We start from the raw sequence: 72,089 nt of genomic DNA on the forward strand, positions 1-72,089 counted from the left end.
AGTCCATGTTGGCTTTATCCTCCACACGAGCAGCAGTATAAATTACCCCTTTCCCTTTCTTCCCATTTCCTTCCACCACAAATCTAATATCATCTTAAATGATGATATGGTCTCTGTTTCAAGCACAAACATTTGTAGTGCATTCCCCAGCCTCACAACCCTCTTTGCAAAATGATTTCTCCTGCTCTCCATTCTAATTATCTTACATTTAATCTCGTGTTTATATCCTCTTATTTTAGATCCATTAATCCCTGACACAGTACGTTTCTTAAAATAAAATCTTTATTATCTCAGTCCTTCATAATTTTGAGTACCGCAATTTTTAATTTTTTTTCTCCAATTTTGTTTTCTCATATCAGGCAGCAAGAGAGTAAGTTTGTGCCGTATTCTCTCTATTGCAGTCTTGCTAGCATTGCCCACACTCTGAGAGCATTTGTTTTGAAATGGCCCTAGAACTAAGATTATCAGATATTTACTTAATGGCACCTATAACTATTGGATTTAGGTTGCAATATGAGACTCGCCCATTTGTTCATCAGTTTCCTATCTGAGAGATTTTCAGTAGATTTCCTAATATATTATTGGTATATTACCCTTCTGTTGTCATTTCAGTCAAGGTCACTTTCGAGGATTGTTCTCTCTTTGAATGCAGCTTTCATGGCTAGCCCAGTTTCATTCAAAATGAGAATATACTGTGAAATGAACTCCCCTCCATTCTTTTGATAATGCTATGAATCATCTTGTGGTAAAGATGATTGTTATCCACCTCATTCATGCTTCTGAGTAATGGTTACAAAAGGCTCTTGAATGTTTACTGATCATTCTACTTCTCTCAAAGACATAAGAAATGTAGAGGTGTACTGCTCTAATTTTACACTGCATGGATTATAAGATTGAGGCCATCACAAGTCACCCAATTTTCTCAAGTCAATTTGGTGACCGAGCAATAAGTCAAAATATTGTAATAGTTTCTTATTTACTGTGGTGTTCAACTCCATGATCATGAACTTTGACATGATTGAGAATAGGAATACAGATAATATTTCCCGGAACTGATTTTGATTCCTTCTCATAGCCATATTTTCCACTTGAATTACATAACATTATTTGGTGGGTACAGTTGAACCAGATGAACCATACAGCAACTATTCAACAATACTTTCATTTATATAGTGCCTTTAATGTAAAACGTCCCAAGGCACCATACAGGAGCCTCATATAGAGTCTTCTGCCTGGTGTTGATTTGGCTGATTGGGTTGCTAGACATTGCTGGGGCAAGCAATCCAGCTTAATCACAGAGGCATGGGGCTTGCATCTGTCCAATCAAGTAAAGATCCTGGGTTTGCATCCAATGTTGAAAGCAATGCAAAATCTTCTACATGACCTCACTCTGGGCTTTGAGCATGTGGTTAAAGTAGAAGGTGTGCTACCAAAAGACATAATTGTAACTTAGATAGCCTAGAATTTTCAGGTAGCAAAGCCAACAAGCTGCAGATGCAAATTGTTTGATATGGTGACGGTTCCAAAAACCAGAGGATACAAGTGTAAAATTTAGAAATTTAACTAGCAAGAGTAAAAATAGGAAGACAGGGAGGATCAATGTGTGGCCTGAATCATGATGCAGGAGGGAGGCCTTCAGATTCTTGGGGCATTGGGACCAGTTCTGGCGTAGAAGGCATCTGTTCAAAAGGGACAGATTGCACTTCAACAGGACTCAGACCAACGTCCTCGCAGGGAGATTCACTATTGTGGTTGGGCAGGGTTTAAACTAATTTGCACCAGCATATAGAAGTAGAAAAAAGGAATAAAGAGCATAATGTGAGAGTGTTAAACAGTATTAGAGAAGGGAGTAATTCCGTGTTAGATGGGAGTGGACTGAGAAGGCTACGAGGAACGCAAAGATAGGATTATAATGCATGTGTGTAAATGCAGAAGTGTGGTGAATAAGGTTGCTGAGCACAAGCACAAATAGCAGTATGGGAATCTGATGTGGTGGCAATAACGGAAATGTGCCTTAAAAATGGTGAGGACTAGATGCTTAATATATGAGGATATAAAGCATTCAGAAAAGATGGGGAAGGAAAAAAGGGAGGTGGGGTGGTAGTACTGATGGGGGAAGACTGTGTTGGAAAAGGAGTATGTCCTTGAGGGAGCAAGGACAAAATCCATTTGGTTAGAGTTGAGAAGCAAAAAGGGTATGATCACATTACTAGGGGTATTCTATAGGCCTCCAAATAGTGTGAGAGAAAGTTAGAGGAGCAAATCTGCAGGGAAATTACAGAGATGTGCAAGAACTATAGAATGGTGATATTGGAGGACTTTAATTCCCCAAATATCAATTGGGATAATTTTAGAGTAAAGTGTAAGAAGGGGTTGGAATTTCTGAAATGTGTTCAGGAGAACTTCCTTGATCAGTTTGTTCCCAGCCCATCTAGAAAGGAGGCATTGCTGGATCTGGTGCTGGGAAATGAGGTGGGCCAAGTGGACCAAGTGTCTATGGGGTACCACTTGGGTAAGAGTGATCACCGTATCATAAGGTTTAGACTAGTAATACAGTAAAACAAGAAACAAAATAAGGTAGAACATCTAGATTGGAAGAGGGCAAATTTGAACATGATGAGAAGGGATCTAGGCAGGGTAGAATGGAACCAAAGACTGACAGGAAGGGCTGTATTGGAACAATGGGTTATCTTTAAGGAAGAGATGGTTCAGGTACAGGCTAGGTACATTCCAACAAGGGCAAAAGGTAAGGCAACCAAAAACAGGAATCCTTGGATGACAAGGGAGATAGAGATTATGATGACACAAAAAAAGAGGGTGTATGATGCATGTCAGGTGAATTCTTCAAGTGAGAACCAGGTCTTATACAAAAAGTTGAGAGGGGAGGTGAAGAGGAAAATAAGACTGGCAAAGAGAATATGAGAATAAAATGGCAGTTAACATAAAAGGGAACCCAAAGATCTTCTACTGGCATGTAAATAGTAAGAGGGTAGTAAGAGGTGGAGTGGGGCCTATTCAGGGTAAAGAGGATAATTTATGCTTAGAGGCGCAGGGCAAGGCTAATATACTTAATGAGTATTTTGTACCAGTGTTCACTAAGGAAGTGGAATCTGACAAAATATTGGTAGAAGCAGAGAGAGTAGAGGCAATGGATAGGGTAAAAATTGAGAGGGGGGGTACTAAAAAGGCTCGCTATGCTTAGGGTAGATAAGTCTAGATGGCTTGCATCCCAGGTTACTAAACGAAGTGGTGGTGGAGATAGCAGAAGCCGCTTGCCGTAATCTTCCAATCTTCCCTGGATATAGGATAGGTGCCAGAGGATTAGAGAGTGACAAATGTGACAGTCTTATTCAAGAAAGGGTGTAAGGACAGTTGTAGCAACTACAGGCCAGTTAGTTTAACTGTCACAGACCTGAAACATTAACTCTGTTTCTCTCTCCACAGATGCTGCCAGACCTGCTGAGTATTTCTAGCACTTTATGTTTTTAATTAGTTTAACATCAGTGGTGGGTAAGGTTTTAGAAACAATAATCAGGGAAAAAAATCAACAGATACTTGGAGAGGTTAGAGTTAATTAAGAATAGCCAGCGTGGATTTTGTAAAAGGCAGATCATACTAGACTAATCTAACTGAATTTTTGATGAATTCGCAGAGAAGGTTGATGAAGGGAATGCAGTAGATGTTATTTATATGGATTTTAAGAAAACGGTTGATAAGGTACCACATAAAAGGCCAGTTAACAAAATTGAGGCTCAAGGGATAGGAGGGTCAGTGTCCAATTGGTTAAAAAATTGGCTTAAGGACAGAAAACAGTGAGTCGAGTAAATGGCTGTTTTTAAGACTGGAGGATGGTAGACAGTGGTATTCCCCAATGGCCACGCTGGGACCACTGCTTTTTTTTTTGCTACATATAAATGACGTAGATCTTGGAATCTCAAGTAGAATCTCAAAATGGTTCTTGATGAAAACTTTGCGTCTGTCTTCACAAAAGACAGGGACGATGCAGATATTGTAGTTAAGGAAGAGGGGTGTGAAGTATTGAATGTGATAAACAGAGGGAGAGAGGAAGTATTAATGGAATTAGCATGCTTGAAAATGGATAAATCACCAGGGCCGGATGAAATGTACCCCAGGCTGTTAAAAGAAGCCAGGGAGGAAATAGCTGAGGGCCTGTCCATCATTTTCCAGTCCTTACTAGATACAGGTGTGGTGCCGGAGGATTGGAGAATTGCTAACATTGTACCTCTGTTTAAAAAGGGAGCGAAGGATAGACCAAATAATCACAGGCCAGTCAGTCTAACCTCAGGAGTGGGCAAATTATTGGAATCTATTCTGAGAGACAGGATAAACTGTCACTTAGAAAGGCACAGGTTAATCAAGGATAGTCTGCATGGATTTGTCAAGGGAAGATCTTGTTTGACCAACTTGATCGAATGTTTTGAAGAAGTAACAAGGAAGATAGATGAGGGTTGGGCAATTGATGTGGTCTACATGGATTTTAGCAAGGCTTTTGACAAGGTCCCACATGGCAAACTGGTTTAAAAAAAAAAAGCCCATGGGATCCAGGAAAATGTAACAAACTATACAATCGGCTCAGTGGCAGGAAACAAAGTGTAATTGTTCACGGGTGTTTTAGCGACTGGAGGGCTGTTTTCAATGGCGTTCCGCAGGGCTCAGTACTAGGTCCCCTGCTTTTTGTGGTATATATTAACGATTTGGATGTAAATGTAGGGGGCATGATCAAGAAGTTTGCAGATGACAAAGATTGGCCGTGTAGTTGATAGCAAGGAGGAAAGCTGTAGACTTCAGAAAGGTAGCAACGATCTGGTCACATAGGCAGAAAAGTGGCAAATGGAATTCAACCCGGAGAAGTGTGCGATGCATCTGGGGAGGTCAAGCAAGGCAAAGGAATACACGGTTAATAGGAGAATACTGAGAGGTGTAGAGGAAGTGAGGGACATTGGAGTGAATGTCCACAGATCCCTGAAGGTAGCAGAACAGGTTGATAAGGTGGTTATTAGCTGAGGTATAGAATATAAGAGCAGGGAGTTTTTGCTGGAACTGTATAATTCATTAGTTAGGCCACAACTTGAGTACGGTGTACAGTTCTGGCCACCTCATTACAGAAAGGATGTAATTGCACTGGAAAGGGTACAGAGGAGATTTATGAGGATGTTGCTGGGACTGGAAAAATTCAGCTATGAGGGAAGATTGGATAGGCTGGTGGTGTTCTCCTTGGAACAGAGAAGGCTGAGGAAAGATTTGATTGAAATGTACAAAATGGTGAGGGGCCTGGATAGTGTGGATGTGAAGGCCCTATTTACCTTAGCAGAGAGGTCAGTGACTAGGGGCATAGATTTAAAGTAATTGGTAGAAAGATTAGAGGGGAGATGAGGAAATGTTTTCACCCAGAGGGTGCTGGGAGTCTGGAACTCAATGCTTGAAAAGGTAGTAGAGGCATAAACCCTCAACTTATTTAAAAGGTGTCTGGATATGCACATCAAGTTCCGTAACCTGCAGGGCTGCAGACCAAATGCTGGGAGGTGGGATCAGGCTTGGCGGCTCATTTTTGGCCAGCACAGACATGACGGGCCAAGTGGCCTCTTTCTGTGCCGTAAACCTTCTATGATTTCTATGAAAAATTGCCTATGACTACCAAACCTGGAGGTGTGACAAACAGTGAGGATGATATGAAGCGCCTGCACAAGACATAGATAGACTAGCTGAACGGAAGACAGGCCACAGATGGAATTTAATACTGAAAAGTGTGAGCTGATGCATTTTTGCAGAAGGAATTGAGAGAGGCAATATATACTTAATGGCACAGTTCTAAAGAGTGTGAAGGAATAGAGGGACCTGTGGTTGCATGTGCATCGATCTTTGAAGGTGGCAGGACATATTGAGAGAGTGATTAGTAGTGTCTGGGATCTTGAGCTTCATAAATACATAAATGAGTACAAAAGCAGGGAAGTTATACTGAACCTTTATAAAGCTCCTGTTAGGCCACAACTGGAGTATTGCGACAAGTTCTGGTCACGACACTTTCGGAAGGATGTGAGGGTCCTTGAGAGGGCGCAGAGGAGATTTACCAGAATGGTTCCAGGTTTAGGGGATTTTAGTTACAAGATTAAGTTAGAAAAGCTGGGGTTGTTCTCCTTAAAGCAAAGAAGATTGAGGGGAGATTTAATAGAAGTGCACAAGATTATCACAGGCTTAGATAAGTTAGATAAGGAAAAACTGTTCCCATTAACTGATGATACAAGGATTAAAGGACACAGATTGAAGGTTTCGGGCAAGAGATGCAGAGGGAATATGAGGAAAAATCTTTTTACACAGTGTGGTAATGACCTGGAACTCGCTGCTCACAAGGGTGGTGGGAGCAGAGACTATCAGTGACTTGAAAAGGAAATTGGATAGCCACTTGAAGGAAATAAACGTGCAGGGTTATGGGGAGTGGGACTAATGGGATAGCTCTGTGGAGAGCGGCATGGACTTGATGGGCAGAATGGCCTCTTTCTGTGCCATAAATGACTCTATGACTCTAAAAATTTGAGCATACCTTTCTCTGAAACCCCAAATATTAAAGTTTTGGAATAAATTATCAAGGAAGACTCTGAAGCAGACAGTAAATGGAATCAAGAGAGAATTGGATGTATTTTTGGAGACAAAATGGATTGTGAGTTAGGTATGTAATTGATGGTAGACTATGAAAAGGGGAGGCGTTTCTTTGGTCTAAAAGCCTTTATGTATTTCTAGATATTATGATGCAAAATAATACAGAATAAAGCCTAATTACATTAATCTTAAGTACTTGGCTGTTGTGATCAGTGGAATAAATGAATAATCCCCTGCTGTTTTTTACTTAAGTGAATGATGTTTTTGAGCATATTGGAAGTACAGTATCAAAGCTTACAAATTTATTAATGTAGTTTGAAAAATCAGGATTCCAAGTAATCTAGGGATGTAACAACAAATATATGATAAATGCTATGAACGTAATGTAATTAATACCAAATGTAAAATTGATTGATCAAGTTATTGCAGGTCAGGGAAAAGAATTGGGTCTGATGGTAGCTCGAGCAATGTCTGTGCCAACTCACTGTATGGCAGCAGTTACAGGGAAAATTGATGTTGAGAGGACTATGTAAATCTATACAATATAAGTTCAAGGATGAATATTAACACTCTTTAAAGCCTAGGTAAGACAACATGCAATATTGATTTTAGCTGTTATCACCACACCCATGAAAGATGGAGTAGAAAGGATTCAGATATGGCTGTAAAGAGGGTTTGTGGTTTCAGATCATTGAGCTATGAAGAGTGACTAAGGAAGCTAAATCTCATTCTCATTGGAAATGAAGATTGAGTGGACAAGATTCGAGTTTTCAAAATCATGATCAATAATGTGAATATAAAGAGGCATTTGGTATAGAATGGAGAGCCACGAGCTAAACAGAACATAAAGAAAATTTTCTCAGCTGCAGAATGGTTCATTTATGGGCAAGACTGCCAGCTGGATCAGTGAATGCCAACTTTGAAGCATTTAGAATAAAGCAACTGATATATCCTCATATATTACTGGCTCAAGACGGAGTAACAGGATACAGTTTTCGAATAAGATAACGAAGGTCTCAGTTTAGGTCTGAAAGAGGTCTTAAATGATGGGGCTACATGTATGATGCAGAGTGTCTTTTTATGTTTCTGTGTTCTTAGGTTTTTCTAATTGCAGCATAAGGTAATTTGGTAATTGGTCACAAAAGCTCATGATCATTCTAAGGGCTGAATTTTATTCGGGTGCCGTGCTTTGCGGCAGCGCCCTTTGAAATTGGCAGGGGGCCTACATTCAGCGGTCGCCGAAGTGCCCCCGTGATATTTTGCATGGTGGCTCATTTAAATAGTGGGGGCGGAGCACCCACCCCCAATGACATGTAGGGGCGGCCTCCACATCCCCGGCAATGGGCAGCAGTAATAAATTTGTATTAAACAGTAAGAAATGTGTGGATGGCCCTTCCCCAACCCCCCAATGGTCATTTCAATGCCTGAAGCGACCAACACATTCCTTTTTCCTTACCCAAACTTTACCCCCTAAACTTATAACATTTGGCCAATAAACCCTTCCCACCATCCCTAAATCCAATAAAAATTTATTTCCCTGCTCCTCCACTCCTCCCGCCCTGAAATTTTTATTACTCCCCCTCCCCACCAGGTTCTCACCTCAGAGATCCGCATGGCGTTCCGAAGGTGTGCGAAGGCCGAACGGAGGCCGTAAAATCGGCATGGGACGGCAGGTAGGTTCATTTGAATATCATTACTGTCAATGTAAATATGCAGATGAAGGGCCCGCAGTCGGTGGGGGGTGGGGGGGGCGCACCGAGGTCCCCCCGCCACTGGTAATATGCGGCGGGCCCTTCTCGACTTTGCAGGTCGAGGCGGGCCTCTCCCCGCGACATTTTACCAGCCCCTGCACCGCAACCAGTGGCATCAAGGGGCCAGTAAAATTCAGCCCTAGGTTTCAATGACCTGATCCTCATTGTTATTGCTTTTTAAGTCAGGACGTGGCAGAATAGATCTGAGCTTTGTCTGGACATCTGCATGATTAAGCATTTTTTAAAGAAAACTGTTAGACACATTTTAATGTGGGAGTGTGATATCCAAGCTTTTTACAAAAGGAAGACTAGCAGACTCTTCACGAAATTGGTTTCACTATTTATAAGATTAATTATCTTTAGTTCCCTACCTGTGTTCATTTATCTGATTCCTGAATAATTCAGTCTGGGTGATCATTAGAGTAGGGGAGCTCTGTGCTTCTGTTGCATTTATCTCTCCATAAAGTAAATTTGAACAAGTATCAAGGGCAATTTTCAGGTAACAGTATTGAATATGGAAAGAATTCAAAGTGGGGACCTCTCGTATTACAGTGAGTAATTTGTCCTCACCTTTTCTTGGATGATGCATTTGTTAACTTATGATCGGTTTGAATACTTCAGTAGAAGCTATTCCAGTTTTGGATAACCCCTTCTTATCCCACTTAAACACTGAAATTACATTTTGTAATATTGTTGTCCAAACTTTAATGTGTCCCTATCAAATTCTTTGTTCTGCTATTTTAACAGTCGTGTTAACCTGTTTATTTTAAATGGGTTAATGATTTGGTTAAAATGGCAGAGAAAGGAATTTGATTCCAACACATCTCCACAATTCTAAAACATAGGGTAAGATGAAAGATACTTGAGTGGAGTGTAAATGCCAGCATGCACTAATTGGGCCAAGTGGTTTCTGTGCTGTATATTTCATCTAATTTATGTATAGAGTAAAAGATGCACCAAAAAAACTAATTGTCACAACTGCAGGGAGATAGAGCAGACAAGACAAAAGTCAACAACAGCAAAGATTAACAAGATAACTATTAAAATTCAAGTAACATTTATGAGAGATGTTAGTGCTATTTATAATATGTTCTTATGCTGCAAGGTTTTTAAATTAAAGTAACCAAATGATATTGCGGTACAAAAGCGGTGTTTTAGTACGTCAGATTCTAATCGTAGCAAAACAACTTTCATAGGCTATTGACATATTTTCTGCAAAACCACCTTTATTATTAAGGCATTATTTCTGCTTATATTTAATTTACCATTGACTTTTCAAAGAAATTATCCTTTCTAAATAGACAGTTCAACATGACACTAATCATAAAGTAAGTTAGAGAATGGGACGTTAGAAATAAAAAGTGCAGTGAGTGGTCCACGAAAGTTGAAGTATAAATTTCTGAAACAGCCTTGATTGCATCTATTGTAGCATTTCAGGGAACTCGACTAGCCTAAGAACTGCAGAGTAAATAGAGTAGATGGACCAAACAATATGCTCTGCAGTCTATGCCAAATTACCCTTGGTCGCTAATGAAAGATCTCATTGTATTGTTTCTGATTGCCTTAACACCAGAGACCAGCAAAAGGGAGCAGAAGTATTAATTCAGGCCAAGTCAGCAAAGCAATGCTTGGTAAATAAATCTCAACCACTGTTTACAATTGCCAAGAGTGTGTACCTTACATACCTTGGAGTCTCTGAAATGCTGAAAGCAAACACTGGTATTAGTAAAGTACACTGCACCCTCTATTTCCAGAAGCACAGGAAATATATACTTTCACTTTTGGGCAATTGATTTTGAGTGTGTATGTGCGTTCATGCATAAAGGAATGGATAACGATATATGCATTTTGATTGTCAGCATATTTGAAAATTTACAAGTGAGGTTTAGGCCATTTATATGATTTGTAAACTTGTAGGCAAATGCAAGTGATACAGGAGGTAAAAGTATCCAATAAATGCACGTTACTGTATTAAGCAAATAAGGGACTGAAATTTACTACTTTGTGCTAATGTTGTGCAGGGTTTCTGATCCCTGTGCTCTTTTAGTTTAGTTTAGTTTAGTTTAGAGATACAGCACTGAAACAGGCCCGTCGGCCCACCGAGTCTGTGCCGACCATCAACCACCCATTTATATTAATGCTACACTAATCCCATATTCCTACCACATCCCCACCTGTCCCTATATTTCCCTACCACCTACCTACACTAGGGGCAATTGCTAATGGCCATGCCCTGTGTGCTGCCTCAGGTGGATGTCGAAGATCCCACAGCCCCTATTCAAAGAGCAGGGGAGTTCTCTTAGTGTCCTGGCCAACATTTGTCCCTTAACCAGCATCATCAAAAACAGATTATCCAGTTCTTTATGTCATTGCTGTTTGTGGGACCTTGCTGTGTGCAAATTAGCTCCCACATTCACTTTGTTAATATAGTGACTACATTTGAAAATGATGAAACACTTTGGGACATCTTGAGAATATGAAAGGCATATATAAATGCAAGCCCTTTCTTTAATGTTCCTGTTAAAATTATAGACACATTGATTAAACATGTATTCTTGCACATACAATAATAAAGCACAGCACAATATCCAGGTTTATACCTTTTAACAAAACACTTTTTAATATACTTTAGCCATTTAAATTTTGCTCAAATCTTATTCACTTTTAAAGTGATTTAACCATGAATTCTCACTATACAGGGCAGTTGGAACCCAGTTTGGTTATTTATTTTTGCTAATACTCCCATGTCTTTTGCAAGTGTACTCAAGCAGCTCTCCACTACATTGTAGGGGGAGGGGAATTTCTTGTACATTAGTCCATAATTAAACTAAAATATGAATTCAGTTGTCAATAAACAATCATTGTGCTACACTGCCCAGGTGATTTGTTCCTTATATACTGCCATACCTTCAACAGCTAAGGCCCTAAGCTCTGGAATTTCCTTCCTAAATCTCTCTGCCCCTCTACCCCTTTCTTCTCTTTTAAGATGCTCTTTAAAACAAACGTCCTTGACCACATTTTTGGCCACCTGTCCTAATACCTCCTTCCGTGGCTTGATGTCAAATTTTGTTTGATAACCCTCCTATAAAGTACCTTGGGACATTTTACTACATTAAGAGCACTATATAAATGCAAGTTGTTTTTGTGTAGGAACAATTCCTATTGTTGTTTCATATACAAATCAGACAGATGTAATCTGGCATAAACTCTGTTGGTGTAAACATCCATCAAATGTTTTGCTTTGTATTTCAAAGTATTTCCCTTTCCATGGCATTTTCTCAAATGCAAGAGTCAGTAGTTCTCATTGTGCTAATTTTTAAAAGGATTTCTATGACCAATGAGAAGAGATATCTTGCTAAGTAATCTTAAAATCGCAAGGAAAAGCAGCCAGCCCTTACTTACAGTTGGGTTACTGTCATTAAAGACAGCTGCTCCTTGCACCAGATCAAGATGTCTCTCAAGCAGAGGAGCTAGGGGATTGATCAACCACATTATGTAATTATTCCAGTTGTCTTGCTCTCCCAAAACATGTTGGGTGTGTTAAATGCCACTTATTTTTGTTGTTTATATCTAATTTAAAACAGAGTGTCATGAAAGAACGTTTGTGAGATCTCAGGCTGCCTGGGATGTACAAGTGAACCTCCTGCTATACATGGTACATGGTATGGTGTTTCCCCATGGAACAATAGCCAAGGGAATCAATCATTGCTTACATCATGTTTCAAAAATGGAATACCACACAAGTTAGTTTTCTTAAGCCAAGATCTGGAAGATTCCAAATTTGGAAGAGAAACAAAGACTTAAAGAGGGAGAGAGAACTGGAGTGAAAAACAAGTTAGAGTTATGTTCAAACTGCATTCTTTTTAAAAAAAATTAATTCTCAGGATGTGAGTATCACTAGCAAAGCTGGCATTTATTGCTCATCGCAAGGTGCCCTGAGAAGGTGATGTAAATGAGCAGCTTGCTAGGTCACTTCATAGGTTAGTTAAAAGTCAACCATGTTAGTGTGGGAATGGAGTCACAATCGGCCAGACTAGATAAGATGGTAGGTTTCCTTTTCGAATGGACATTAGTGAACCAGCTGGATTATTCCAACAATCCAACAGCTTCATGATACACTTGTGATGAGTGCTGTCTTGTGCACTTTACATTAATAGTGAAACAATGTGCAACCAGACCATTATTTCCTAGAAGTAACATTACAGATGATATTGTTATTACTACAATGAGTACATCTTTCATACCATTTGTTATAAATCAAAACAGGAATCAATAATAGTTACATAATGTTTACATGTCCTATAAACTGCAGTGTACAACAAATTGATTGCATCCCACATTTCCTGAGTTCAGTTCCAGCAACAACCATAACCAGAGAGCCTTGAAACCCTAAGGATGAGGTCAAGGAGAATAGCCAGCTTAATACTGCTCTTGATTGAAAGGTGTTGGCTCTAGAAAATATGTAATTATTCTTCAGGTTTAATGTCTGGCTTCAGAGAAAAGACAAGTCAATTCCCTCTTCAGCAGCACCAGAAAAGAAGCCAATTTGAATAAATGGCACATACATGGAACTGTACCATAATAGAAGGCATGCTCACTATACTAATGTTTGATTAACTGATATTTTCCCCGTAATTTATAATTCATAGCTCCAATCTCAGTACATTTTAGTTCACTTTTGGAATGATTGTGTTGAAATTTGAAATGCTGACGATATCAAGAAGTAAAAGCATTCAAAAATAACATTACTAATATCCAGCATTTTATAAGACGTAACAATTTTTCATATTTTGGATGTTTGTGAGCAATTTAGTTCTCTTAAAAGCCCAAAGTATGTTGTTTCGATGGCTGAATTTTTTCTACAATATCTCTTTATCTGCCATTCAACACACCACACTTATCTGCAGACCATGCAACCTGTCAACAGTAAAACTGACAGAAAACTATAAAAATAAAAAATAATTGAGAAATATACAGCAGCTCAGCATCAATTTAAGAAAAGTGAGCTGGATTCCCTCAGTGTCCTACATTCAGCACACTCATCAATATATTCTTCTTATGCATCACTTCAACACTGTTTGTGCAACACATTAATGGCTGTATTAAAATAGTACACAGAAGAAATGAAACCCAAAGAGGCTGATGTTACAGGGAAAGTCCCTTCACTAGAATGAAAGACTTAAAATTGTCTCCTTGAAGATTTTGTGATATATCACTTTTTTATGGTTTCACTGCAACAAATTCTGAAACGTTTAGCCTAAAAAGCAAACAATCAAAACGTTTTAAAATCCGATGGGTTTAACTGTGCCACTGACATTTGATTCATACATCACTGCATTTTTAACATCCACATCTAGGTGGCAGATTGACTATTGCTGCATTTGGAAAGTGCTCGATGACTGAGTGCAGCTGAATAATATTTAACCTCTGGTGGCATGTTTGTGTCATGACTAGCACTCGAAACCAAATAAATAAATACAAATTCAAACATATTCTGCAAAATATTCATGAACTCATTTATATTTAGGGTGCCACATGGAAGTGACAGCACAGGCAGTGTCAGGCAATGTGTTTATTTGCAATGAAGATGAACCCTGACAAGATCTATTGAGTGAAAGGCAATCTAATGGCCTTAGTTTCATTTGTAGGTTCTTTTTGACCTTCATTGCAAATGGAAGGCAGTCAGAATTCCTGGTTTTGTAATGTTTTAAATTAGTTCTTGTCTAAAAAGCTTAGCATTCCATGTCCTAGACAGATCCAAAACAACTGGAATAAAAGCCCATTTGTGCCCAAATAGGCAGGGTTACAAACTATGGGTTCATTAGTGCCTCTCTGTAATTTGTCTATTTGGAAATATTTAAACATGTAGCTGCTTATTTACTTGGAGGACAATGCACCCCCAATTGTAGCACGGTTTCTGTCTACAGAATAAACACTTGCAACCAGCTCTGCAGATCCAAGGAAAGAAATATTGAAACCTGAGAAATCATGAAACGGGAAAAGGTCATGTGACCCATCAAGCTGCTCCTTCCACTCTTGTATAATCTATTCTATCATGGAATCTTCACAGACAAATGTCTAAGTGCATTGAATTGAAAGCCAGCGGTTTTGAATTTATTTGATTTGTGCCAGTGAGCTCAAATATGAGCATGGCCCTTCCTATATATTTAGAAGGCACTTTAAAAAAAATTCATTTTCAGGATGAGGACATTGATGGCATCCAGCATTTATTGTCCATCCATAATTGTCCTTGAAAAGGTGATAGTTGGCTGATTTCTTGAGTACAACTAAGTGGCTTGTGAGGCCTTTTCAGAGGACAGGGGTTAACAGTCAACATTGCTGTGGGTCTTGGATTACATATAGACCAGATTGAGTAAGGATTGCAGATTTTCTTCCCTAAAGGGTGTTAGTGAATTAGATGGGTTTTTACATCAATCAGGTAGTTGGTAGTTTCATGGGGCTGGATTTAACGTTGGGCGGACGGGAGCTGGCCACCGATGTAAAAGTCGGTGGCGAACCCGCTTTGCCTCACCTGGGGATCCGACCCGCATTTTACGGGTCTCCAGGCTTTAATTGTTCCTCCTCGAGGGAGGAAGTCCTGCTTCATTGAACTGCCGGCCAATCTGCAGGCTGGCAGCTCTTAATCCCAGCAGGGCCACCGGGAGCAGTGGTCACTGCTGGGACTAAAGCCCAGCTGACCGAAGAGGATGCCTGGGAGCTGAGATCTCCAAAGTGAGTTTGGGTTGTCTTGCCGGGGGTAATTGGTCGGGTCCCGGCGAGGCAAGGGTGGTCTTTTGGGGGAAAGGGGGGGGGGGCGTCTTGGTTCCTGAATACACGCAGCATTCACAACAAGGTAGTTAACGTAAAGGCCCAAATAGAGGTAAATGAGTATGATCTAATTGCCATAACAGAAACGTGGCTACAGGGTGACCAAGACTGGGAACTGAATATTCAAGGATATTCGACATTTAGGAAGGACAGGCAAAAAGGAAAAGGAGGTGGCGTTGTGCTGATAATAAGGGATGGGATCAATACATTAGTAAGGGAGGATTTCAGATCGGAAGAACAAAATGTGGAATCTGTTTGGGTGGAGCTAAGAAACTGCAAGGTGCAGCAAACACTGGTAGGAGTTGTTTATAGGCCACCAAACAATAGTGGTAGTGTGGGGCATGGTATTAATCAGGAGATTAGAGAAGCATTTAGCTTGGGTAACAGAGTAATCATGGGTGACATCAATCGTCATATAGACTGAGTAAACCTAATGAATACTAATGCTGTGGAGGACAAGTTTCTGGAGTGTGATAGGGATGGTTTTCTAGTGCAGTATGTTGAGGAACTGACTAGAAGACAGGCTATTTTAGATCTAATATTATGTAGTGAGAAAGGACTCATTAATAATCTTGTTATAAAAAAACCTTTAGGGATGAGTGACCATAATATGATAGAATTTTACATTATGTTTGAAAGTGAGGTAGTTCAATCTGAAGCCAGGGTTTTAAATTTGAACAAAGGAAATTATGAAGGTATGAGGGGCAAATTGGCTGAGGTGGATTGGGAAAATACATTAAAAGATATCACAGTACGTAGGCAATGGATAGTCTTTAAAGAAATATTACATTGATTACAGCAACTATACATTCCTTCAAGGCACCAAACCCCGAAAAGTAAAAAGCAGTCAACTGTGGATAACAAAGGAAGTTAAGGATTGTATAAGATTAAAAGAAAAGGCCTATAAAGTTGCCAGAAATAGTAGTAAACCTGAGGATTGGGAGGATTTTAGAATACAGCAAAGGAGAACCAAGAAACTGATAAAGAAAAGGAGAATAGAATATGAATGTAAGCTAGAAAAAAATATAAAAACGGGCTGTAAAAGCTTCTATCGGTACATAAAAAGGAAAAATTTGGCTGAGATAAATGTGGGTCCATTACAGGCAGAGTCAGGAGAATTTATAATGGGGAATAGAGAAATGGCAGTGAAATGATAAATGATTACTTTGTGTCTGTCTTCACTGAGGAAGATACAAGAAATCTCGCAAAATTAGAAATCCAAGGGATTAGGGGGTATGAGGAATTAAAGGAAATTAGTATTTGTAAGAAGGTTGTAATGGAGAAATTAATGGGGCTGAAGGTTGATAAGTCCCCAGGACCTGATATTTTACATCCCAAAGTGTTGAAAGAGGTAGCTATGGAGATAGTGGATGCATTGGTGATGATCTTCCAAAATTCTATAGATTCTGGAGCAGTTCCTGCAGATTGGAAGGTTGCCCACTATTTAAGAAGGGAGGGAGAGAGAAAACAGGGAATTTCAGACCTGTTCGCCTTACATCAGTGGTTGGGAAAATGCTAAAGTCTATTTTAAAGGATGTGATAAATGGACACTTGGATAATAATGATCTGATTGGTCCATAGTCAACATGGATTTATGAATGGGAAATCATGTTTGACAAACCTGTTGAAGTTTTTTGAGGTTGTTACTAACAGAATTGATAAAGGGGGACTGGTATACTTAGATTTTCAAAAGGCCTTTGATAGAGTCCCCCACAGGAGGTTGGTTAGGAAAATTGAAGTACATGGGATATGAGGTAATATACTGGGCATGGATTAAAGATTGGTTAACAGGCAGAAAACAGAGAGTAGGAATAAACAGGTCATTCTCGGGTTGGCAGGCTGTGACTCGGTGGCAGGGATCAGTGCTTGAACCCCAGCTGTTCACAATATATATCAATGATTTGGATGTGGGGACCAAATGTAGTATTTCCAAGTTCACGGATGACACAAAACTAGATGGGAATGTGTGTTATGAGGAAGATGCAAAGCAGCTTGAAGGGGATTTGGAAAGACTTAGTGAGTGGACAAGAACGTGCCAGATGGAATATAATGTGGAAAAATGTGAGGTTATCCATTTTGGTAGGAGGAACAGATGTGCAGAGTATTTCTAAAATGGTAAGAGATTAGAATGTGTAGATGTACAAAGGGACCTGGGTGTCCTTGTCAATAAGTCACTGAAAGCTAACATGCAGGTGCAGCAAGCAATTAAGAAGGCTAATGATATGTTCGCCTTTATCGCAAGAGGATTTGAGTACTGGAGTAGTGAAATTTTGCTTCAATTGTATAGAACCTTGGTTAGACTGCATCTAGAGTACTGTGTGCAGTTTTGGTCCCCTTACCTTAGGAAGGATATTATTGTAACAAAGGTTCACCAGATTTGTTCCCGAGATGGCGGGACTGTCCTATGAAGAGAGATTAGGGAAACTGGGCCTGTATTCTCTAGAGTTTTGAAGAATGAGAGGTGATCTCATTGAAACCTACAAAATACTTAAAGGGATAGACAGGGTAGATGTAGGTAAGATGTTTCCCCTGGTTGGGGAATCTAGAACCAGGGGACACAATTTCAAAATAAGGGGGAAGTCACTTAGGATTGAGATGAGGAGAAATTTCTTTACTCGGAGGGTTGTGAATCTTTGGAATTCTCTACCCCAGAGGGCTGTGGAAGCTCAGTCATTGAGTATGTTTAAAGCAGAGATTGACAGATTTCTAAATACAAATGACATAAAGGGATATGAGGATAGTGTGGGAAAAAGGCATTGAAGTGGATGATCAGCCATGATCGTAATGGATGGTGGAGCAGGTTCGATGGGCTGAATGGCCTACTCCTGCTCCTATGTTCCTATTCCAGTTTTGTACTGATGACTGAGTAGATATTTGGAAGCGTGTGTGCCATTTTAGGTACTCTACCTTCAATAATAAGGGTCTGAACAATAAGACAAGGATGATTTTATAAATTATAATTTTCCTAAATTATAAGGAGAGATGAGTAAGGTTGAACTTATTTTGATTTGAGACAAGATTCAGGGGAGGAAGATATGCTTCCAATTTTCAAAATATCGAAGCGTAGAATATAATTTTGCAGAGATCATGGACAGAGAACTGGAAGTTTAAAATCAACAAACCTCACAACAAAGGAGTGAAATAGTTTTTGCCTGCAGAATATTGAACATATGGAATAGCTTGCTAATAAAAACAACTGAGACCAAGTCAATTAATTCCTTCAAAAAGGAGGTAGATAAACATCTGGCTCGAAATGGTGGAGCAGTTTATAGGAATAGATAAAAACAAAGGTGATCCAATACTACCTGGGACATGATAATCCTCTGCTGTTGGGGCTGGGGGTGGGGTGCAGGGGGAGGGGGAGGGGGATGGGGGGGGGGTGCGGTGTTGCGCTGAATTTATGTGGTTTGTGGAGGCTGTAGGTCAGGATTGAAAAATGGAGAGGAATGAATGAGTATTGTAACATTGTTCTTGATTATCGTTTGTAGATCAGAGAATATTTATACAGAACCTCCCCTCAGGAGAGTAAATGGGCACAGTACCATCCATAAATAGATAAAATGCATATGGTCCAGTGACAGAGAAGATTTGATGGGCCAAATGGTCTCTTTGCAATCCATTTTTAAAACTGAACAAAAGTTTTTTTCTACTGGTTTTATACTGTTAATTTAGATTGTTAAAATTTTCACTATAATCTTGGTCATTAAGAATTCAAACATTTTGGGCTGAATGTTATCAGCTCCTCGATGCTGTGGGTCACAGCGGAGAGGCTTGTAAAATGCTAGCGGGAGTTGCCCACCTCGACCCACAATGCCGAGAAGGCCCCACCAGATATTAGTGGCGTTGGTGCAACCGTGGGCCTTCAATTGAAAAATTAGGATAATTAACCTTCAGATGAACTTACCTGCCAACAGCAGCCATCTCACGCCGATTTTACAGCTCACCGGATGTGACTCACATGCCTTCGGAATTCCGTTGGATAGCTTGGAAAACACATTAATGATTGCAGAGATGGTGGGAAGGGGTTGAGGGTCAAAGAGAACAAATTTTGGGGGGTAAAGGTCGGGATATCAATAAATGTTTTTTCTGGGAGGAGAGAGAAATTTATATATAGATTACTCATTAGGGGGGGAGAGACGGGGCTTAAAGTTGAATTAAAATGTTATTTTTATTTCCCGGAGATGAGATCTTTAAAAATTTAAATGTTACTGAAGGGCTTGAAGCCCTTTATGAATGGCGCTGGCGCCTGTGTGGTGGCGCAGGGTGCTGTTGCCGGGCCACGGTGGCCGCCCCCTCTATGTCATCAGGGGCGGCTGCTCCACCCCCTCCATTTAAATGAGCCCCACGCAGAACATCGCAGGGGCTCGGCGGCTGCACCTCCTTGTTGGAAGGCTGTCGCTTTCATAGCGCACTGCCGCAGAGCACCGCGCGCTGATAAAATCCAGCCCTTTATATCAATATAAAACTAATAGTGTTAATCATACTATGGAGACGGTTGATTTCATCAGTGAACAGGGCACAAAACAGCCGACATTATCGAACATTATATTGTAGCAAAATGCTATAATGAGGGGCTGCTGTACAGGGTTTCAGTGAAAGGGTTAACACCAGGTCAGTAGGTCTATGTTGTATAAGTCTAAACTAATTCTTTGACACATTAATTTCTTATGGTCGAAAAGTCAGTGGCTTTGTCTGTTCGTTACCTCAGCTAACCCATAATAGACCAATAACAGTGATGACCATCTGGTAATATTCCTAAATTATCTAATTGAGGTACACATGAAGATCCACTCAATATGAAGCATTATTTCCTCTGAAGCTCAACACAGATTAAAATTCCAATATGGATCAAATTGTAATGACTCACAAATTAGAGTTTAAATAATCTCAATACAGCACAAATAGATCCAATGATGCTTTAGTTCCTCACTCAGGTCAAAGTCATGATGCTGTGTCCATCTGTGCAAAGTGACCTTGTGTATTGTTAGAAAATCCATTATTATCATTACATACACTTCCAGAGAAGTGGCAATTTTAGGGATGGATGGTGTAATGCTGTCACTTAAGATACAGAGTGCATGCATTACTGACCTAATAAGTTAATGGTATTGGTTACTGTGGAAGCTGTTCAGAATCTAGAGTTTATTGACCAAATACATAATTATATAAATTAAGTGTATCAATGGTGGATATCAAGCATATCAAAACAGTTCCATTCCAGTATTTTCACCATATCATTTAATGTTGGAATTTTTTCCCAGATTATTTTTAAAAATTACAGCTAGCAGCAAACATCTGTTTGCATCTACCTGTCAAAATAGCTATATCACTGTAAACCGTTAATATGCACTGATTCCACAATTTCTGACCACCAATCTGCAATTTCTTTTTATTTAATTGTCACAAAGGACAAGTTTCTTTGCCTGTGATATGTTACCAAAGTAATTTCTATTTTTATTTTACTACAATCCTGAGAATATTAATGGGGAGTTTCACATGCTCGGTAAAAGGGCTGATAAATGTCTTGATGTAATACAAAGTAATTAAGGGGACAGGGGGCCAAAAGACCTGAGTCATACTACTGGCGCCTTGCCACTTTATAATGCTTGATGAAAGCAGTGCTCTGCACATGCATACAAGCACTGTTACAAGCCACCGGTGTCAAAATGCTGATTAAATTTTAATGTAGGCCAAGGAACAGCTGGCTGTCTGCTAACAATAAAGAAGCAGAAACTATTTCAAGTTTTTTTTTAACCACTCGTTAAATTGTAACATGCCAACAGTTCAGCTACTTCACGCGTTTTCTGTTGTGTTGTAAATGGAGTGTCAGCCTTGGCTCAGCACTCCTGACTCCGAGTCAGAAAATTGTAAATTCACACCCCACCCAGAGATTTGTGCACATAATCTCGGCTGACATTCAATGCCATACCAAGGGAGTGCTGCACTTGTTGGAGGTGTCACCTTTCGAATGAGACGTTAAACTGATGTCTACTCAGGTGGATGTAAAATATTAGAGGCCTAACCAACATTTATCCATCTACCAACAAGATTAAAACAGTTATCCCATTGTTTGTGGGACTTGCTGTGCGCAAATTATCTGTTGTGTTTGTTTGCCTATACTTCAAAAGTACTTCATTGCCTGCTTTGAGGCTCATGTACTCATGTATTATTCCAGTTTTGAAGGGGAATTGAAAGGCGAGTATTGAATTCCGGGTCCAACCTGCAATAATAAGCTAAATGTACATGAAGAGTTCAGAGCAGCAGAAAAACAGTGAAGAGTACAGGAGTTATCTGACCGAAAATACTGGCTGGCAGCTATTGCTGGGTAACATTATGTGAGGAGAAGGGAGCCCAGACGGCATTAAAGATGCAGTGGGTACTAACCTGGCAGTGAATCTAATGCAACTGGGCCATGACATTGTCGGAGGAAGTTGAAGCGTAGCCACTGGAAACAGTTGGTTTCTATATCCTTTGTTCCACCTCTTCATTATTTTGAACATCTCCATCAATAGCCCATAAACATCTTTATTATAACAAAAACAGCTTTGGTTTTTCAAGTCTCTCCTAGTATTTGCATTTCCCCATACCAGACAGCATATCATCAATCTGCACTATACCCACTGTTGCCTCAATATCTTAGCTGGTGAGCCCAAAACTGCATACAGTAGTCCAAATGATCTTACTAATGTTTAAATAGATTCACTATAGTATCGTGACTTTTGTATTCTATACGTCTTCCCAGTATTTTGTATTTTTATGTGGCACCTAACCTGCTACTGTTAATGCGTGGTGAACCTAAACTACCAAATCTCTCTGCCCTTCCACATCACTCAATTTTTCCCAATTCAAAGTGTAATTATTACTTTTTTAAATCAAACTGCACCACGTCATATTTACTGACATTTATTTATTTGCCCATTCTATTATCTTATCAGCATCTCCTTGCAGATTTCTTTGGTCCTTTCAGAAACACAGAGGTTACAACATAGAAACAGGCCATTCAGGTCAAGCAGTCTGCATTGGCATTTACCCATCATGCAAGCAAATAGTCCTAATCACATTTACCCACCCTGTTCCCATATCCCATTTCCTTCAATCCACCTATACAACCCGATCCTATTTTCAAATTCAGCTGAAAATTTGGACACGACTCTCTCTAGGCCTTTAACCAAGTCACTGGTGCAATGAAGTGAAGTGGTTTCAGAACAGAATCCTGTGGGACAATGCTACCCAATTCTAAATATTTTGGCAAACAGCTCTTACTCTCTCTTTTTCCCTTCAGACCCGCTTCAATGCAATTCACAATCCATATCCAGACTCCATATATTTTTCCAATAGAATCCTGTGTGCTACATTGCCAAAGGCTTTCTGAAAGTCCATGTACATTGCATCAATACATTTCCCTTATCTTCCATATATGTCATCTCCTCAAAGAATTCTCTCAGATCTATAGGGCATCTAGAAATCTAGAAATCTAGTAATTTTATTTTTAATTAAAATTCTGAATTTTTACTGACTGCAGATAATAAACCAACTGACTCGGTCTCCCTTTTGGAAAATGGGGGTAACTTTGGCGGCTCTTATTTGGGAGAAGTTGCAAGTGGGTTCCTCCGAATTACCCAGGCCACCTTCAAATGTGGTATGTAAGGTGGGAACTGGCTGCTTAATACAGTGCTTGTGAGACCAGCCTTAGTTGCAAAACATGTCCACTGACATCTGTATCTCTCGGACTATAGAGCATCTTGGATTTCTGCCATGCAACTATTGGTCCCTCATCAATCCCCAGACCTGCTGTCTCTTCCTCACTCCTGCTCAATGACTCACCCTCTGCTTCCTCATTTTCATGAGTAATTGTATATCCTGTTGACTTGTCAAATTATCCAATATATGCTAATACATTATGAAGGATAGCTCTCCAATCCACTACTTTAGCTCAAAGCAGCGTTACACAGAGCTAACACACTCCATACTGTTATCTTTTATGTAAGTTGTATACATTTCTTATATATTTTTCTTCATTTAAGTACATATTTGGCCTGAAAAATGTTCAGTCAGTATTATACCCAATCATGTTTCATTTGGTCGTTAGGTGCTCTTTAAATCACAAAATACTCTTTAAAAAAGCTGATTCAATTTTTAGCTGCAGTAGGAAAGTATATGTCATGATTGTGTGCCATTACAACCAATCATAATTTACTATGCCTGCACTCACTTCCTCCAAATAAAAGGTGTTGCTATGTGAACTCATATGGACCCTGGCTGTACATACTTTCTTATTAGATACATGGCCTCTCCCTCACCTCTTTTTACAGTACGTTGATAACTGCATCAATGCAACTTCATGCTTTTGCCCCAAACTAGAAAATTTCATCAACTTCGCTTCCAATTTCCACCCCTCCCTCACCTTAATGTGTCCCACCTCTGATTCTTCCCTTCCCTTCCTTGACTTCTGTATCTCCATTTCTGGGCTGTCAACCAATATCTATTATAAGCCCACTGACTCCCACCCAACATCCTGTAAGGACTCTATTCCATTCTGCTAATTTCTCTTTTTCTGTCACATCTATCCTAATGATGCCACCTTCCACAGCACATATTTCTTCCTTTTTCCTCAAACGAGGATTGCCCTCCACTGTGTTTGACAGGGCTCTCAACCATGTCCATCCCATTTCCCCCACTTCTGCCCTCATACCTTTCCCTCCCTCCCCGAACCGCGATTGGGCTCCCCTTGTGCTCACCTTCCACCTCGTATTCCACCTCCTTATTCTATGGATTATCTTCCACTACTTCTGCCACTCACAGCTTGATGCCACCACCAAACACATCTTCCCCCTCTCCTTTCAGCATTCTGAAGAGACCATTCCCTCAACACCCAGGTCCACTCTTCAATCACCCCCAACATACTCTCCCCTTCCCAAAGCATCTTCCTGTGACAGCACAAGTGATGTAACACCTGCCCCTTCATCTCCTCCCTTCCCATCATCCAGGGCCCCAGACACTTCTACCAGGTAAAACAGTGATTTACTCATACTTCTTTAAATGTAGTATACTGTATTCGCCGCTCACTATGCGGTCTCCTCTACACTGGGGAGGGCAAATACAGATTGGGTAATCGCTTTGCTGAACACCTCCATTCAGTCTGCAAGCCTGATGCTGAGTTTCTGGTTCTTGCCATTTTAATTGTGCACCCCACACCTGCTCTGATCTCTCTGTGCTCTGCCTCCTGTACTGTTCCAATGAAGTTCGATAGAAGCTCGAGGAACAGCACCTCGTCATTCATTTAGGCTCTTTACAACCACTGGACTCAACATTGATTTCAGTAACTTCAGATCATCAATACTGCTCCCATTTTATTCAGGCAGCAGGAGCTGATATGGTTCTGCTGTTGCCATTTGCAACTTCTCTAGATCCATCTTTTCTTTCTTTACTTGTCTCATTACCACCCGATTTGCCTTGCACCATTGTCCCTTTCATCATTTAATAACTCCTACTCTCTATCCTACAATAGGCCTTCCCCTTTGTTCTTTTCACCCCATCTCCTTCTCTTTCCCCATCTTTCCCTACCTCTGTACTTGACCTGAAACATTATTAACGTTGTCTCTCTCCACAGATGTTGCTTGCCCTGAGTATTTCCAGCATTAGAAATGCTAGTTCAGTTTCTGGTCAATGGTAACCCCTAGGATGTTGATAGTGGGGGATTCAGCGATCGTCATGCCGTTGATTGTCAAGGGGAGATGTTTAGATTCTCTCTTGTTGGAGATAGTCATTGCCTGGCACTTCTGTGGCACGAATGTTACTTGCCACTTATCAGCCCAAGCCTGGATAATGTCTAGGTCCTGCTGCATTTCTACACGGACTGCTTCTGTATCTGAGGAGTCATGAATGGTGCTGAACATCGTGCAATCATCAGTGAACATCCCCACTTCTGACCATGTGATTGAAGGAAGGTCATTGATGAAGCAGCTGAAGATGGTTGGGCCTAGGACACTACCCCGAGGAATTCCTGCAGTGATGTCCTGGAGCTGAGATGATTGACCTCCAACAGCCACAACCACCTTCCTTTGCGCTAGCTGGGATTCCAACCAGTGGAGAGTTTTCCCCCTGATTCCCATTGATTCCAGTTTTGCTAGGGTTCCTTGATGCCATACTCGGTCAAATGCTGGCTTGATGTCAAGGGCAGTCACTCTCACCTCACCTCTAGATTTCAGCTCTTTTGTCCATGTTTGGACCAAGGCTGTAATGAGGTCAGGAGCTGAGTGGCCCTGGCGGAACGCAAACTGAGCATCACTGAGCAGGTTATTGCTAAGCAAGTGCCGCTTGATAACACTGTCAATTACACTTTCCATCACTTTACTGATGATCGAGAGTAGACTGATGGGGCGGTTATTGGCCGGGTTGGATTAATCCTGCTTTTTGTGTACAGGACATACCTTGGCAATTTTTCACATTGCCGGGTAATTGCCAGTGTTGCAGTTGTACTGGAACAGCTTGGCTAGGGGTGTGGTAAGTTCTGGAGCACAGGTCTTCAGTACTATTGCCGGAATATTGTGAGGACCCATAGCCTTCGCAGTATCCAGTGCCTTCAGTTGTTCCCTGATATCACATGGCGTGAATCAAATTGGCTGAAGTCTGGCATCTGTGATGCTGGGGACCTCAGGAGGAGGCCGAGATGAATCATCCACTCGGCACTTCTAGCTGAAAATTGTTGCAATGCTTCAGCTTTAACTTTTGCACTGATGTGCTGGGCTCCCCCATCATTGAGGATAGGGATATTTGAGGAGCCACCTCCTCCAGTTAGTTGTTTCATTGTCCACCACCATTCACGACTGGATGTAGCGGGACTGCAGAGCTTATCTCTGAACAACTTGTGAGGGGAGGGAAGGTAACTTTCCAGATAGCTATGTGTCCATGCAGACGCACAGTTTAGAGGGATCATTGTATAGCATATGCCTGATTCAAACAATAAGCCCCATTTAATATGGAAATTAGGGTCCTATCACGTAAATAGAATCAAAGAATAGTACAGCACAAAACAGACCATTCAGCTCATTGAGTGTGCGCCAACTCTTTTGAAGAACAATTCAGTTAGTCCCACTTTCTCCCCATGCCCTGGATTTTTTTTCTCCTTCAAGTATTTATCCAATTCCCTTTTGAAGGCTACTATTAAGTCTACTTCCATCACCTTGCCAGGCAGTGCGTTCCAAATCCTAACCACTCATTGTGTAAAAAATGTTTTAATTTATGTCACCTCTGGTTCTTTGCCCAATCACCTTAAATCTGTGCTAACTCTTTAGCCATTGGCAACAGTTTCTCTTTATTTACTCTCTCTAAACCCTTCATGACTCTAAACACCTCTAGCAAATTTCCTCTTAGCCTTCTCTGCTCTAAGAAGAACAATCCCAGCTTCTTCAGTCTATCCACATAAATGTAATTCCCTCATTCCTGGAACCATTCTATTAAACCTCTTCTGTGTCCTCTCCTGAGCTTTCACCGTCTTCCTAAAGAGTGGTGGCCAGAATTAGACACAATACTCCAGCTGGGGCCGAACTAGTGTTTTATATAGGTTTAGCAAAACTTCTTAGACTTTATACTCTATGCCTCTGTTTGTTTATAAAGCCCAAGATCTCATGTTGTCATTTAAGATTAGTACTGGTCAAACCCTGCACTGTGCGTATTAGGACCAGTTCCACAGTCAATGGAATCAAAGAGGCCCAAGCAAAACAAAGCGTCCAATTATTTTTGTGGGCCCCATAGAAATGGGACATATAATCTGGCCCTCTGCCACCTCAGACTCCTACTCTCTGTGAATGTCACCTCACCACCCCACACCCACCTCTCGCCACTGCAACTTAACCTCATTGGCAATGACCCGGTCTAATCTTGAGGCCTCAATCCAGCGAGATGTGTTTGGCACTCTGCACCTTGCCTGCCAGATTAAGGTGAGACTGGAGCCACAAAATGGTGAGGGGGGGGGGGGGGGGCCTCTTTGCCTCTAGAATGGGTGACCAACCATGATTCTCCACTGTTCGGTCTCCCCAAAGTTGAAATAGATCCCAGGGAATGCAATCAAGTGCATTGTTCAGTAGCAGGGTTAGAGTGTGGGGTAATTGGATCAGGGCACATTGACATCATTCCGTTCCCATTTTGAAGCCACACATTTCATGCTAATGTTTATATTTCTATGCCTACATTTAGAATGGAAACTGCAAATATGAACTTGTTCTATAATTACAGCCTCTCACTAATGGTGACACTGCTGCAGGGAGAGGACGCAGGAGAGTTTGTAATTGCAGCATGACACATTTTTGTAAATCGTTTGCATTACAAATGAGGCTGTAGTAATTTCTAACGGAAAAGTTGACAGGGAATGGATGCAGATGCAATAATTTTAATATTTAATGGCTAAAGATATGGGCCAATTAATACAGCATGAAAGATGACAGTAAGAAATGTTTCCTAATGAATAGCCACAGTCTATGCATTTTATTTAGCTGGACACTAATAACTCAGCTCGCTGCCTATGATGGTGGTGGAAGCAGAGACGATCAAAGATTTTAAAAGGAAATTGAATGGGCATTTGAAGGAAATAAACCCAAAGGGCTACGGGGATAGAGTGGGAGAACGGGACTGATTGAATTGTTCCAGGAGAGCCAGCACGGACTCAATAGGCCAAATGGCCTCCTTCTGTGACGTTATGACTCTGTGACTCTATATTAATAAAGATAACTGAGTGTCACTGTTGATAAAACTAGTTCGCTATGTTTGTGGCTCTTTAACGTGGTGATTGGCCCCTATAATGAGCAGCATTTCCTCGCAATCCCATTGGTCTCCTATCAAGTATATACTCAGCAACCTTGCCAATTCTGTCAGAAGCCCTTATTGAGTGCCTTTTTTTATGGCAAGCTTCTTGAAAGATTTTTTTCCCTGCTGAACAGAAAAGATTTTACTTTATCAAAAGGTTTGTCTAAATCTTTTTACCATGGAAAGATTTCATTTTTTTTTGAAACCACTGTTCATACTCCCTCACAGAAAGAGCTTAAAACCAAGAAAGATTTGATTTTATTGAGTTAACTTATTTATCCTTTTAGCCCTGCTTCCAGACTCCTTTTGGTTCAAGATGGCCTGAGGTGTTCTTCTTTTCTTTTATGGGGACTTTTTGAAGATTTCATTTCTGTTTATCATTTAAGCAGGGTTCAATGTCATTTCACTTCATTTATTAGTGCATTCTTACTTACAACAACAACTACTTCCATTCAGCTTGTTTAAAGGTATAAACATTTCCCAACATGCTTAATATGAGTGTTAGCAATAGAAAGAAATTGTCATGAGCCACAGAAGGAGATATCAGGTCAAATGACCAAAACCTTGGCCAAAGAGGTAGGTTTGAAGGAGCATCTTAAAGGAGGAGAAAGAGTGTTGGAGAGGCAGAGACATTTACGGAGGGAACTTCAAAGCTTGGGACCAAGGCAGCTGAAAGCATAGCGACTAATGGTGGAGCAATTAAAATCAAGGATGCACAAGATGCCAGAATTGGAAGACTGCAGACACCTCAAAGACTTGTAGGGCTGGAGGAGGTTACAGAGGGCGCAGAGAGGATGTGGAGGGATTTGAAAACAAGGATGAGGATTTTAAAATTGAATTGTTAGACCAGGAGTCAGTGTAGGTGAGCAAGTAGAGGGGTGATGGGTGAACGAGACTTGGTATGAGTTAAGATACCAGCACCAGAGTATTGGATGAGGACAAGTTTATGTACGGTGGAAGATGGGAGGCTGGCTAGGAGAACATTGGAATATTCAAGTCTAGAGGTAATAAAGGTATGGATGAGGATTTCAGCAGTAAATGAGACAAGGTCAGAGTCAGGCGGTCTTGGTACCGGAGCAGATATATGGGTGGAAGCTCATCCCAGGGTCAATATCAAGGTTGCGAAAGGTCTGTCTCAGCTTCAGACAGTTGCCTGGGAGATGGATGAAAATGATAGTCAGAGAATGGAATTTGTGGTGGGGACCAAAGACAATGATTTCACTCTTCCCAAGATTTAGTTGGAGAGAACATGCATTACTTTCTGATCTTTATAAGTGCTTAAGGAAGCAAAGGTATATGTTTTTATTCCGATAACTGGAGTGGGTGAGAAGGGGACAGATTTTTTTTTTCGCAGTATGTAACTTGAGCAGGTGGAGGGGTACAGGTTTATTTTTGTATGTATTTGGGGAGGGGGGGGCGCGGGGCAATAGATTTAATTAAGTGCTTGATCTGATTTCACAGGAAATGGGCTAGATATATTGTCTTCCTTTATAATAATTATTGTACCAGTGCATTAATTTCAGCACTAATGAAATGAATGACCAAACAATTCCATACTTTGCAGCTGGCTCAAAATGTTTCAAATTCAATACCGGCAGCCAACTATTAATGGGAGAAAAATCAATTCCGCATTACATAATTTGTCATTATCTCCGACTCTTTGAGTATGAGTGCAATTTCCAAGGCTGAATCTGAAAAAAAAAAACTGGTAGCAAGGATAGGAGTAGAGGGTTTTAACTGCACAATAGAGAATGTTAAACAGTATGTCGCAGGGGGTCAGTGGGATGCTTACAAAAATCTGAAGGAACAATGTCCTGTCCACTAACCCACCTCCAGTGACACCAACAATAATGTGTATAGCCCCTTTAACACAGGGAACATCCTAAGGCACTTATGAGAAAACAAAAATAAACAAATAGGCATAGATATAAGATTGGACGCTACATCATAGAGGAGAGAGATGATTGAAAACTTTATCGAAAAGATGGGTTTTGAAATGCTTTCTAAAGGAGGAGAAAGATGAGGAGTTCCAAAGAATATGGTCAAGGCAATGCTGCCTTGTCAGCAAGAAAATATATTTGCATTACATGGCATAATGCTCTTGCCCTTACAAAACAGCAGAAGTTCCAACTTAGTGCAGGCAACATCACAGGATATTGGTTGTGATAGAAAACATCAGCATATTGAAAACTGCAAAAGAAATCCAAAGGGATAAATTAACTTCACAAATGACCAAAACAGCAATTATCAGGTGTTGTGCCAATGTACTTTATATCAAGAATTGGATTTATTTCAAAACCATTAGAAGCAGACTGATGCATATTAATGTAACTGTAGAATAAATATGACACAGATTTGCTTAAATTATAGTTTAACCAGACCTATGAGCAAGAGCTAGTGAAGGTTTTATACTGACACTGACAGCTAAGTTCCATCAGCTCTGGCTCTATTGCATGTTATAATAAGTGAAAATTGCCTATGGATTTCTTGGGAAAATGAAATATGTTTGTACAAATGTAAATTCTACAATGTTTAATCTGTTCGATTTATTTATTTTAAATGGTCTAACAGCTCCATGAAATGGCAGAGAAAGGAATATAACACAAACAGGTTAAGCGTGTGCTGATGTCAACTGTAATTTCTCAGCTTATGTATGAGAAACCAATCGTGTTTCCTCTGGTGAAATCAGCTCTTACTCTTTCTGACTGACTTTCTCAAGCTGTCTAATGCCAGTAAGACTGAACAGACAGAATGATCCACCATAAACCAACCACTCACATCAAAACATCAAGGCATATTACAATAAAATGTGCCATACGCTTGGCTGCTGTAATAAGTCAAATCATGCAGTTAGTCAATCATTACACTGTTTTTTAAAGTTGATCCTGTGGCGATTTAAATATATTGTTTCTTAATTTTATGCCACCAATGGTAATCAGAATCCTTGACATACCTCAGACTTGTTTGTAGTTAATTAAAATGTGTCAGGAGATTGACAGGCATCTGCATTGAAATGTGTCAGTCTGTTTATGTGCATCTTTTTGAGATATAATAGTGATTTTAAGTTCGAGATATAGAATCATGCTGAAGTACAAATTTTGCCTGTGTTTAGTGTATTTTAGGAATATTTTAAATGGTTATGATGGTACGGTAGCCAAACTCATAGCTGACCCATGTTTCTCAAAGGCAGTGGATAGGATTAATAAATGGATGCAGAATGAAGAACTTCAATTTACACTTGCGCGCACACACACATACACACATATATACACTCAGAGAGAGATTTTTAAACGTGGTGAATCATCTAAAGTTCCTGGAATAAGAGAAGCTGTTCAGTCATTTACACAGGTGTACACTGAAAGATAAACCTCTGAAATGGTGGACTCATGGTTCAAAGTACATCAAGGATAGGTATAATAAAATATTTTGTGCCTTTCTTCATTATGTGTTATCATTTGCTTGTTCAGAAGGAATATCACCCTCATAATGCTTCAAAGGCAGGCAACGAAATGCAAGTTTCTGACTAATATCATCCTTCTGGTTGAATAATTTAACATCCTCTGTATAGTTTCTTTCTTCCAAGCTGCACCTGCCAAATAGTCTTCTGGTTAAATATAGAAGAGATCAATGTGAAAATATCAAGATGAGACTGTTGGAAACCCCACAGCTATTGTCAGGGATGTGACTAAAGGTAGAAATCGGTATTTAGCAGTAACAATTGATTTTTAAAGTCAGCAGATTAAGACATTAGCAGCTTCTATTTGGTAGGCGCTGGTCCTACATTCGTTACCTCTCACCATGTGTCTTGAAGGTTCTTTTGCGTGTACTACAATGCTCCTCACAATGCAAAGAAAGTAAAGCTGGTGGTTTGTAATCAGAACATAAAGTGCTGGAAATGCATTGAAATTGTAGAAATGTTACAGTGCTGAAACGGGCCATTTGGCCCATTATGTCAGTGCCATGAGCTACCTACCCTAAAACCACTTCCCTGCTCATACCTCAAATGGAGGTATCAACCTGGTGAAGGTACAACCCAGGATGACTTGCATGCCAAACAGCATAAGCAGCTTGCGATAGACAGAGCTAAGCAATCCCACAACCAACAGATCAGATCTAAGCTCTGCAGTCCTGCCACATCCAGTTGTAAATGGTGGTGGAAAATTAAACAACTAACTGGAGGAGGTGGCGCCACAAATATCCCCATCCTCATCGATGGGGGAGCCCAACACATCAGTGCAAAAGATAAGGCTGAAGCATTTGCAATTATCTTCAGCCAGAAGTGCCAAGTGGATGATCTATCTCGGTCTCCTCCTGAAGTCCCCAGCATCACAGATGCCAGTCTTCAGCCAATCCGATTCACTCCGCATGATATCAAGAAACAACTGAAGGCACTGGATACTGCAAAGGCTATGGGTCCTGACAACATTCCGGCAATAGTACTGAAGACCTGTGCTCCAGAACTTGCCGCGCCCTTAGCCAAGCTGTTCCAGTACAGCTATAACACTGGCATTTACCTGGCAATGTGGAAAAATGTCCAGGTATGTCCTGTACAAAAAAAGCGGAACAAATCCAACCCAGCCAATTACCGCCCCATCAGTCTACTCGTAATCATCAGTAATCTCAGTATCAGAAATTTTCCCATTTATCTTTTTAAAAAGTTTTGCAAAAATCTTCTACAAGTAGCATATCGTATGGGGCTGACATAAGTATCAAATGTATTATTAATACATTTGCACAAAGTTCCTCTACCTGCTCCTTTAGCTAAGCCATTAACCATTTAAAATAACTTTTGGTAAAATAGTTTTCAAAGGAATTTCAACCAACTGTGTTCATGTGTTCATTATCTATATCACAGAATGCAATTTCAATCCTTTGAATTGTGGTGATGCTTTTACAATTGAGGAATGTTATTCTTGGGGAATAGAAGACTTCACTACTTTGTGCGCCCATTTCAGAATCGAGCATTTGGAAGTCAAGTACAACTTAGCCAGATCAAAATAATGCTTGCTTTCCTCTGCCCCAACAATGTTCCTCAAAGGAGAAGAAAAAAATACTTTCTGTTCAAAGTCTTGTCTTGTAAAAAGAGACATGAAGATGGAGTAGCCCCATCTACTTAAATGGAAGGTGACATTTCTAAAGGAATCACAAGGAATCAGGATTTAATCTGTAGCAACATATCCCAGTTATAGCCAGCAGATAGAGACTTTTATCCTAAAACAAAAACAAGAAATGCTGAAATCACTCAGCAGGTCTGGCAGCATCTGTGGAAAGAGAAGCAGAGTTAACGTTTCGGGTCAGTGACCCTTCTTCGGAACTTCTTCGGAGACTTTTATCCTAGTCTGGGCTGGGCCCCAGAAGTGGTATCTTATTGTGGCTCCTAATCCTCCTGGATTCATTCATTTACATTTACAACTACATTAATAGAAATAGCAAACTTCCCTATAACGACAAGGACATTTACCTAATCAAAATAATATATTTTCTTTTGCATAAGATTAACCATTTCAAAGCCAGTGACTGAAGCTTCCCATTTTAATTGGGGGTTAGTCTCCTGGGGCAAGCAAATGTTTGAGGCTCCGGGTCCAATTTAATAATTATTTTTCCCTTAACGTTTCTAGCCAGCACTTTCTGGAATATCTATTCCTCATTCCTTTCATGTTTACTGTCCTTGATCCCTTGTTGCTAGCTGGTACCAACTCAGCTGTAGGGAATTGTGACATGTGAAGTATTGCATAATACATAGCTACATTGAAGTGATGTATTGTGTGCCTCAGAAACTCTGAATTTTGTTGGAGGCTTCAACGAACGCTCGGTGTACAGCACCTTAAGACAAGACAGCGCTCCTCTGCTTTGAAGAGCTCCCCTGGTGATTCCATGAGTAAATGAGCCCTCTGATATGGTACTGAGCCTGACAGACCGGACAAACTCCAGTTCAGTCACTAGTCTGTGCTGAGTTACCTGATCTCAGATGGTTCATCACTCCTTATGTAAGGAGGAGGAAAATCAGCTTCTGATTGTTAGCTAGTGATTTTTGAGGGAAATTAAGTGTTTGGACAGCAGATGAGGATAAGGATTGACCTTGACTCCCAGCCACTAGTCACTCCTGAGGTTTTGAATGAAGAATGGACACTTGGATGAGGATGGTCAACGCTCATAGAACTGTATCTCAACATAAATCAGCCAGGGGAGAGCGTGTAGTGGAAGAGACGGGGAACAAAACAGTATTAAGTTTGAAACTTTTTCCCCCCATGACAGAGGTATAAATTTTCAGTTAAATTCTCGTGCCAATACAGGGCAGATTTTCTGATCAGGTGCTCCAGACGAGAATCAACAGTTCAGCGAATGCAGGCTAGGAAATTAATGGACAGGATATCGAGGTTGTCATCCCACAATTTCCCAACCAGTGCTCCCTCCAAGAGTGGCCCATTGGGAAATCAGCTTTGCATCATTCCATTTGTCTACCCTTGTTTGTACAATGCAGCCAATATTTACTTGATAATTCCCAAGTCTAGAACAGTAATAAGTATAATCATAGAATCAAAGGAATTTTTAGATAATAAAAGACCGGGGTCCATCTAATTCTACCATGCTGGTAGCCATGCGATACAATGATAGTGCAGTTGTTGGACTACCATAGCAATCGATCTTTATCAATAAATCTTTAACATACCCAGAAATGACACAGGAAAAACCCCAATGGTGGAGAGCTTTTGGAAACATAGATCACCTTTATCCTTCATGAAATTGGAAATTCTCTCCTCCAAAAAGCTGTGGATGCTGGGCCAATTGGAGCATTCAAGACTGAGATCAATACATTTTTGGTGGGTAAGGGTGTCAAGGGATATGGAGCTATGGTAGCTAAATGGAGTTGAGGTACAAACCTGCCATGAATGGCACAGCAGCATCGAGGGGCTGAATGGCCTCCTTTCGTTGCTATGTTCCCAGACATACTACACTATCACATCTGGTGTCTAAAATTACTCACACTGTATTCCAAAACGATATTTTCTGAAAGAAAGCCTAATCTATTTTAATGATCGTGGGCTGAATTTTCGGGTCCAGCCAGGGGCAGGAACAGAAAAGGGTGGGGTTGAAAATACCTGTGCCGGCCAGCATGGCCGTTTTCAACCAGAGCAGGGGGAGGGAGGCCCTGAGATCCTACCTGATCCCTGACAAAGGCCAATTAAGCTGGTTAAAGAGCTCATTAATGGGGAATGTTGTGGCGCCACACACTGTCTGCTCCAGACCAGCTGAATGGAAGTGGACACAAAAAGGGCACCCACTCATGGCAGCCCCAGGGAATTAACTGAGTCCAATAAATGGGTGAATGGTGCAGAGGGGGCCTCGCCCATTGGGTGACAGGTGCCATCGGCGAAGCGCTGTGGCGGGAAGGGTGGGCAGTAAGCATTCAAGCAGTGCTGAGGATCATCACTCTCCTGGCATCGCAGAGGCATAAGAATGGGGGCAAGGCTGACTAGCACAATTGGGGAATCACTTGAACACAAGGAAGGCAGCAGCTGGCAATAGGGGCACAACCTTCAGATTTGGGCCCAGTAGCGATAAGAAGCAACACCCTTTGCAGGAACGGCAGAGCCCCAGGCATGAGGAGGGAAGACGAGAGGGATGAGGAGCAGGAAGGACACGGAGGCCATACCATCAGTACAGGATCTACCAGCCAAGTCAGAGCTACCTGGGGATGACAGAGCTGCAGTGCCACAGGAGACTGTGACACGACAGGCAGATTATCACAGGCATCTTTACCCTCGTTGCCAAAGACCTCACTGCTCACAGAACTACTTGCCATTCCCTACCAGTAGCCCATCAGTCACTGTGGCCTTGAACATTTTCACTACTGGTTCATTCCAAGGATCAGCTGCAAACCTTGGTGGTATCTCGCAAGTCACTGATGTCCTATTTGCCACAGCTTGACATAACATCTAATTCTAGACAGATGGGGCCTCATAGGCACAGAGGGCACTAGGTTTTTCCATCATCGCTAGATTACCTCAGGTGCAGGGCATCATCAATTACACCCATGTGGCCATCAAGGCACCCAGTGACTGCCCATTCAGATACATCAACGGGAAGGGCTTCCATTCTCTCAATATTCAACTGCTCTGCGCCCACAACAAGAGCTTCCTCCATGTCTGCACTCTCTTTCCTGGCAGCTGCCATGTCTCCTTCATCCTCGGCCAGTCCAAGCTGCTGCAGCTCTTCATCCGTGGATAGACTCTAGGGGACAAGGGATATCCCTTGAAGAGATGCTTACTTACCCCTCTACAAGAGTCCCAGGCAGAGGCACAGACGTGATGCAACCAAAGTCATCTGCTCACCAGGACCACCATTGAGCAGGCCATTGGTCTTCCCAAGGTGCAGTTCCAGTGCCTGGAACGGTCAGGTGACGCCCTGCAATACACACCTGCAAGAGTCTCCCTCATTGTGGTGCTCTGCTCTGCAGAGGGGAGTGTGGACGTTGAGGCCCTGGAAGGACATAGTCCATCAGAGGAGGAGGAGGAAAAGGAGGAGTAAGAGGAGGCGGGTGGGGGGGGGGGTGGAGGAGATGCAGAAAATCAACATGCTGCAGCTGAATAGGGGGGTGGCCGGGCCCTGCACGTGGCTCGAAGGTCTTGTCAGGATGCCAGGACTATCAGCGATCATCAGATTCGAGAACGTCTCAACTGAGTCCCTCTGACCCAGGATGAACTCACTCTGAGCTGCCAGGGCTAACACGTCAACTGAAGACGCAGCCTGGAACATGGAAACTTTTACCACCAATAAAGGATGCACATCTGCCTGGAGGTTTCACCGTCACCGCCGTTGAGGAAACCTTGCTCTCTTCCACCACCTCATTCCTCTTCATGACACACCATTATTAAAATGAGCCTCATACGTCTGACTTCAAGTGTCAATCTTTATTTGGTGCTCAGAAAGGAAAACAGTGCACAGTTACAGGAAGAAGACACCCCACAGACTCACTCAGTGCTCTGCCTCTGCTCTTGGCCACTTCTATGCGGTACTCTGCTTGTTCCCTTGTGGGAGGTGGAGGCAGCCAGCTCACTTTTCTCTGCTTGGGGCTGAGATGCATCTGGTAACCGTCCTCGTCTTGAAGGTGCCCGTGGGGGCATCTCCAGAGACTGCTGCACCCTCATCATTGGGGCTATTGCACAGATGCTCCCTCTGTCAGAAAGGCCAAGGAGGCTGAAGATGACGGCACCCCATGAGGGGTGGCACCCTCATCCTCTTTGATCATATCCTTTGTCCTTGGCTGGCGCTTCAGATGGCTGGAGGGGGCACCAGCTAGGGTGCAACTAGCATCCCCACCAAACATCCCTGTGCCATCAGTGCCACTGACCCCTCCACACTACATAGTGTGGCATGTATCCTGTGTACGTCAGTACTCCATGTGCTGCTGCATATGGCTTTCCACGAGATTGGCTACTCTCTCAATGGAGGAGCTCATGCGCTCAAAGCCCCGAGTCATGGTTGCACACATGAGCTGGATGGACTCCTCCATTTTCTGTCCTTGACCCTGCACTGCCTCAGGAAACCCCGATATGTGGGATCACATCTGCTACTGCTGGCTAAAGTAGATCCTCCTTTCCAGTGACTCCTGAGGCCCTGCATCTGGGCACAGCTGAGCAGGGCTGCGTCTGTCCTTGCTCCTCCGAGTGGAAGTGCCCACGGCTGCCTCTGCCTCTCTCACCTCCTCCTGCACTCTAGTGGTGTGCTCCTTACCCAGTGCCACCCTATCTAAATACGCACAAGGACCCATCGAAGTGAGTGTATCTGCCCTGGTGGACAATGCACTTTTAAGATGTGTCAGTACTTCGTCAGAGTTCTGCTGTTCCACTTGGCCTGGTGATCGTGAGGGAGAAAGTGTCGTGGGTTGGATGTCCGCACCTGTGGCAGACACAAGAAAAGATCATGAGGACTAGCCTTGGAGAGCAGAAGCCTCTGCAGTGCTGAGTCTTCCCAATGCAACTCAGTGTTTGGCATATCTGAACAGGGTGGAGTGCAATGAGCACATTGCCCTCTGTAATCTCCATCTCAATCATGAGTGCCCATGTTGCCATGGCCAACTTCATTGCGGTCTGTGAACTGGCTATTTCCATTGCTTCCTCCTCCATGGGTGTGATGATTTGAAGCTAGGGGACTCCTCCACCCATTTGGGCCCCCTCTCATGGGCATTATGAGCCCATTCCTCCTGCAAGGCCAAAAGAGAGGGTGATAAGACACTGCTGTATTCCTTGGCCAATGGCAGCTGCTCCATTTTATTAGAAACTACATGTTTCAGTGGTGGCAGGTCCTCAGCAGCACTCTGGCTCTCAGCCATTGTGAGGGGTCAGTGAGTTCCCTGGCCACACACTTCTCCTTGTTTAGGAGCAGCATGGGTTCTGAGGCTCCTCAGCTGCTGTGTCTGCTGGAGGCTGAATACCCAGAGGCCTGTCCTGAGGGTTAGGGGTAGCACTCACCTGGCCAGAGCGTGTCAGGTCACTGAACCTTTTCCTGTACTGGATCCAGGTTCTTCGGTCTAAAGGCCTGCTCAGGTCGGGAAAAAGAACCCGCCCGAACCACAACGGACCCGAGCCCGACCCGACCATCCTTTACTTACCTTCCGACTCGGAACCTCCAGGAAGCTGCATCGCATGCGTGATGACGTCAGAGTGACGTCACTCGCTCACTGCGCAGACTCAGTTTTGTCCCGGACTCCCAGCTCAGGTAGATTTTTTAATTTCAATACTTACCAGCGGAGCACTTACCATGTGTGTTTGGCCCGGCCCGACCCGACCCGAGACCGAAAGCTGGGCCCGATGTGACCCGACACATGTCGTCTGGTCCCGTTGGGTTTGGGTCGGGTAGCAGGCCTTGACTTTGGACAACACTTCTTCCACTGACTGTGTCTGCAATGTCCACCCATGCCTGCTTTGTCTGGGTGGGTGGCCTCCTCCTGTCACCCTCTGGGAAGAGGACCTCCCTCCTCTCCCTCACAGCCTCCAGAAGGACCTCCAGGTCTGCATCTGAAAATCGAGGAGCTGCCCTGCCCTGGGTTCCAGGCATGTGGCTCTGCTGAGACATTGTGGAATTCACATCTTCTGTGATCTTTCACTTTGTACTAAGAGCACTCAAACAGCAGTAATGGCTGCTGCAGTCAGCTTAAATCAGGCTCACACTTGAGTCGTCCCGCCTCCATTCCCACCCCCACAGCCATTAATTGGCTGCCAAACGCGTCTCCATAGCAATCAAGGTGGTGCCCCCATGAAACCTTGGGTCAATTACAGCTTCCTCCCGTGGGTTGAGGTGGGTGTTGGGATCCAGAAACGGTCTGTTTCCCGTCCCCGTGTCTAATTTTACCATGGTCTAAATGCACAGTTCCAGAGACTGAAATTAGTCAGACCCACATAAGGCTAAAATAATTCACTGTTTATACAATTAAGTTACTTAGTAGTAAGTTTCTTTTTGTAAGAAGGAAATAATGGAGTGACAAGAACATCTTTGCCAAATTTAATACAATATTACATATGTAGTAAGGAGGCACGGTCTTATGGCTGAACTAATTTCTGTGCCATCAAGGGGAAAGATACTTTGGACAAGACGATGTCACCAGCCTCATCCACCATCAAGTTATCTATTCAAGATCAGATCCAAGGCCAACCTTTCATGCTCTCATTTGGGGATGATGCATAGAAATACCTAAAACAAACAGGAGGGAAAGTACAAAATGTTTTCTACTGGAACAAAAAGACCAGCAGAGCTGTTCATGTCCAGACATTATCTGATATGACAGAGGACATCCAACATTCATTTGGAGTTCAGCTTTGATAAATACAAGGTACATTTTGGTAGTAAGAATAAGGAGGCCATATTCTCCTTGGAAAATAAGTGTCTAAATGGGGTAGAGGAATAGAAGGATTTGGGGGTACAGATACACAAATCATTAAAAGTAGCGATGCAGGTTCGTAAAGCCATTTAAAAAAACAACAAAGTACGGATGAAAGGTCACTGACCTGAAACATTAATTCTGTTTTTCTCTCCACAGATGCTGCCACACCTGCTGAGTATTTCCAGCACTTTCTGTTTTTATTTCAGATTTCCAGCATCCACAGTATTTTGCTTTCATTAACAAAGTACTAGAATTCATTCCGAAAGGGATGGAACTGAAAAGCAGAGAAGTTATGTTAAATGTTTATAGAACCTTGGTTGACCACAATCGGAGAACTGTGAACGGTTCTGATCTCCATATTGTAAAAAGGATATAGAGGCACTGAAGAAGATGCAAAAAACATTTACCTGAATGATAGCAGAACTGAGCAATTATACATATGAGGAAAGATTGCATAGATTGGGGCTCTTTTCTCTAGAAATGAAAAGACCTAGGGTGATCTGATAGAGGTCTTCAAGATTATGAAATGATTTGATAGGATAGACGTAGAGAAGCGATTTCCATTTGTGGGTGAGACCAGAACTCGCAGCCATAAATATAAGATAGTCATTAATAAATCCAATAGGGAATGCAGGAGCAACTTCATTAATCGGAGAGGGCTTAGAATGTGGAGCTCGCTATCACAGGAAGTATTTGTGGAAAATAGCATAGATGCATTTAAGGGGAAGCTAGATAAGCACATAGGGAGAAAGGAATAGAAGGTTATGTTGATGAGGTTAGATGAAGAGGGATGGGAGGATGCATGTCTGAAGGATAAATACTGGCATGGACTTGTTGGGCGGAATGGCCCTTTTCTGCGCTGTAGGTATTTGGTAATACTTTATAATACCCAGCTCTTGAGGTGTTCTAACCAACATTCTTTTCTTACCCACAATCACCAAAGACAGATGAATTGGTGTATCACTTCATTACTATTAGAGGAAACTTGCTGTGCAGACAATGGTTGTTGAATTTGCCCTCATAACAATCATTGTATTTAAAAGTGATTTATTGTATGTTTCTGGGTGGTGTAATAAGGTGCTTGAATAAATGTAAGATTTTTGTTTTGCAACCTTTGTGATTTCCAACATCAGAAATTCAGAAAGGGTAATATTTGGAGATTTTTTGGGAATTCAGTACTTGGAGGGTTAAAGGAAAATAGGAGCTAACATGCAATAAAATGTTCAAAGCATGCTGTTTTTTTTTCCTGAATGACTGTGCTTGTTATTTATAGCATCAGTTCTGAGCATCACTTGTAACATTTTCTTATAAAATTCACTGTAACCTTGAACTCTTCAATCACTTCCCATGGTCACATAACTTTGCCCTGAAAATTCACTGTGTTTCTCACAGAAAGGGAATTAATGGGCCTGGCCTGGATTTTCCTTCTTTTGCCAAAATGCTGGAAAATTGCCTGTTTTCCATCATAATTCAATCCCAGCAAACCCAACCCCCATAAAAAATTAATTGATACATGCACTTCCTAAAGATGGGATTTCATTAGCAATGATAAACTAGCAACCAACTAGGACACGCAGAATGACAGAATCACAGAAAACATCCACAATAAAAATCTTTCAATCTTTCTCAAGAAGCTGGAGTCATTAATCCAGGTGTGCAATGGACAATTATTGTACAAAGTGTTTCTCAGTGACAATTAAGAACATCCTGGTTCACAGATGAGTTCTCCTATGTGCTCAGTAACAAAGTGGTAATCCTAACTTGTTCACCTCTAGAATGAATGAACATATGAAAATGATAAATATCTTGAATGCCAGCCAACAATAAGGTCACTCTAGGTTCAAATTTGTATCTAACTTTGCCTCAGCCTAAATATATAGTTCAAGTGACTGAAAGTAGTCAGACACCTAAAGCTAAAATAATTTCCACTATATGCAATTCAGTTGTCTGATCCTGATAAAGTTTTGGTTGGGAAAGGCTAAAAGAGTGACAAAAAAGTGTTTGGAAAATGTAATATAATGTTCCATACATGGTTAACTAATTAAGTGATGTGGGGGCATAATCCATATGTGCTGCATTTATACAGCAATGGGGCATGGGGTTTATGGTGGCATTAATTTTTGTGCAATACCAAATGGAAGAAAGTAAGTTGATGCAACAGGAGAGGCATTGTATTTGGGAAAAAATGTTTCTTAATTCTCTGTCAAAACATTTCATCCTATTTCATCCTCTACTCGGTCTGTCTAGCTCTTTTGGCTGCATTCTCTTCCTCTTTTCCACATTCTTGATCCTTTCTTTCCTGATAAAAATGCAATGTAGTAAATCTGCTGGATGGTTTTATCAGTGGAGCACTTAGTAACCCTCTGGAGTTTATGCCAGGGTTTATAATGCCACAATAGATAAAATGCCCAGGTTGCAAGTGACTGCTGTGCTATCAGGGTTAGATAGTGGGATATGCCTTTCTTGATGGAGGTTGCAATGAAGGGTATATCCCAGAGGAGCTTCTTTCTATATTGCTGACCTGCAGTGATGTACAACTCTATTTTGTTACAAATATTTATAGAGAGAATAAGTCACCTGGACAGAAACATTGGAAAAAATAGATTTCAGAACAGAAGCTCCAGAATTTCAAGTAAGTGTGATACATTTACGTTAGTTTGAAAATACAATAACGAGCTATCTTACTGGTTCTTAAGACTGTGATACTGCTGGTAGTTATCAGGACTGACAGACTAATACAAAGGTAGTCCTATTCCCATAGCTCTCACATTACACCAAAAAGGGTATAAAACATTTGTGTCAAAGTTTAACCTTTAAGTAACCATGAGCAATATGTTTAACACTGTTAGTAATGTATAAAACATTGCAACGTTTAAATTGTTTGCCTTTGTTCACTGATGCTACTTGGGAAGAAATGTTTGTTAATGAACATCCTTAAACACAGCTTCATTATTTTGAACAGAATTATATGTAACTAAAGTAATTCTTGCACAGTGAAATTAAAAAGGAAAGTAGCAAGTTGAATGTAAAACATGCAGACTGAACATTTCAATAAAGAGCACATATCAAGCAGTGAAAATCAAAGATTACAATCTTGAAACTTACGAAATACAAGCCAGTGCACTTATGAGCCCTGTGTGCAGTCTTTATGAAATATATTGGTACTGTACCACGCATCTCCATAAAGTAGGAAGGCACAGAATAAGGTAGATTCAAAATTGTTTAGATCAGACAAAGCAAATAGTGGTTGCGAATGGAGCTGCATAATTTTTTAAATTATTATTACTCCGGAATTGAGTATCTCTGGCAACGCTGACATTTATTGCCCATCCCTAGTTGCCCTGAAAAGGTGGTGATAACTGAATATCTTGCTAGGCTATTTCAGAGGGCACTTCAGAGTCAACCACATTTGTGTGGAACTGAAATTACATGGAATCGTACAGCACAGAAGGAAGACATTCACCCATTGTGCCTGTGCAAGCTCTTAGAAATATTGATCCATTTAGTTCAACTTACCTTGCTCTTTCTCCATAGCCCTGCATTTTTCTCCTTTTCAAGCATATATCCAATTCTTTTTTTAAAGTTCCTATTGAATCTGCCTCCACCACCCTTTCAGGCAGTGTGTTCCAGACCATTATAACTCGATGCATACAAAATGCCTCTTCATCTCCCCTCTGATTCTTTTGCCAAGGCCACATAGGCCAGACTGGGTAAAGAGGGCAGCTTTCCTTCCAAAAAGGACGTTAATGAACCAATTGGGTTTTCATAACAATCTGACAGTTGTATATAATTCTGTTCAAAATAATGAAGCTGTGTTTAAGATTGTTCATTAACGAACCATTTTTTTCAAATAGTGTGAGTGAATAAAGGTGTAAAAAATCTGAACACTGCAATGTTTTAAACATTATTCACAGTGCTAACATATCACTGGTGGCTACTCAAAGGTTAAACTTTGACACAAATGTTTTATATCCTTTTTGGTCTAATGTGAGAGCTATGAGTCACAGTCACTTTTACTGATACCAGTTTTTTTTAAAAACTGAATTCAAATTCTCATTGCTTTGGTGAGATTTGAACTCGCATGCTCTGGATCACTAGTGGGTTGTCATAGCGTCACTGCTGAGACCATTGTTCCTTCTGGTATGTATAAATGGTCTGGAGCTGGGGGTAGAAACAAAGCTTTTTTAAGACACAAAATTAGTAGGGGTTTCAAGCAATATGGAATAGACAAACCAAAAGGATCTGGAAAAGTTGATGGGAAGATATTGCCGATGAGTGGCAAATTACATTTCAGGTGGACTAATGAAAAAGAGAGACTTGAATTTACATAGCGTCTTTCATGACGCTTTGCAGCCAATTAAGTACTCCTTGAAGTGTAGTCTGCAGCCAATTTGTGCACAGCAAGCTCCCACAAACAGCAATGTGATGATGACCAGATAATCTGTTTTTGTGATGTTGATTCAGGGGTAAATATTGGCCAGGACACCATGGAGGTCTCTCCTGTTATTCTTCGAAATAGCACCATGGAATCTTTTACATCCAACTCGGAGAGCCGACAGGGCCTCGGTTGAACGTCTGATCCGAAAGACAAGGAAATGAGACTAGGGAAGGGAAATAAACAGTTTAAATTAAATGGCTGTAGGCTGCAGGACACAACATTTGAGACATCTGGGGGAACGGCTCATGAAATCAGCAGTCGTCATGAAGTAACGGCAAGGGAAAATGAATCAGTTGTGGAATTCATAGACAAAAGGATAGACCACCAATCCCAGCAGATGATTATGAACTTGTACAAAACATTGATATGACCAAACCTCGAGTACTGTGTCCAGTTCTGGTCACTGTACCACAGTGTGCATGTCCAGGTGTTGGAGACATTGCAGAAAACGTCAGCCTAACTTGAGGCCTCAGAGCTATGAGGAGAGATTGGAGAGCCTGGAAGTGTTTACGATGAAGAAGTGGAGGCTTGGGGAGAGATTGCAGATGTAACATGCCTGTTACACACCCTGCACGATTTTCCTTCAATTTAGTTCTATGCCGGGCTGTCGATTTACTACTGCCTGTTTTACCCATGTGCTGAAGCTGGAGGTTTCACTCATTGTTCAAGTATTCATTATATTTAGGGGAATGTATAAACTGAGCCCCCAGAACATGTTTGAAATTTCAATAAATGATGGAGTTGGGCATATGGACTCAAGCTTAGAAAAGACCAGCATTAAGATGATATAGAATTAATTACTTTACACAGACAGATAAATGTGCAGAATGAAGGTAATAACGTCCAATAGTTCTTCTTTACAGAAGAATTAAATAAATATTTGATGGATGGGCATTGGTGATGGATAGGTTATGGGCCTAGCCAGATAGGCCCAAGGAATTGTGTTAACATTAACAGGTGGTGTATTAACAGGAGATCTGATATGTCCAAAATGTTTTATGGAAAAAAGATGGAGAGAGCTGATCATTGAAGGAATTTCCCTATGGTGATTAGAAAACAGCTAAAATAGATATTCTGTGCTGAATCACAGGATGGGCCAGGGCACAGGGATGGAAACCCTCAACCAAGTCACCAGATGAAAGATCTCACAGAAGTGGAAAGTCTCAGACAGATCACAGGATAAGATATTTGATAGAGGTGAAGAATCTCAGGCAGGTCACAAAGTTGGAACAACTGGGTTGCGATGGAGTTCATTTGGGGAACAAAACAGTCGCTTGATCTTGATCTGTGGCTATTGCACCTTCATTGAAATATATCACAGACTGACACTACAGGGTAAGATTTGCGATGTGTGGAAACATTGCAAAATCATTTGTGAAGATTCCTTCTGCTTCCTGCGACCTGGTAAATAGAGTTTAGATGAGCACCTTTATAATTTCAGTAGAAATATCAGAGGAAGGCTTCAGGAATGCTTTTTACATTACACCACATGGCTGAGTCTTAAGACCTATTCATCCTCTTTGTTGAGCGGAAATGGACACAAGTGGTTGTAATATGAAGGGCAGGAGTGAAGTAACAAATAATTGAATTTCGAAAGGATAATCACAAGTATGATCTACCATAGGCTGGGGGGGAGGAACCATCTATATTATAATAATTTACAGTAATTGCAACCATTATTAACACACCACTACATGTGGTGAGGGACCAGAAAGGTAGATTTTGGTTAATGCTTTGTGGCTTGTGGTTTCTCTGAAGATAGTTGCCAGTTGTGACAATGCAGGTCAAGAGGTTAATAGCATAAAATTAGATGTTTAAAACACATATAATTTGCAGCAAATGAAATTTTTCCCTCACCATAGCGAATTATATCATTGAACTGCTTTTAAAGTGCATGATGTCTTCAGTTCTGGGCAATTAATTAGCATTAATATGACCCTCAGTATTCCTTTTTCAGAAGAAGCATAATTCTGCACATATATATCTTAATGTTTGCTCGATTGGCCAGTTGCTTCATTGAAGTGTATTGTCCTAGTTTTAGTAATCTACTCCAGTCTATTTTGGTGCGTTCCTAGACAGTCCAATCCAATATTGTCCACTTCAGTATTAATTTGTCTTTTCAGCTATTTCAACAGAGAATAGAGTCTGTGCCCTCTGCTGCTGCTGAGCTCAGACCCATCCGTCATTTTATTGACCTGCTGGGAACAATTTCCCATGGTTCTTTGCTCACAGATTGGTATCCTTTGTGACCACAAGACTGAATCTAGAAGATTCTATAGGTTTTTTTCATCCCTATCCATTGAGGGTATATAATGCTGAGTCATTTTGCCAAAATGTAGGCAGTACACAAACAGCTACATTAAATGACAGATTTCAATGGAGTATTTTGTTTGCTTTAATATGCAGGAATTTATCCACTGTTTGTAAAAAAAAATCAAGCAGTATTTGCACACTTTCTGATTTCTCCCATCTTTGGTTCCACTTCTCTCAGTCTCTATCCTCTGCATTGAAGCAGTGTAAATATATAAACTCGTGGACACAAGAACTCTCAGCCTTTGTACAATAACGCTATCAGTAATGCAGACGCTGAATTAATAAGAAGGCAGAAGGCAACCGGGCAGCGCTCTTAATTCTATCTATTGGTATTTCCTGCCTGCCCTCAAGGGACCCAGCCTAAACCCTGGACATTCAGACCAAGAAAATTGCTCTGGCCTTGGCTGGACTAATAGAAGTCAAAACTTCAATCAGACGCTTATTAGTTACTGCGCAGACATGGTGCGAGGCGTCTGTATTTGCAGCAAATCCGTACAGTGGTAGCTTTTAGAGCTGTGCTCAACAATGATTTTTTTTTTTCCTTGTTGCTTGGCTCAATATAACGTTAACCCTAAGGTCATTGATCAGGATAATGACAAAAATATAACTTTTGTGTAAATTGAATGCATATAAAAGAGTGGGGAAAAGTATTTGCCCACTGTTTTATAATAAAGACGTATTGCGCAAGATGTTTCCTTCAAGTTGCTTCCAGGTGATTTTATGCTGTTCTGTGGTTGCTTTGAGGGTTATTTTGTTTGAATCAGGGATTTTTCGTACAAGTGATGCATTCAGCCAGTGATATTTCGGCAGCTTGTGTTATTCCTTTCCAGTAATGATTTCCCGCACTCTGCCATTTGTGTAATAGCACATATATCCTCTTTCCCCCGACCTTCATCTGTGAAGCCTGGTCACTTTTCAGCGTCCTTGTTAAGTGTTAACCTTTCTGTCATTCCTTATTTTCAGTCTGATTGCTGTCCAGGCAATAATTCTACCAGTTTCTCTATGACCTCTTGCCTTTGATCAGTCTTTATAAAGTGACTGAATGGCAGATGTGTCTGTTAAGCTGATTGGTAATTTTGCTAATTGAACCTTGTTTACTCTTTGACAACATCGCTGCTGACCAGAAGGCCATGAGGCTGTTTGCATACAGAGTAGGTTATCCAAATCCTGCAAGTCAGTAACAGAGAAACGGAGGCTTGTGCCGAATGATTCCCTGCTCTGGGTTGCATATGCAAATCCAGCGTGGAAGCATGTTTGCTTCTGGTCTGACAGGATGTGCCAGAATTTCATGTGACGTGAGCTGGCTGCAATTTGATAATTTATTATTGATTTACTCGCAGCCTGTCAATCTGAGGAGAGCAGCAGAGCTCGCGTTGATAGACAGGAAGAGGATTGGACACTCGCTGTCCAACTAGGAAACCTCATCTTGAAAATGAACTTAGATGAGATTGTGCAGGAGGATAAGGGTAATTGATGGTTGTTTCAGTCAAGAGGGGGTGGCGGTAAAAAAAAAACTCCTATGCATTCATCCTTTGGTTTCTGCTCAGACACAGCACATTATAAACCCACATTTTTATTAGATTTGTGTTGCATTTCTGTGTGCTCTACTTGCAGTAAGGCCCAGCAACCTATCATAATGATTCAAATAGACTTTCCTCTCAGCTCAGAAATAATTGATGTTCTCCTTCAACAAAGTGTACTTTCCAACTAATAATTAATGCTGTAATTGGCACCTTCACAGGATATTAGACAACAGAAAAATTACAGCACCAGGCAGAAAGGAGTGGTAACTGAATCAAAGTAAGTGAATGTTTGCTGAGAGGCGGGCCAACTGCGTACTTCATAAACTTTTATTTTCTGCTGTTGCGTACAGTTACTATCCTGAAACTACTATTTTGGGGCAGGGAGAGGGGTCAGTACAGAAGCACATACAGCTTCTCAGTATATTGGCAACAGTTACTAGCAAAGAATAAATCTCATTACAGTCAGTGTCCCTAGTTTAAGTCACAATAAGTGGAGTTGGCAGCAAGAAGATATGAAAGCTCATGTGTTTTATCACACATTTGACCAATAGATGTTTGAATGTGTAGGATGGGATGTTTTTGCAGGCTCTGCAGAAGCCTTAAGATGGAGGATTTGATTAAAAGGAACAAAACACATGCCACTGTGAATGAAGTCTATCACATCTTGCAGCAAAGCATTCCCAGTGTGTGCACCTGCTTCTCTCTGCTGATGACACTGTTGGTGCATTTTTTCCCCAATTACCTCAGGAGTCAATGCTGTGCACTGCATGCTGGGATAGGTGTGTCATGAGTGAAAATTCACTTGTGGTCTGAATGTCACTCTGCTTCTGGCCTCCAACTGCCTCAGATTTTTAAACCTACCTGCTTGTTCTCTAAACAATTATCCAATGATAAAAGGACAGAAATGTTTTTATATAAAAGCTGCAGAATCACATTCATGTCAGTTTGGAATATTGAGATTTATCCAATCAGCAACTAAGTCAAAGAGGGATGATCTAGAAGCACTGCCATCAAGAAATAGATTCTTGCATTACTAATTATTAAGAAAAAGTGATCTTGATAAAATAATTATTGCAACATTCTTATATTTTGATTTACATGTCCAATTCCAAACAATTAGGGGCTCCAATTCTATAAACTATACAAAGTCATGTTAAGTTTCCTGTAGGTTTTTCTTCCCTTCCGCCTCCTCTAACCCTGCTAGTTCAGCCCCTACCTGCTACTTCAGCACTGAATCATAGTCTTTTCCAGAAAACTGTTAACCTCAGTTCATTATTACTGGTGAGCTGCTTGCTTATGAAAAGAAAGAGAGAACCTACTGGTGTTCCCCTGGTGTTTCGGGGGACAAAATATATAAGACCTTGACTACTGATATTCAAATGTGGGCTTCAGAATGCAATATAAAATTCCCTTCCATATTACTTCTTACATTAGAGCTAACATTGCAGAGTATCCCTTGAGCCAGCACAATACCTACTTACAAATGTTCAAAATGCAGAAAGTTGTATCATTCCCAGCCATAAACCCATCTCATTTAGCATATTTTTCATTTTAAAAAATTATGATTAATATTTATTTAACATTCTGAAGGCCTGAGGGTTCCAAATGGGATGAAATTGTTGGCTAGTGTTCATGATGCTTTGTGGTGTAGAGCTTACTACCACAGACATCAGTGGGTTAATTAAAACCTGCAGAATAGATGAGAAATGTACTCTGAACTACTTGTTTAACAAAGTAAATATGGCTTCGTTAAATGGAACAGTTATATAACCTGAAGTATGATTCAGATTAATAATGCTTAATGAATTCATTTCTAAGCACACATTTTTTGAAGCACTGGTTTTAAATCTTAGAGACATCCCGCAAGACAGTCAATGTTGAGAGAGATAAAGTCTTAGATTAAGTGGGTATGGCTGTCTGAAGGTTATGTTATGTTGCACAAAGTTTGACAGGTTTTAATGTCCAATCATTAATAGCCCAATGATACTTTATTGATCAAACATTTAAAATATGAAAAAACTAACCATGAGAAGATAGTCTTACATTACTCTGCAGAAGCTGTAGTATAACTTTTAAAGATTAATTTTTAAAATGGATGGCAGGTTTGGGTCGCATACAGGGACCCAAAGGCATTGGTTTTGAATTCAAGTAGTTCAAGATGGAAATTATGTGTAGTGAGAGGAGACTACAGAATCTGTGTGCTGTGTTTCGTCACAGTGTCACAGTATCTGTCCTCAGGCACTCCTGGCTTGGCAAAGGAAACAGAAATCAGCACTACCTTCTGCTGGCTCTTTGCTAATACTATTTCCTTAACTGACATTAGATGCTGGTGAGCAGAGCTCTGAGCACAGGGATAAGTTACCGTGCTCAGAAAACTGCCTACTTGGCCAAGGCATGATACAAAGTTGACAGTATAACTCAGTATTGTAAGCATGGCTCTGACCAGGTACTAGTCTGCATTGCAGATGTTTGTAATATGAAATGCTGTCAGATCTGTTGCTGATAATCACTGTTAATGTGTTTTAATAGGAATTAGCCCTCTTCCACTTACCTGATGCCAGGATCTAGTTGTCCTTATACCCAGAACACACAGTGAGTATAGTGATGCTCCACTTTACTGCCAATGTCCAGTCAATAAGCAAAACTCTCAAACTGATTTTAATAACGAGCCACTTCACATTTTGAAAACAGGGATGCAACGTTGAAATTGCTGTGTTATGTGTTTTATAAATTGGAAAGTAAGAGACACTATGACTTTTGAAAAATATCTCTAGGGAATTGTGCAAGAGCTCTCTATACACATTTAGAACAAAGAACAGTACAGCACAGGCCATTTGGCCCTCCAAGCCTGCGCCGATCTTGATGCCTGTCTAAACTAAAACCTTCTGCACTTCCATTTGAAGTAGAAAAGGTATACAAGCACATTTGTATAAGTGTTGCACACTTTTAGCTATTTCCAGATGGAAATTAAATGCAAATCTTGTTTTTTTTATATATAGCTTTAGAAAGCTTTTTTGAAGCTTTAGTAAAAGTATCAAATACAACTGTTAGGCAAAAAATTACATTATTATTTCTACCAAAGAAAACTAATGTACATTTATATCATGCCTTTTACGTCCTCAGAATGTCACAAAGTCCTTCACAGGCAAAAAGTTAATTTTGAAATGTAGTCACCATGGTTTTGTGGACAAACATGGCAGCTAATTTTTACACTGCAAGGTTCTCACAAATAGCAAGGCAATGAATGACCAGTTAATATACTTTTGGTGTTGGCTGAGGGTTCATTTTAGGCCAGCATACTTGGAAAATTCCCTGCCCTGCCTTGAAGAGTGTCATAGGATATTTCCTGTCTGCTTTAACAGGCGACGGTGGTCTTTATCTAACATCTCATCTGAAAGACAGTACCACTGACAACACAGCACTCCCTCAGTACCGAATTGGAGAGTCAGCCAAGATTATAGAACATAGAACAGTACAGCACAGTACAGGCCCTTCGGCCCACGATGTTGTGCCGAACCCTGCAGTGGCACTTGAGCCCATAACCCCCTGGCTTGGGCAAGAACCCTGCCAACTGACCCTCGCCACCACATCATAAATTTTGCTTTATCTGGCATTTTAGAGCACATGATCCACAAAAGGAGAATATTTTTCAAGTCTAAATGGCCCCAGCTAATACATTAGTAGTATGGATGAACGATTAGAAAAACAATACACCATTATTTTTTGAATAGATGCCCAGAAATAGCTTTTTCAAGCATGGCTCCAGTTTCTCAGTATACAATACAGTTTATATTATAACTATCAAATAGCACACACTATAGCTGTATCACAATAGGTTCCGATATTAAAGAAAGAGATTCTGGCAGCCTCCTTCCTTTTCAGGAATAAAAGAAATGGGTGCAAAGAAATTGTTGCATCAAAAGCTCTGACCAGTTAACAAAAGGCTATAACTACAGTCCAACTCAATGAAAAGGGTAATTTATTTAACTGGATTTTAAAATTAAGATACATTGCTGTCATCCCATCCCCCACACCATGCATTTTCCTGTCAGCCTGCTTGGCCAGTTTCTGTGTCATCAGTACAAATCTGATTATTCCTTACAGAACTGATCGAGCAATATTCTAGCTAGATAGAACCCCTTGTCATGATTTTGCAAAGGTTACTATGTATACTATAGTTATAGGCTGGCTGGCTGGCACATGCTTAATAACACAGGAGAGCCCTCTGTGACTTTTTTCCCCCTTATTTTTAGTTCAATTGTTTTTATTAATCATATATCAAGACAAAGGGTTACAATATGAAAGACTGAATATACACGTGTGGTCTGACTGCTAATAATCATGTTAGGGACAGCGCTGTAATCGTTACAAATTATTGTGATAGATCACGAGCGGCCCATATTTGATTATTGGTTCAGTGATCAATATTTTTCTCGTTCTTCTCTTTCACTTGCCCTTTACTTTCTCCTCTCCCTCTCACTATGCCATAGACACTATTTGGTGTTTAACCCCGTAAGCTGTGAGTGATGTTCCTGTGGTAGACACTGAACACTCATGTTAAGTTCCTCTCTCTGTTCGTTTAATGGAGGCACCAGCTCATTTTACAAAGTGGAGAGCAAATTTGATATGAAGGCATTGCATGCTGATAGAAGTGGCACTGCTCCTGGTAATTTCCAGGTTAAATGGCTGGAAATTACTGGAAGTTTGACACAACAGTCAACTCATTCTGATGGTGCTGGCACTTGAGGCATGGGTCTTGTGTAGCCGCTTATGACCCAAGAATGAACTTCCCTGGATTTACTAAAGCTGACAGCCAGGAAGACCCAGGTAAATGTGGGGTTTCCCTCTTGCAGGCGTCAACATATCCCCTGGCAAACTGACTTTCCAACTGTGACTGACTTCACATGAGCCACTGCCATGAGTATGGGTCCGGACACAAGATCAAAGCAGCTAATCAGTTCATAATAACTCTCAGTGGGCTTTGTAACCGAAAGTTTAGTGCCTTTACGTCCACTCCTCTGCACCAAGAAATTTTCGCCCAATACGCTAATAGCTTCTTTACAAATATTGAAGATATAGCTACAATGTTATGTTGCATTAATCAAAAATCTGATAAATGCTAGAAATTAACGTACTTTCAAAACCAAGAATTTAATTGTTAAACAAGTGAATTTCAGTGGGGATTATCAATGAGGATGGAGCTGGAGTCTGAGCTGACGATTTATTTATTTGGTTCTAAAATGTACAGGTATGTTTGTTGACGCATCTTTTTACTTTCAAGCCTGTGCAAATTTGGTCAGTTCGGGACTTTCTGTTCTGCAAGAAATCCAAATCTGACATCAAGAGGGTGGGTAAAAGGGAACCAGATCTTTTTCCAGTGCCTCAGTGACAGGGTCAAGCCACAAGCCAAACATTCAACTGAGGCACTATCACTGCATCCCGGGTTGTGACAATTTATATTAACAAGATTCTGTGGGCTGTCCAAGAAGGATGGCATGTCCAATTTGCAAATTTGAACATAATCTCTGCTAGAAGTTATTTGGTGTGTTATAGTTTAGCTACAATAATGAATTGAAAAAGTAAATCAATAAATAACATTCTTGTTCAAAACAAGTACCTTACACCTCAAGACTCTGTGGTATCTAACTGAAAAGTGGTTTGAGTATTCCTAAAATAAAAACAAGAAATGCTGGAACCACTCAGCAGGTCTGGCAGCATCTGTGGAAAGAGAAGCAGAGTTAACGTTTCGGGTCAGTGACCCTTCGTTCCGATGAAGGGTCACTGACCCGAAACGTTAACTCTGCTTCTCTTTCCACAGATGCTGCCAGACCTGCTGAGTGGTTCCAGCATTTCTTGTTTTTATTTCAGATTTCCAGCATCCGCAGTATTTTGCTTTTATTTGAGTATTCCTAAATTGGTTATGTCTAACCAACGAACACTCCTCCTCAGATTATTATAATTTGTTAATCTGTGGCTTGTGCAAGAAAGATTGCACATACAATTTGCACATTGGAACAAGTTCTACGCTCAGATTTTATTTGTGCACAATAACTTAGCTTTATTCTATTGCTGTTAGCTTGGCTCAGTTGGTAGCACTTTCCTTTCCAAGTCATGGGCGCAAACCCCATTTCAGGATTTGGGCACATCAGATTGAATTATATGGGCGCCCCCACCAAGAGATGGGTTCAGAGGTGTTCAGACCCATAGAATTGCAGTGGGAAGTGGGTAATGGAGGGCCAATCACCTTCCCATTGCAATGCAATTTTGTTGGGGATGGGATAGGTTGAGGACGGTCTTCCCGCCCAGAGGCCACGAGGCCTTTAGTTGCCTATTTCCAGCCATTTAAGGGCCTCTTCCTGCCACTGCTGGGATTTAACCAGTGGTGCGGGGACCTCTGCCACCCAGGGAAGTCACCCAGTAAAACAAGGTGACCTCCTTGCGGGCTTGGTGGGGACCCGTCGTGGGCCACAGATTGCCCATGGAGGACCCCTGCCGGAAAACCACCCACGTCACTGAACCCCCCCCCCCCCCTCCCCCTGCACGAAACAGACAAGGGCAGCAGACGCATGGGAACACCACCACTTGCAAGTTCCCTTTCAAGTCACACACTATCCTGACTTGGAAATACATCATTATTCCTTCACTGTCGCTGGGACCTGGAATTCCCTCCCTAACAGCACTGTGGATGTACCTTCACTTCATGGACTGCAGTGGTTCAAGAAGGCAGCTCAACACCACCTTCTCAAAGGCAGTTAGAGATGGGCAATAAATGCTAGCCTTGCCAGTGAAGACCGCACCCAGTGAATGAATAAAAAGAAGGTACTAACCTTTGAATGAGACACCAAATTGAGGCCTTGTGTGTCCATCTCACTGGTTCAAGAAATGTTAAAAGATTCAATAGCAATGTTTGAGGATGAATGGGGAATTCTCCTGGTGTCTTGAACAATATTTCTTCCTCAAACAAAACCACCAGCTTTCAGTGCTGTTTGCACAACTTGCTCTATGGAAAACAGCCCACTGTCATGAAAAACCCCACCTGCCAAGAATGAGGCGTATTAATTTCATCATATGAAACATTAATTTTAAACGAAAATATGACATGTTTAAAGAGATCACAGCTGTGGCTGGAAACATTTGCATTTGGAATTAAAAGCTAGTCTAATGATGGCCATGAAACCATTGTCGATTGTTGTAAAAACCCATCTGGTTCATTAATGTCCTTTAGGGAAGGAAATCTGCTGTCCTTACCTGGTCTGGCCTACATGTGACTCCAGACCCACAGCAATGTGGTTAACTCTTACATGCCCTCTGAAATGGCCTAGCAAGCCGCTCAGTTGTACCTAACCGCTACGAAGTCAATGAAAAGGAATGAAACCGGACGGACCACCCGGCACCAACCTAGGCACCGGAAACGACAATGACAAACCCAACCCTGTCGACCCTGCAAAATCCTCCTTACTAACATCTGGGCGCTTATGCCAAAGTTGGGAGAGTTGTTCCACAGACTAGTCAAGCAACAGCCTGACTTAGTCATACTCACGGAATCATACCTTCCAGACAATGTCCCAGACACCGCAATCACTATCCCTGGGTATGTCCTGTCCCACCGGCAGGACAGACCCAGCAGAGGTGGCGGGTCACTGGTCTACAGTAGGGAGGGAGTTGCCCTGGGAGTCCTCAACATCGACTCCGGACCCCATGAAGTCTCATGGCATCAGGTCAAACATGGGCAAGGTAATCTCCTACTGATTACCACCTCAGCTGATGAGTTAGTACTCCTCCATGTTGAACACCATTTGGAGGAAGCACTGAGGGTGGCAAGGGCACAAAATGTACTCTGGGTGGGGGACTTCAATGTCCATCACCGAGTGGCTCGGTAGCACCACTACTGACCAAGCTGGCCGAGTACTAAAGGACATAGCTGCTAGACTGGGTCTGCGGCAGGTGGTGGGGGAACCAACACGAGGGAAAAACATACTTGACCTTGTCCTCACCAATCTGCCTGCCGCAAATGCTTCTGTCCAGGACTGTATTGGTAGGAGTGACCACCACACAGTCCTTGTGGAGACGAAGTCCCGCCTTTTCAAACAGATCTAGCAATGCAAAACTGGGCATCCATGAGGCGCTGTGGGCCATCAGCAGCAGCAGAATTGGACTCAACCACAATCTGTAACCTCATGGCCCGGCATATTCCCCACTCTACCATTACCATCAAGCCAGGAGACCAACCCTGGTTCAATGAAGAGTGCAGGAGGGCACGCCAGGAGCAGCACCAGGCATACCTCAAAATGAAGTGTCAACCTGGTGAAGCAACAGCCTAGGACTACTTGCATGCCAAACTGTGTAAGCAGCATGTGATAGACAGAGCTAAGCGATCCCATAACCAACGGATCAGATCTAAGCTTTGCAGTCCTGCCACATCCAATCATGAATGGTGGTGGACAATTAAACAACTAACTGGAGGAGGTGGCTCCACAAATCTCACCATCCTCAATGATAGGGGAGCCCAGCACATCAGTGCAAAAGATAAGGCTGAAGCATTTGCAACAATCTTCAGCCAGAAGTGCCGAGTTGATGATCCATCTCGGCCCCCTTCTGAAGTCCCAGCATCACAGATGCCAGACTTCAGCCAATTCGATTCACTCTGCGTGATATCAAGAAAGGACTGAAGGCACTGGATACTGCAAAGGCTATGGGTCCTGACAATATTCCGGCAATAGTACTGAAGACCTATGCTCCAGAACTTGCCGCACCCCTAGCCAAGGTGTTCCAGTATAGCTACAACATTGGCATCTACCCGGCAATGTGGAAAATTGCCCAGGTAAGTCCTGTACACAAAAAGCAGGAAAAGTCCAACCCGGCCAATTACCGTCCCATCAGTCTCAATCAACAGTTAAGTGATGAAAGGTGTCATCAACAGTGCCATCAAGCAGCACTTGCTTAGCAATAACCTGCTCAGCGATGCTCAGTTTGGGTTCTGCCAGGGCCACTCAGCCCCTGACCTCATTACAGCTTTGGTTCAAACATGGACAAAAGAGCTGAACTCAGGAGATGAGGCGAGAGTGACAGCCCTTGACATCAAGGCAGCATTTGACCGAGTATGGCATCAAGGAGCCCTAGCAAAACTGGAGTCAATGGGAATCGGGGAAAACTCTCTGCTGGTTGGAGTCATACCTAACGCAAAGGAAGATGACTGTGGTTGTTGGAGGTCAATCATCTGAGCCCCAGGACATCACTGCAGGAGTTCCTCAGGGTAGTGTCCTAGGCCCAACCATCTTCAGCTGCTTCATCAATGACCTTCCATCAGTCATAAGGTCAGGAGTTCGTTGATGATTGCACAATGTTTCGCACCATTCGCAACTCCTCAAATACTGAAGCAGCCCGTGTAGAAATGCAGCAAGACCTGGACAATATCAGGGCTTGGGCTGATAAGTGGCAAGTAACATTTGCGCCACACAAGTGCCAGGCAATGACCATCTCCAACAAGAGAGAATCTAGCCATCTCCCCTTGACATTCAATGGCATTATCATCGCTGAATCCCCCACTATCAACATCCTAGGGGCTACCATTGACCAGAAAGTGAACTGGAGTAGTCATATAAATACCGTGGCTACAAGAGCAGGTCAGAGGCTCGGAATCCTGCTGCGAGTAACTCACCTCCTGACTCCCCAAAGCCTGTCCACCATCTACAAGGCACAAGTCAGGAGTGTGATGGAATACTCTCCACTTGCCTGGATGGGTGCAGCTCCAACAACACTCAAGAAGCTCGACACCATCCAGGACAAAGCATCCTGCTTGATTGGCACACCATCCACAAACATTCACTCCCTCCACCACCGACGCACAGTGGCAGCAGTGTGTAGTGGAAGGTGCTGCCTGAGTAGCCCTGGTGCGTTGCTGCAGTGCATCTTGTAGATGGTATATACTGCTGCTGTCAGTGGTGGAGCAAGTGAATGTTTGTAGATGGGGTGCCAATCAAGCGGGCTGTTTTGTCCTGGATGGTGTCGAGCTTCTTGACTGTTGTTGGAGCTGCACCCATCCAGGCAAGTGGAGAGTATTCCAGCATACTCCTGACTTGGGCCTTGTAGATGGTGGACAAGCTTCGGGGAGTCTGGAGCTGAGTTACTCAATGCAAGATTCTTAGCCTCTGACCTGCTCTTGTAGCCATGGTACTTATATGGCTACTCCAGTTCAGTTTCTAGTCAATGGTAACCCTCAGGCTGTTGATAGTGGGGGATTCAACAATTGTAATGCCATTGAATGTCAAGAGGAGATGGTTAGATTCTCTCTTATTGGAGATGGTCATTGCCTGGCACTTGTGTGATGCAAATGTTACTTGCCACTTATCAGGCCAAGCCTAGATATTGTCCAGGTCTTGCTGCATTTCTACATGACCTGCTTCAGTATCTGAGGAGTTCCAAATGTTGCTGAACAGTGTGCAATCATCATCGAACATCCCCACTTCTGACCTTATGATTGAAGGAAGGTCATTGATGAAGCAGCTGAAGATGGTTGGGCCTAGGATACTACCCTGAGGATCTCCTGCAGTGATGTCTTGGAGCTGAGATGATTGACCTCCAACAATCACAACCATTTTCCTTTGTACTAGGTATGATTCCAACCAGTGAAGAGTTGCCCCCCTGATTCTCATTGACTTCAATTTTGCTAGGGCTCTTTGATGCCATACTCAGTCAAATGCTGCCTTGATATCAAGGGCAGTCACTCTCACCTCACCTCTTGATTCAGCTCTGTCCATGTTTGAGCCAAGGCTGTAATGAGGTCAGGGGCTGAGTGGCCCTGGCGGAACCCAAACTGAGCAGGTTATTGCGAGGCAAGTGCTGCTTGATAGCACTGTCAATGACACCTTCCTTCACTTTACTGATGATCGAGAGTAGACTGATGGGGCGGTAATTGGCCGGGTTGGATTTGTCCTGCTTTTTGCATACAGGACATACCTGGGCAATTTTCCACATTGCCGGGTAAATGCCAGTGTTGTAGCTGTACTACAACAGCTTGGCTAGGGGCGCGGCAAGTTCTGGAGCACAGGTCTTCAGTACTATTGCAAGAATGTTGTCAGGGCCCGTTGCCTCTGCAGTATCCAGTGCCTTCAGTCGTTTCTTGATATCATGCAGAGTGAATTGAATTTAACATAAGAAATAGGAGCAGGAGTAGACCATATAGCCCCTTGAGCCTGCTCTGCCATTCAATAAGATCATGGCTGATTTCCAATCTCAACTCCATTTTCACGTACTATTCCCATATCCCTCGATTCCCTTCTGGAAATCTATCAATCCCACTCTTGAACATTACCAACGAGTCAGCATCCACTGCCATCTGGGGTAAAGAATTCCAAAGATTCACAACCCTATGAGTGAAGAAATTTCTCCTCACCTCAGTCCTAAATGGCTGAACCCTTATCCTGAGACCAAGACCTCTAATTCTAGACTCTCCAGCCAGAGGAAAGAGCCTCTCAGCACCTTGGCTGTCAAGCCCTCTAAGAATTTTAAATGATTTGTGGAATCTGCTGCCACAGAGCCCATCAACCTTTTGAAAGGGGATTAGATCCTGGGATCCTTTGCTGGAAGTATACATGTGTTGATATTGCCTGAGTATTTAATTGGCTATTATACTGTCCCACTGTTGAACAGCCTTCCAACACTTGCTGCCTCGTCCTTCACACGAAGAACAGGCACTTGGGTAAAGGATTGCTGATGCCTGTGTAACCACATCTGGACTGAATCTCTGCCTTGAGGAGAACAAGGGAGAAAACTGGGAAAAATAAGGCATTCTGCATGATTTATAAGGGAACGAAAGTTAAAAGTAATAGGCATATGTCACTATGACATATTAAAAAAAGGCATCAATTGCCATTGCCTCTTAGGGAAGAACACTACAGTGCTCTACGTGAGATTCCACTACAGTTTCATAGATATTTTCTTCTGTTTTTGATGCTGAGTTTGTGAAAACATTACACTCCAATGAGCATTAATTTCTAATAGAAACCTCATTTTTCTTTTGCTTTGTATTGATTTTGCTATTAGTGTTGGGTCCTCAAAAATCATATTTTTGGTGGTTTTAATTCTTGCATTGCGTATTGACTGTGTGCAACCATTTTGTCCACTACCTGACGAGCTTGTTCTAAGGTCATGACTCCTCCTTATCAGGACAGCACCCAGCCTCATGAATATATTTCACCACAGCCGAACTATTGAAATTTGGACAGCAGAACCAAAAAAAGGAAGTCTGCACAAAACCAATAGAAATGATTTCCAAAAAGATGTTATAAGGTAAGATATTCTAACCATTGGTTAGAATATTCTAATAGAACCATATACTCCAGAATCTCTTCACTGAGCAGTTATTGAGTTATTTATTTATTTTTCAAACACGTTGCACAATCTTGAGCTTATGGTGTCTTTAGTTCCATGGGCACTGACAGACCTTTGATATCTAATCCCAAGTGTTTTGAGTGTGTAGTGAGTGGCAGCAGGCAATTTAACTGGAGGGTAGATCACAACTGAGCTTAATATGGTCCTCACTAGGCATTCACTGGACAGTAAGCAGAAGTGGAACCACAGTTGATTTTTCTCCTCATGAGTTTAGTAAAATTAAGAAAGTTTGAAATGGATGAGAATTCAAATTGCTTAATAATTTCTTTGTTTTGAATGGCACGAGAAGCGAATGCGGCTCAGTGTCTAATTTTGCTTTATACCACTCCTATGAAGAGCCTTGGGATGTTTTATTTTCTGAAAGGCACTGTATAAATAGAATGAATGTTGTTGAATAATGGAAGAACTCTACTAATGTTGTAATGTCGAGCCTATTCAGAAGTGGTTTCTTTTATGGTTACATATTTTTGTCAATAAATTGGAGGTGAATTAGCTCCTTAATTTATATATTATGCAATGCAACCAGCATGATTTTGTTGTCTTCAATTTATTGGAAATTCTGGAATGGGCTTTGGGCGGTCAAAGTTGTGGTACAGGCTTCCCCCGCACCCGCCCCCACCCCCCAGACCCTATTGGACCACCATGATGAGCAATAATGCAGAAATGGAGGCAACAGCAGTGAAGAACACAGGCTGCAGGCCGCCTGATTGATTCTCACTCCTCCCATGATGTACAGGTACAGTGGAGGTTTCACCATCATTCTCTGTATGAAGCTCCCCAGCCATTTGTTTGAGCAGAAAATGCTGCTGTGCAGACTTTCACTCAAAAAAATCTTGTGATGTTCCTTTGCTGCATGCAGTTAAGTGAAGCTGTTTCACGGTCTGTATGAGGTGCAATGAGGGGGTTGGGAGTGAGAGGGATTCAGAATCTGAGGCTGGTGGTGGCTGTTTCTTTCCTGCTTTCGTTCTGTCACTTTCTCGCTAATAAATACCAGGAAAGATTAAAACTTGAATGTACACACCTGCTTTTCAACGTCGCTCCGGGCCATTAGAGACCTATTGTTTATTGACATCAGTCGTACAGATACTTAACAGCTCTCTCTCAAATTAAGTAGAGGATATATTGCACACATTTCCATATTTCAATAGTAAAGTACTTTTCAGGTAATTTTGCTTGGAGAAATCTCTGCCTGACTTCCAACAAATGAACACAATAACATCGTGCCTTGTTTTCCTGCCTCCTCTCCTGGAAGTGCTAATTCAGGCTGGTGTATAATCCACAGGAGCCTGACCACCCTCCGATACTTCACCTGAATGGCTATTCTCATGTCTACCCAGGCAATGTCAGTATGCTGTTCAACCATGGGCAGGGGGTGTGAGGAGGAGGGGTAGAACATCACATTAATGTGCATTATTTTCTACCTACTTGTTGGGCAGTTAGTCTTAGAGTGTTGTTTGTAGTAAATAGGAAGTGCTTCAACTTTCTGTTGCTGTCTGCAGATTTTATTACCCCTCACTTGACAGACCCCCCCCCAACGCTCAACACCCCATGAAGAGAGAGAGGCCATGCATTTGGCTTTGTCTGTCAGAGTCTGGCCTATCGCTGCAGTGCTGCCAGATTTTTCTGCTCCAGACAGGACCTTGGCAGAACAGAACCCAATCACTGCCCTTAGCCGCATCCACACTTATTAGAGATCACTGGCCCCAGGGGGTCGCTCAGTAATTGGCCCCTCCCTACCTGGTCAGGAACGATGGCAGTGTACTGGTTGGGGATAAAATAGCTGCAGGACCGGGCAGAGTAAAAAACAGAAGCCCTATCGGCCTGTTCTCCAGGGAGACAATATTGTACCATTTCTGCCTTCAGCTCGAATACTTCTTCCTGCATTGTCAAAAATGCTACAGAGAAAACTCTGCTTGCTAAAAAGAAATGGCTAACATACGTACAATGGGTTGTCCTCTACTTATAGTTATTTTCTTGGTTTTCACACCCTCACCCGACCAGTTAGTTTGCTTGCATTTTCACTGCTGTGTCCCTTGTCTGGACATAGGGGGAGACATCTACAAGCTCTGGCTTTCTCAAGGTCACATTGTTAGTTTGATCTCAGTATGAATAACAAGCTCAAAAATTGCATAATCCTCAATTTCATCCCCAGTTAGCCAAAGACATCCTTAGCCCAAAATAAAAACCACACAAAAAATGTGGCATCGCATTGCTCCTGTGTGACGTTTTTTCACAGAACATGTATTTCTGCAGCATTAATGCTAGCTGCCGATTTCATTCTGATGTAGCTGTTCATGTTTTTTTTTTGGAATGCAACGTGTCAATTTTATTTTTCCAAAGGTGTAATTTCTATGTTTTTTTTAAAAAAGAGGCTCCAAAGCCCACTACCCGTGTGGGATCGTGTGAAAGATTATCTTGCACGCAGCTCATATCCCTGCTCCCGTGACAAAGGTCCCTGGAGGTTGTTATGGTCAGCAGTGGCAGAAAGAACAATGGAACAGACTGGACAGTGGTCCTGCTCTGCTGTGATGGGTGGGGTCCCGGCCAAATGGTGATCACAAGCTGATCAGGGCACTGTGCAGTTGGTAGAGCTGAAATCTGTGTCCTGAATGAATAACAACCATGCATCAGCAGGTGACAGAAACATACTTAAAGTCAGAAAAATCCTTGTTTGGGGCGGAGGAGCAGGGGAAGGAGAATGATAGGAGTGCAGTCAAAATGATAAAGTGTGTCTTTACATCTTAACATGTTTAAGATGTCACCAGTGTTACCCTAAGTGGAGTGTGTGTGTGTGTGTGCACGCCTATGTGTGTGTGTGTATGTGTGTGTATATACTGAGTTGCTGACTGTAAGAGGAAGGTTTCCACATTTGGAAGGTGCATGCTTGAAGGTACATTTTTGAATTATGTTCTTTAAATTATCGCATGCTGCGAGAGCAGGTATTGATCGGAAAGTGACTGAGCTCGACCTCATTTTGCCTTCCCCAGCGCTGTGCAGCAGCAGAGGTGAAGTGTGCTCCAAACACCAGCACTGGCATTGTTTCAAAATTCAGGAACTCATCAATCAAGAAAATAGTAATCAGAATAAGTACATGGCAAGCAGGATGCTTTTTATAAAGTTACAGGCTGCAATTCTGTTAGCTACTAGGAAAATTAGAACAATATAAAGCAGATTAACAACTGTACCTTTGGGAACCTTCGGCAGTTAAAGGTGTTTGTCTCGTCTCATTGCTGCTGAATAACACTGACTGATTGTCCATAATACACAAGGTAATGAGCAGCCAATCCAGGCAGTTGGCAAGGAGCATTGAACACTTAACCCTGACTATGCAGATTGGACTAAAATGTTTCCCACGCTCAAGACTCCTTTTCTCTTCTCCAGAAGTTGCTGGCTCATGCTGGTGTACAGGCATCAACTGCATCCCAGTACTTCACTCACATGGCTGCTCTTCATCCTTGAGAGTGACCAGGAAGTGACAGCTGGCTGCTCACTCATGGGGGGCATCACAGCCAAGTCCAATTCTGTTCACAAATACAACCTTCTCAGTGGGAACTGCTGAATGGAAACTCCCCTGATTGGAAGAGGAAACTGATTTTCAACCCCTCCCTCCCCCACTATCTAGCCCAGGGATGCTCTGGCTTCATGCCTCATTCTCATGGCTAAAACCAACACAATCAGGGAGACTAGGCAATGCTTTTAATCTGAGCAATTATTTTTCAGAATTTTAGAAATAAGGCCCTTTGTTATATTTTATAACAGTGAAGAGTAGTGAAGACTACCTCTTTGAGCTTTTGGTCATCTGCCCTAATAGCTCCTGTAAAGCACTATGGACTTTTTTTTATTCGTTTGTGGGATGTGGGCATCACTGGCTAGGCCAGCATTTATTACCCATCCCTAATTTCTCTTGAGAAGATAGTGGTGAGCTGCCTACTTGAACCGCTGCAGTCCTTGGGGTGTAGGTACACACACAAGGCTGTCTCAGGAAGAGAGTTCCAGGATTTTGATCCAGCGACAGTGGTGATATAGTTCCAAGTCAGGATGGTGTGTGGCTCGGAGGGGATCTTGCAGATGTTGGTGTTTGCATGCATTTGCTGCCCTAGTTCTTCTAGGTGGTAGAGGTTGTGGGTTTGGAAGGTGCTGTCAAAGGAGCCTTGGTGAATTGCTAAAGTGCATCTTGTAGATGGTGCACACTGCTGCCACTGTGCGTCGGTGCTGGAGGGAGTGAATGTTGAAGGTGGTGGATGGGGTGCCAGTCAAGCGAGCTGCCTTGTCCTGGATGGTGTCAAGCTTCTTGAGTGTTATTGGAGCTGCACCCACCCAGGCAAGTGGAGAGTATTCCATCACATTCCTGACGTGTGCCTTGTAGATGGTGGACAGGCATTGGGGAGACAGCAGGTGAGTTACTCACTGCAGAATTCCCAGCCTCTGACCTGCTCTTGTAGCCACAGCATGTATGTGGCAGGTCCAGTTCAGTTTCCGGTCAATGATGACTCCCAGAATGTTGATAGTGTGGGATTCAGCGATGGTAATGCCATTGAATGTCAAAGGAAGATGGTTAGATTCTCTCTTGTTTCAGATGTTTATTGCCTGGCACTTGTGTGGCGCAAATGTTACTTGTTACTTTATCAGCCCAAGCCTGGATGTTGTCCAGGTCTTGCTGCATCTGGACACTGGCTGCTTCAGTATTTGAGGAGTTGCGAGTGATGCTGAACATTGTGCAATCATAAGCGAAAATCCCCACTTCTGACTTTATGATGGAGTAGTTGAAGATAGTTGGGCCTAGGACACTACCTTGAGGAACTCCTGCACTGATGTCCTGGGACTGAGATGATAGACCTATAACAACCACAACCATCTTCCTTTGTGCTAGGTATGACTCATGACTCCAACCAATGGAGAATTTTCCCCCTGATTCCCATTGACTCCAGTTTTGTTAGGGCTCCTTGATGCCATACTTGGTCAAATGCTGCCTTGATGTCAAGGGCAGTCACTCTCACCTCAACTCTGGAGTTCAGCTCTTTTGTCCATCTTTGGACCAAGGCTGTAATGAGGTCAGGAGCTGAGTGGCCCTGGCGGAACCCAAACTGAGCATCAATGAGCAAGTTACTGCTGAGCAGGTGCTGAATGATAGCACTGTCAATGACCCCTTCCATCACTTTACTGATGATCAGGAGTAAACCGATAGGGCGGTAATTGGCCCGGTTAGATTTGTCGTGCTTTTTGTGCACAGGACATACCTGGGCAATTTTCCACATTGCCGGGTGGATGCCAGTGTTGTAGCTGTACTGGAACAGCTTGGCTAGGGGTGCAGCTAGTTCTGGAGCACAGGTCTTCAGTAGTATTGCCTGAATGTTGTCAGTGCCCATAGCCTTTGCAGTATCCAGTGCCTTCAGTCATTTCTTGATATGTGTGGAGCGAATCGTATCAGCTGAAGACTGACATCTGTAATGCTGGGGACCTCAGGAGGAGGTTGAGATGGATCATCCACTCAGCACTTCTGGTTGAAGATGGATGCAAATGCTTCAGCCTTGTCTTTTGTACTGATGTGCTGGGCTCCCCCATCATTAAGGATGGGGATATTGGTGGAGCCTCCCCCTCCTGTCAGTTATTTAATTGTCCACCACCATTCACGATTGGATGTGGCAGGACTACAGAGCTTAGATCTGATCTGTTGGTTATGGGATCACTTAGCCCTGTGTTACGACTGAATGAGGAAGGGGTCTCAGGCTCCCCTCTTGCCCCTTTCCTGGTTTGGTCATAATAGGGTTTATCTTTTGAAACACAGTGATTTTAGCTTACCACCTCAGTTAGTCTTTACTCACTGTTCCCTAATTGTAATTGCAAATGAAACAATCAGACAGGTTTTCTTCGGTTTAAACAAGAAAGATGTAAGTTTATTAGCCTTACCACTCTAACACGGTTAAAAATGACTAAAATACACCACACAACCTTGCTCGCATGTATACAAGAGAAACACAGACACAAATAATAAATAGGGGGAGAAAGAATTGTGGGGTGGTTGAAGTAGAGTTGGCAATAAATGGAATTCAGTTACTGTCTTTTGTCTTTGACGTAATGTTCTTGATTGAAGTTAAGATCTTGGAGTTCTCGCTGGGGCCCAGTGCACAATTTTAAGCTTGCTTCTGTGGTACCAGAAGGCCGAAGAGAGGTTTCAGTTGTCGCCTTGGTGGTCGCCTGTGAAGTTGTGCACTCTTGAGGCTTACGCTGTCACCATAGGCTCCCTGGGACTTTGCTGGAAAGAGAGAGACAGAGAGAGAGGTGCTTTCTTCTTGGAGTTTAGTTGCAGTCTGTTACCTTTCTGTGAGGCACAATTCAAACAGTGCCCAGTCTGGCCAGCAGGTAAGTCTTGTGACCATCTCTTTGTGTGAAACAACCACTTCTGGGAAGGTTGTTGATTTCAAAACTTTCCAGTCACACTCGGTGGGGTGTGGAGTTCTGGCTCTTACATAGACAAAGAATGTTGATCATCTTGATTGCCCAGACCAATCTTGTTAATTGAATCAGTGAGCATTCCCATTGTCTCTCTGTTCAACTGAGACGATGATTACTTTTCATTGGTGTTCACTATGGAGAAGGACGATGTAGGTGAAGAGATCAGGGAGGGGATTTTTGATATACTTGAACATATTAACATTAAAAGGGAGGAAATATTCGCTATTTTAGCGGGCTTAAAAGTGGATAAATCCTCAGGCCCAGATGAGATGTATCCCAGGCTGTTAGGTGAGGCAAGGGAGGAGATAGCAGGGGCTTTGACACAAATTTTCAAATCCTCCCTGGCCACGGGAGAGGTACCAGAGGACTGGAAGACAGCGAATGTGGTACCATTATTCAAGAAGGGTAGCAGGGATAAACCAGGTAATTACAGGCCAGTGAGTCTAACATCAGTGGTTGGGAAAATATTGGAAAATATTCTGAGGGACAGGATTAATCTCCAGTTGGAGAGGCAGGGATTAATCAGGGATAGTCAGCATGGCTTTGTCAAGGGGAGATCGTGTCTAACTGACTTGATTGAATTTTTCGAAGAGGTAACTAGATGTGTGGATGAGGGTAAAGCAGTAGATGTAGTATACATGGATTTCAGTAAGGCTTTTGATAAGGTCCCGCATGGGAGATTGGTTAAGAAGGTAAGAGCCCACGGGATCCAGGGCAATTTGGCAAATTGGATCCAAAATTGGCTTAGTGGCAGGAGGCAGAGGGTAATGGTCGAGGGCTGTTTTTGCAAGTGGAAGCCTGTGACCAGTGGTGTATTGCAGTGATCGGTGCTGGGACCCTTGCTGTTTGTAGTGTACATTAATGATTTAGACATGAATATAGGAGGTATGATCAGTAAGTTCGCAGATGACACGAAAATTCGTGCTGTTGTAAATAGTGAGGAGGAAAGCCTTAGATTACAGGGAGATATAGATGGGCTGGTAAGATTGGTGGAGCAGTGGCAAATGGAATTTAATCCTGAAAAGTGTGAGGTAATGCATTTTGGGAGGACTAACAAGGCAAGGGAATATACAATGGATGTTAGGACCCTAGGAAGTACAGAAAGTCAGAAGGACCTTGGTGTACTTGTCCATAGATCACTGAAGGCAGCAGCACAGGTAGATAAGGTGGTTAGGAAGGCATATGGGATAACTTGCCTTTATTAGCCAAGGCATATTAGCCAAGGCATAAGAACAGGGAGTTTATGATGGAGCTATATAAAACGCTAGTTAGGCCACAGCTGGAGTACTGTGTACAGTTCTGGTCACCACACTATAGGAAGGATGTGATTGCACTGGAGAGGGTGCAGAGGAGATTCACCAGGATGTTGCCTGGGCTGGAGCATTTTAACTATGAAGAGAGACTGAAAAGGCTAGGGTTGTTTTCCTTTGAGCAGAGAAGGCTGAGGGGGGACATGATTGAGGTGTACAAGATTATGAGGGGCATTGATAGGTTAGATAGGAAGAAACTTTTTCCCTTAGCGGAGGGGTCAAGAACCAGGGGCAAAGATTTAGGGCCAGGGGCAGTTATTTAGGAGGGATTTGAGGAAGCATTTTATCACCCAGAGGGTGGTTGGAATCTGGAACGCACTGCCTGAAGAGGTGGTGGAGGTAGGAACCCTCACAACATTTAAGAAGTATTTAGATGAGCACTTGAAACTCCGTAGCATACAAGGCTATGGGCCAAGTGCAGGAAAATGGCATTAGAATTGTTAGGTACTATATGGCCGGCACAGACACGATGGACCGAAGGGTCTGTTTCTGTGCTGTATAACTCTATGACTCTCTAACTGTCTCTCAGAATGCAAATGTGCAACCATGTTTTCAGCTGGTCAGCTCCGTTGATTTTTTAAACAAGTTATGTCTAATGTGCAGTAAAAAAGTTTCAGTAGTGTCCCATATGACAAAATTAATGTTTCCATTTGGCAGGTGTGATTTCCATCACACCTGTCTATTGCATGCTGCTTCCGCTGTTTGACATGCAAGTAGTCCTGTGTTGTAGCTTCACCAGGCTGACACCTCATTTTTATGTATGTCTGGTGCTGCTCCTGGCATGCTCTCCTGCACTCTTCATTGAATCAGGTTGGTCTCCCGGCTTGATGATAATGGTGGAGTGGAAGATATGCCGGGCCATGAGGCTACAGATTGTGGTTGAGTACTATTCTGCTGCTGCTGATGGCCCTCAGTGCCTCATGGATGCCCAGTTTTGAGTTGCTAGATCTGTTCGAAATCTGTCCCATTTAGCACAGTGGTAGTGTCACACAACACGATGGTGGGTATGCTCAGTTTGAAGACAGGACTTCATCTCTACAAGGACTGTGTGGTGGTCACTCCTACCAATGCTATCATGGACAAATGCATCTGCAACAGGTAGATTGGTGAGGAAGAAGTCAAGTAGGTTACATAAGAACTAGGAGCAGGAGTAGGCAATTCAGCCCCTCAAGCCTGCTCCGCCATTCAATATGATCATGGCTGATCTCATCTCGGCCTCAATTCCACTTTCCTGCCAGTTCTCTATAACCCCTCAACCCATTTCTAGTTAAAAATCTGTCTCTCCTTCTTAAATTTACTCAATGTCCCGGCATCCACCACACTCTGGGTAGTGAATTCCACAGATTCACGACCCTTTGAGAGAAGTAATTTCTCCTCATCTCTGTTTTAAATCTGCTATCCCTTATCCTAAAACTATTACCTCTCATTCTAGATTGCCCCACAAGAGGAAACATCCTCTCTATATCTGTTTTGTCAATCCCCTGAATCATCTTATGTACCTCAATTAGATCTCCTCTCATTCTTCTAAACTCCAGAGAGTAAAGGCCTAAACTGCTCAATCTCTCTTCATAAGACAAGCCCCCCAGCTCTGGAATCAATCTAGTGAACCTAGAGATTTTTCCCTCTTGTTTGTTCCCTCACCACCTGCCGCAGACCCAGTCTAGCAGCTATGTCCTTTAGGACTCGGCCACTGTGTTACAGTGTTAAATACAAATTGTTGTTGTTATAAAAGTGAAGCAAATTTTCTAGTCCAATAATACATTTGGAAATAATACTTTGGATCATGTTTGTTAATTCAGAGAAAAAAATGCCTTGTTAAATATAATACTGAATCACTGTCTGTCCCTTCCAAGGACATCACTTCTGCTGTGAATAATATCATTGTTTTAAGGCAAAGCCTGGAGTGAAAAAACCACAAGTAGGATATTTTAATTGAGCAAGAGCTACATAAGAAAACATCTTTTGCATGTGAGATGTTACAATATTGCAGTATGTCACAAAGAGACCATTGAACTTCTATTGTCACTTTTCTTGTAGAATGATAATTCTGAACTACAATTCAGTGGAACACTCATTGTATTCAATTTACTAACCACATTGATGAATTATGTAGGATATAACACCAACTGAAGACCAGAGAGAGAGGGAGCTAAATATAAAAACAGTACATAGGAGTCCTGCACCTACAGATTTCAAAACTCTTCTTTGATTTTTAAATGTGTAATTTTTTAAAATCCTTTCATCATGCTCTTTCATTTGTCTCATTACTTATTGCCAGCTCTACCCTTCATCATCCAGCTCCACCCCCACGTTCCCCGTCTCTACCCGTAATTCTATCCTCATGGTCAGTTGGCATTTCCCGAACGCAGACCTGTACATAATGCTGATATTGTGCCATCTGTACAACAGCTGCTGCCTCTCTCAGTTGTACCACAATGTCATTTCTCACCGATTTTAAGATCTTGATATGAATTATTAGATGTAACCAGAAGTTGCCAATCAATACCAAAATGTTATTTTGCATTCCTTACACTGGGGTATGTTTTCAATCCAGCTCTTAATGCACAACTTATTTGAAACTATTACAGATCTGATGATAGACAGGGGCAACTGAGTGTCAAGTACTGTAAGAACTCAATAAAAATGAAATTAAAGAAAACAAGACCAAAAAATAAAATGGGAGCTTTAAACATCCACAAGGGTTTCTGACTGTCTTCCGTTGTAACTCCAATGGGGAGATTGCCGGGAGCCACCAGAAAATGGTATTAGGCCTCCACCATATCCAGGATTTTCCAACTGGTGTTGCCATGCAAATGTTGTTGGGGGACACAGGAGGGTGGTTTGGGCGGGGGTGGGGAGCGCAGGGAAAAAGTCAGGGATGGTGCCCTCTGCACCAAGAACTCTCACTGGTCTGGCTCTTTGGGTACCCACAGTTGGACCGGAGGCATCATTGTGGTATGGGTCTCCCCCCCCTCCCCGCCCCCCGAAGGAAGCAACCGGAACACCTCAAAGAATGCGTGGAATAATCCTTTCATTTTAAAAGAAGTCAACTGCAGCCCCCTTACACAGGGCACCAAGAGAGGTCAACCTGAGCCTTGTGTCCGAAATTCCAGCTGCACTGGGCAGGAAACTTGCCGTAATGTTGCCTGCATCACCTACCCCATGCCACATAGTCTCTCTCTCTCTCTCTCTCTCTCTCTCTGACCCTGCTATCTCCAAAGGGAAGGGGAATCAGTGCTGGAGAGCAACAGTGATTGTGGCTCATGGATTTTCAGGACCAGTTACTTCAAGAAGGTACAGTAAAAATGTGATGGTTGCAGTAAAAAAAATTTTTTAAAGGAGGAAATCAAAGTAAAACTCAGTGACTCCTCAGATACTGAAGCAGCCAGTGTCCAGATACAGCAAGACCTGGACAGCATCCAGGCTTGGCTGATAAGTGGCAAACAACATTCGCGCCATACAAGTGAAAGGCAATGACCATCTCAAACAAGAGAGAATCTTACCATCTCCACTTGATGTTCATTGGCTTTACCATCGCTGAATCTCCCACTATCAACATCATGGGGTCACCATTGACCGGAAACTGAACTGGACTAGCCACATAAATGCTTTGGCTACAAGAGCAGGTCAGAGGCTGGGAATTCTGCAGCAAGTAACTTACCTGCTGATTCCCCAATGTCTGTCCACCATCTACATGGCACAAGTCAGGAGTGTGATAGAAGACTGTCCACTTGCATGGCTCCAACAACACTCAAGAAGCTCGACACCATCCGGGACAAAGGAGCC

This window comes from Heterodontus francisci, chromosome 38 (assembly GCF_036365525.1).
Source record: "Heterodontus francisci isolate sHetFra1 chromosome 38, sHetFra1.hap1, whole genome shotgun sequence".
Taxonomy (NCBI): Eukaryota; Metazoa; Chordata; class Chondrichthyes; order Heterodontiformes; family Heterodontidae; genus Heterodontus; species Heterodontus francisci.